The 72,089-nt window shown below is 47.0% G+C and overlaps 2 protein-coding genes and 1 pseudogene across 4 annotated transcripts in view; 2 read left to right on the top strand and 1 right to left on the bottom strand.

Moving 5' to 3' along the window:
* Positions 1-31,607: 31,607 nt before the first annotated feature.
* LOC133919352 (phosphoenolpyruvate carboxylase kinase 2-like) lies at positions 31,608-33,030 on the top strand. Its single transcript, XM_062363725.1, has 2 exons — positions 31,608-32,488; positions 32,609-33,030. Exons 1-2 carry the CDS (start codon positions 31,651-31,653, stop codon positions 32,662-32,664), a joined length of 894 nt encoding a protein of 297 aa, XP_062219709.1. The 5' UTR covers positions 31,608-31,650; the 3' UTR covers positions 32,665-33,030.
* A 21,864-nt stretch (positions 33,031-54,894) lies between these two features.
* Positions 54,895-62,090, bottom strand: LOC133918005 (adenosine kinase 2-like; annotated as a pseudogene).
* A 3,751-nt stretch (positions 62,091-65,841) lies between these two features.
* The window catches only part of LOC133919353 (uncharacterized), a 7,548-nt gene continuing 1,300 nt past the window's right edge, over positions 65,842-72,089 (top strand). Inside the window, exons 1-4 of one of the 3 annotated variants that reach the window (XM_062363727.1) lie at positions 65,842-66,172; positions 66,853-69,535; positions 70,069-70,770; positions 70,862-71,072. In XM_062363727.1, the coding sequence (XP_062219711.1) occupies positions 68,111-69,535; positions 70,069-70,770; positions 70,862-71,072 (2,338 nt within the window). In that variant the 5' untranslated portion in view covers positions 65,842-66,172; positions 66,853-68,110. The remainder of the gene's footprint in view (positions 66,173-66,852; positions 69,536-70,068; positions 70,771-70,861; positions 71,073-72,089) is intronic. The other 2 variants (XM_062363726.1, XM_062363728.1) reach the window with 2 other exon arrangements.

A 72,089-nucleotide genomic window follows, 5' to 3' on the forward strand; every position in this document is an offset into this window, starting at 1 on the left:
TTTTTGTTGGCTTGTGAATCAATCATCAATAGGCCTGCAGAAAACGATTCTAGCCGAATGGGTTGTTACGAGCAGACATCAGCCTTGCATAGTTGCATCTCGTCGACGACTGCTGTACTTGCCGCCTACTCCGTCTCCTTGCTGGAATATATCGCTGAGAATTTTTATATATTTTTTCTTTAATATTTTTAAGAATACATTTCCATTTTAAAAAATGACAGGTATAGGCTACCATCACCCGTTTAACAGGTGTGACTTTGTAGGCCTCGACGGTCTATGCATTAAATAACTAGAGAAAACCACGTCTCGCCCGTTCAGCGGGCGAGAACTTTGTGACTGCGTCGCTGGACGCGTCCATCTAAAAGGTCTTACTCGTTTAGTGGATGAGATCTTTTGGGTATATATTTCGGTCGCGTCCACCTTGCCGACGTCAATCGTCATTTGATTCCAGCTGAGTCGAGAGGGAGGGAGAGAGGAGAGGATAGGGGTGGGGAGGGGAGGAGAAATTTTGCGGTGAAGAACTGCTGGAGAAAAGAGGTATATTTTTTCTCTGATTTTTTGATAAATTCGATAGGATAGCAATTAGTGCTAGATTTTGATATAGGTTTAATGTTAGATGTAGAATTCTTTTACTAATCTAGTAGGATAGTAACTAAACTTAGTTATAATGTAGATCTAGTTTTAGAATCATGGTTAGATATAGTTTAGCAGCTAGATCTTATTTGTATGTATATTTTAGTAATTAGATATAGTATTTAAACATTTGTTAGATATTAGATGTAGGATTTAGATATAGTATAGTTATAACTGATGTGGTAGATGTATGATCTAGAGGTGTTTAATTGTAGCGACTCGGGAATATTTTGTTGTAATATATATTATATGTTGGGCTATGTTTGTAATAAATTTTTCATTGTAGATGTAGTTTTATATAATTATTTCTGTTCTGTTGCAATAATGTTAGTATTTTTGTCGATGGTTGCCAAGTACGTTGGACATGTAGCAGTTCATGATTTTTTATGGGGACATTGAAATAGTATATAGTCTGGAAGGGGTAGTACACATGTCTTCAAAGGACCATACATCGACTGTGAGTAGGGGCAAATGCAGGGCTCATTTTAGGGGGTGTTGGGCCTCTTGTTATTAAGCTGACTTCACGTTTCGTGGGCTAAATATGATATATTTTTCTGGCTTTCTCTGGCTTTCCCCTCGGTTTCCTGGGTCGGGCCCGTGCCGTAGCCCTAAGCAGAGGACTTGGATCCGCCCTTCTGTGTGAGTTAGTAATATAATTTTTTTATATTTTTTATTTAAAACTTTCAAGTAAAAAATGGCAGGTATAGGCTATCGTCGCTCGTCCAACGACCGAGAACAAGATATTGCCCGTTTACAACAGCATCTCGCCTATAGATGGCAATCGGCTATAACGGATACGGGTAGTGCTTTTCTACACCTGTATCCATCAATTTTTGTTTACCCACGGGCATACCCGCGAACGCCCATGGGTGATGGGCGAAGAACAAACCCGTTGCCCGTGGGTACCCGTCACCCGCAGGTATACCCGATTACCCGCCAAATTACACATGGGCACATGGCTTTACAATAGTTTTACACAAGAAATTTTTTGACAATACAAATCACAAACACATTAACCTAATGGTCCATATTCTTTACAGCAAATAGACACGTTTGACAATGACACAACACAAACTATTCAAACTAACTAGCATCTAGTAGATCAATACATATGATTATATGTAGAACCAATCTGATGTTGGCAGTCAATACTCCAAGTGTCCAACAGACCAAGATAAACACATGATTATATGTAGCAAAATAGCAACATACCAACAGACAATGAGCAACTGACAACTAGACCAACACATTACAACATACCAAACATCACAATGTAGCAAATTATTCAAATACTCTAATTAGAGTCGACAGTTGAGAAGCATATCTCCTTAATCTCATATTCCATCTCATCCAAGCACATCCATAAGCTCTCCATAGTTTCTAAACCTTCATTTGAAAAGCAAATAATCCTTTGCATTAATAACTGAAAATTACTAATAAATAGGATAGAACACAATTGTATATTTGATTACCTTGAACATTGTTGCGAAGCCAATTCTGAGAGCACATCAATGATTCTAACAAACTTGGTGCGAGACGACTATGATGTTCACTTAGAATTCTCCCACTAGTGCTCTAGATTCAGAAGCTACAATTATGATTGAAATTGCCAAAATATCACGAGCTATTATCCTCAATGTATAGTACCAGCCACTTTCCACCAACCAAGTATATCAAAGTCCTCATCAGTGCAAGGGAGATTTTCTTCCTCCAAGTAGCGGTCCAACTCATTTTTGGCCTTTACTAAATGACTAGTTTTTTTACTGGCAGCTAGAGTTTTGAATATAGCATTCACTTCCTTAGTCTCAACTGAAATTTGTGAGGTGCAAAAGATGATGTGTCCACCACCTCTTCACCACTTGCTGGTCTATACTCATTCAGTAGGTCACACAATAATTCATGGCTCTTATTAATATGATACTCAACATTTTCTTCACCAAACAAAGTAATATAGCAAGCATGCAAGTATGCCAAGTTTTTAGTTGGATAAAAAATAACAGAAATAGCCATCAAAGTGTGAATATCAGACCAATATTTATCAAATTTTTCTATCATGGTAGCTGACATTTCTTCAATTATTGGAATACTGCATACTTGCCACTCATGCATACTCATCTTGATTTCACAAACTTTAGGGAAGAAGATGTTAGCTGTCACATATTTCGTTCTAGAAAATAAATCAGTGAGGTCATTAAAAAGTGCTAATCTATCACAAACCGCTGCTGCAAAATTCCATTCTTTATCACTTGGAGAAGAAGTAAAATGCCTATCAAGTTGCTTGACTCGATTAAAGACATTCCTATATGGTATAGCAATACTAAGCATGTCATAGATCGAGTTCCATCTAGTTTTGCAGTCAAGACACAACTTCTTTTTCAATTCAACCTTTTGGGACAAAGCTGATTCTTGAAACATTTCATACCTTTTTGGTGTAGCAACACAATAAGCAACACTCTCCCGTATCTTGTTTACAGCAATATCAATCACCTCCGGACAATCTTTAACAATTAAATTTAGAATATGCGCACAACATCGCATATGTAGCATCTTCCCTTCCAACATCAGATTAGAAACCCCAATCTTTAACTTTATCTTTGGAACCATAGCATCATTTGTAGTACAATTATCCAAAGTTACAATAGACAACCTGCAATCAAGATCCCAACTTTGGAAGCATTTATAGAGAGCTTCACATATTAAATTTGATGTAAATTTGATGTATGAGGCCATAGTACATATAGAAATCTGCACAAAAAGAAATGATTTCAGCGAGACATAAAAAGAACTAATTTCAGAAAGACATATAAATAATTTCACCTCAAAATACAGCTTCTAAGCGTCAAAGATTCATCAATGAAATTCCTAGCGACTACCATATATCCCCTCTTTTGGTTATCCTCTATCCAAAGATCAATAGTAACAGCTACACAATAATTTATCCTTTGCAAATAACTAATAGCTTTCTTTCTCTCTGACTCTTAATAATCCAAAATATCCTTTCTAATGGTGTTATAGGTTCCAATCTTAAACAGAGGTTTCAATGCACTAACAAAGCTATGAAACCCAACATGATCAACAATGGACAACGGATACTCATGTAATATAATCATATAATATAGTGCTTTCCGAACTACCTCTTGATTAAAGACATAGTTCTCTATGGCAACTGAATCATTTTCACCTGACCCAAACCTCAAACTAGATTGCTTATTACCATCTGTCCACCTCTTATAAATGCAAGTTTTCAAATGTATAGCCAAATGTTTAGTGCCATTCTTTGTTTCACCAGAAAACACTTTATTGCACCAAATGCACTTAGCCCTCCAAACATCATTGACTAGAGCATTCTTGTGAAGTCATTCCAAACATGAGAAGTCGGCTTCCTCTTCGGGGCTTGAGCTTCAGATGTTGTTCCATCTTCAATAGTTATGGGAGTAGCTTGAGATCCAATAGGAGAAGCTTGAGATCTGACAGGAGTAGCTTGAGATCCAATATAAGGACTTGCCATCAGAAATTATAGCAGAAAAGGATGTCAAACATATGAGTAGGAACAAAAAACAATTACTGCAATCTACAGATTAGCAGGAACAATTACTGTCAAACATATGAGCAAGAACAAAGATCCAATAGGAGGACTTGTCTGAATCTACTGTAAGAACAAAATGCACCTAACATCAGCAAAATATTTATCTTCTATTCCAATTTATATTTACTTTGAAGCATATGCATCTAACATCTGAACTTCAATTTGATTAGCTGTAGTTATGTAGCATGTAGTGAACCAGTTCATGTGCTTGCCGGACAAATGGTCAACAACTATTGTAAGAACAAACACAAGGTCTCTAGGATCTCTAACCTTATATTAGCTTTACCAATGCACAAGGTAACAATCAGATGGGGCATACCAGTTGTTGTGCTGTTAGTGTGCTTCCTTGATATCAAATTTGGAACAATTCTACTTAGGCTAGTTGACAATACCTGACAAAGCAATGATACCACCACAGAAAGGACTAGTTAGAAACTGTTTTATGCCCAACAGATAGCTACTACAAGCTGCAAAAGGAACAATACACCTACTGCAGGTACATGGAAGTACTAAAATTAACTGAGAACTCATGATGTACCAAAGCTTTCTAAAATAATGGAAATTAGCATAGAATTTATTATGTACTGGTCGAGGGTGCTAATCATGTGCAAGCACGAAGAGACGTGCTGCAATGTCTGATGACATATGCACAACAAAGATTCACGTTTGCATAGTCATCACTACTTAGCAATGGAAGTAGGAAGTACACGACTATCAGTAGACACACTAACTTGCAAATAACATAGATGACCAACGGGATCTAAGCTAAATGGTCTTCAATAGACGATAGCTGGCAGGTCAGGGGCTCAGGGCTCTGGGTGGGCAATGCGTTGGTGGTTGAGCGGATAGGCGCTAGGGGCTGTGGACGAGCGGCGCCATGGCAGTCAGGGTGGACGGGCGGTGTGGGCTGCAAATGAGCGACAATATGGCGATCGAGGCAAACGCGCGCACGGTGGTGGTTGGGGCAGACGGGAGGTACAATGTGGTGGCGGTCGAGGGCTCCGGGCCGATGGAGGCGGGCGAGAGAGTTGGAGCGGTGCGTGACTCTATGTGTGAGTGGCGACGGGGTGAGGGTGGAGTGCTGCGCATGCGTGCCTTCGCCAGTGGAAATGTGGAATCATGGAATATTAGGGTTAGGGTAAGTTAGGTCCACCTGTCAGACGGGTAAATGGGTTTTACGGGTATAGGTATGTCTTGCCCATACCCGTACCCGTTTACCCGTCAGGTAATAAATTGTGACCATGAACATACCCGCAGGTAGTAAATACGGAACAAACTCGACCCTATTAGGGTATTTACCCACGGGTAAACGGGTAAATAGGTAAAACTGTCATTCCTAGTCTCGCCTGTTCACATGGCGAGAACTTAATCTCGCCCATTCACAGGGTGAGAACTTCATCTCGGCCGGTGAATGGGTGAGATCTTCATCTCGCCCAGTGAATGAGCGGCACGTTCAAATTAATTTAATTTACAACAGTGTGTGATTTTTTTCTAATATAACTTTTGTATACGGCAATTTGAAAAATGTTGAACATTATTTCAACAAAAATTGTTGGTCGTGTTCAAACGGCTTTATAGAGTGTTTCATTTTATCCTTAATTTTGGTTTGATGTAATTTTGTCAACATTTATTTATTTAGTTGATGTAAAAGTGTGTGAGTTATTTTTTTATGAAGTAATGTTGGGAGGATATCAAATCTAATTTGTCGAATAATAATAGTTGTGAAACACAACTATCATATAACCTGGCATGGATGTTACATACGCTGATAAACATTACATGTGACATGGGATTTATCGTCGTAGCACAAATAGACCCAAACCGTAAAGAGATGAGGATAACAAACGTTGGCATGCACGGTATGCCTAAAGACTAACCTAATTGTGTGCTGCTGCTAAACCTAACATGCCTTAGGGAATGAAAATAGGACAGGTTACAATAGATGTTCTCTTCTGAGTGCACCTAGGATATTTACCCTTTTGCAGAGTATCAGGGCCCTCTGCCTTAGCGTGATGGGCTGTCTTCTGCTTCCTTTCCCTCTCTTCTTCACGTGCTTTAGCCACGGCGTGCTCCTTCGCTGCCTTCCTCATGCGCTCCTCCTCCTAACGCTTGAGCCGTAGTTCCTCCTATTGTTGCTCGCACTTCTGATGTTCGTAAGCTTGCCTCCTCCACACCATGCTCATGTCGACCCACCGCTTCTGGTCCTTAGTTTGCTCCATGTCCAGCCATCCTATGAAGTCACAAGTAGGTGGAGGAGACTGGAGAAATGAAATAACAGAGGAGATTAGTAAGATACTTGTCGGAGGGTGAACTCCTATCGCAGGGATCCCGAGAGACCCCCTTTTAGAGATTCGGCCGGGGGGATGATCCTGAATGAGCTTGTTTCGGGAAATAAGCGGGAAACGGAAATAAATGCAGTGGCTGGTGGGAGATGATCGTCCTAGTGCGAAAAAGATGGGTGCACCGGGGTTTAGACAGGTTCGGGCCGCACGGGGGCGTAACACCCTACTCCTGTGTGAGTGTTATATCTGTCCTTGAAGGGAATTCTTCAAGGATGTATCTGGTTACAAGAGAGAGACACTTACTGAGAGCTTGAGGCTCTCGTGTTCTAGCTTGGCTTGAGCTGGTTCGAGCGTCTGCGTCCTCTTTCTTTTTCTTCTTACGGTCCCCTCTTTTACGTGTTCTCCATCCTTTCCTTTTATAGGCGCGCCGACCTCGACATATCCTGAATGGGAAAGAGGGGGTGCCAGTGCCAAGGTGCCACGGAGAAAGGCGTCATCATTCCATCTTGGCGAAGTGACAGGGGCGGTGGAAAAATGCGGCACGCATCCGTCCACCCGCCACTGTGAATGCCCTCGGGCGCCATTAAGGGGGCCCACCGGGCAGCCTCAGAGGTGCCCGGTGCGCCCACCCTGTCTTGTTCTTCTGCCAGGGCAGGGTGGCAGGCGGAGCGCTTCGATTCTGGCAACGTTATCCCGAGGCACCCGGATGAAACGGGACGGGATCCGTGCATTTAATGGACCCACGCCCCCCTGCCAGTGTATGGCAGGGTCTGACACTGGGGCGTGGGCAGCTGAGAATGTCAGGATGTCAGGCCGCGCGTGCCTATTAAATGCGGCATTGGGCCTTTGACTGGCTGACACCCCGACGATGGGACCCTTCGGGTCGTCGGACGATCTTGCGTGAACCTTAGGGGGACCGAGTCCTCGGGGGCTGCCACATGCAGCCCCGAGCCCTCTCTCCCGAGCACTTCGGTGAGACCTTCGGGGAACCGAGTCCTCGGGGGCTGCCACGTGCAGCCCCGAGCACTCTCTCCTGAGCACTTCGGTGGGACCTTCGGGGAACCGAATCCTCGGGGGCTGCCACGTGCAGCCCCGAGCACTCTCTCCCGAGCACTTCGGTGGGACCTTCGGGGAACCGAGTCCTCGGGGGCTGCCACGTGCAGCCCCGAGCACTTTCTCCCGAGCACTTCGGTGAGACCTTCGGGGAACCGAGTCCTCGGGGGCTGCCACGTGCAGCCCCGAGCACTCTCTCCCGAGCACTTCGGTGGGACCTTCGGGGAACCGAGTCCTCGGGGGCTGCCACGTGCAGCCCCGAGCACTCTCTCCCGAGCACTTCGGTGGGACCTTCGGGGAACCGAGTCCTCGGGGGCTGCCACGTGCAGCCCCGAGCACTCTCTCCCGAGCACTTCGGTGGGACCTTCGGGGAACCGAGTCCTCGGGGGCTGCCACGTGCAGCCCCGAGCACTCTCTCCCGAGCACTTCGGTGTTTGGATCATCGGGGGACTACAGTACTCGGGGATAAGTGAGAAACCTCCCGAGCACTTCCTTCCCGGTACTTGGACTCTGCGGATCATCGGGGAACTGGGGTGCTCGAGAACCTAGAGGCTACGGCCCCGAGCACCTTCCCCTGGGACTTAGTTTTTTCTTATCCTGCTGGGTGGACCTCGTGGGATGGTGACATGTGGCGGATGGCCGGCCCGGTCTCGGGATTCAGGGACCCCTGGTTCCTAATACACCGACAGTAGCCCCCGGGTCCATTGGTAGGCGACGGGACGGAGACTGCGAATGGGCCCTTCGTCGCGGCCGAGGCCGAGGCTGGCGTAGACGCCATGTGGCAAGCTTTCGAGAGGTGGCCCTTGCGGACCCAGACCTCAAGTATGCCCCAACGGGAAAATGAGTGGACGCGTGTCCACACAACTTCCGAAGGGTATGATGACCATACGGGCGGCACGCGCGGTCGCCGCGCAGATTGAGGAAAATACGGCTGGCAGCCGCTGACATCGCGCGATCGGCGGGAGATTCGCCTGGCAGTTGCGTCGATCGAGGCGACGCTTCGCCGAGCGAACCGTTTGGGCGGCAGTTTTTGAACTTTGAGATATAAAAGGGGGAATGGATCGGTCCGTTCCCCTCTTTACGCTCTCTCGCACTTGTGCTCCTGCCTTCTTTGTGCTCCGAAGCCCTTAGGAAATTCTCAGGCGACCGGAGCATTCTTCCTTCTCTCTCTCTCTCCACCACCAAAACACCTTCCATCTTTGCCGAGATGACGAGGGTTGGAGGAGGACGCCGGGACAAGGCTTCGGACAGCATCTTGCCGGAGTCTCGTCTGAGGAACGAGGAGGCGGCGGACAAAATCAGGAAACTGCTGGTGCCGGAGGGGCAAGAAGGTGCTGTGGTGGTGACGCCGGCAAGCCTGACGCCGGCGACGACCGTCCCGGGGCGGATCGTCCACTTCACCTCCTTTGTGGCAGCGGGGTTGGTGCCGCCGTTCTCCGCCTTCTTCCTGCAAGTGCTGGAGACGTACGGCATTCAACTGGTGCACCTAAGCCCCAATTCTGTGGTGGTGTTGGCGGTCTTCGCGCATCTCTGCGAAATGTTCATGGGGGTGATGCCGTCGGCGACGCTGCTTCGCCATTTCTTCGTCCTTCGGCCGGTGGGGAAGAAGAGGGGGTACTCCACGGTGGACGTCGCGGGGTGCTGCAACCTTCGGCTCCGGGACGGCCTGGGGGATCATTACATTCCCCAGGTGCTGCGCAGCAAGTGGGAGGAGTGGCGACGGGACTGGTTCTTCGTCGATGTCGACCCCCATGAGCGCCTCGAGCTGCCGGAGGCGGCGGCGGAGCCTCGGCGATCGACATGGGAGGTGCCGCCGCCGGAAGACGCGAGGCTGAAGCCGGTGCTGGAGCGCATCCTGGAACTGCGCGAGTGCGGGCTGACCTCCGTCATGGTGGTTGTGGACTTCCTGCGCCGTCGGCTGGCGCCTTTGCGAGAGCGGGCCCGGCCGAGCTGGTTCTACACCGGGCCGGAGGACATCACCAGGACCCAGATCGGCGCGAGCTGGGATCTGGGGCAGGCGGAGCTGCGGGGGATGACACGGGTGATCACCGGAACGGAGGACATGAGCCGGACGGAGCTCCCGTGGCCGGAGATGGCGCTCTGCGCCAACCCCAACCGGGTGGCCATTATGGCGGGGCTGCCGGAGTTTGATGCCCAGGGGCTTGTGGACCGGCCACGAAGCCGGAGTCCCGAGGCCTCCGAGCTCCCCGGGCTGGAAGAGCTACTTGGCGAGGAGGTCGCTGGCAGCTCGGCACGGGCTGGCGATGGGGTCGCCGTAGGCAGCAGCCGCCGTGCCAGGGAGGAGGGTGCGACTGAAGTCGTCAAGGAGGTGGCGTCGGGAGATCGGGGAAAACGTCCCCGGGCCCTGATCCTGGTGCCGGACTCTCCGCCGTCGCCGACGGCAGCGGCGGCATTTCCGGTGCTGGAGCCGCGCCTGGTGCGGATGGGACCTGTGCCGGCGCCAGAGACCCGCGCGGCGGATCCTGAGCCCCGCGCGGCGGCACCCGAGGCCCGCGCAGCGGCCCCGCCGAACCCCCAGTGGAAGAGGCGGCGGGAGGAGTCCGGACCGACGGCGCCGGACCCGGACATCAGGCTCCCAGCGGCCAAATGGAGGTATCGGTGAGTCTTCTTTCTTGCTTTTCCATGGGCATTTCTGGCCCGAACTAAGTTTTGACAATTTTCATTTGTCTCCCGTAGGCCGGCCGCAGGCGCTACTGCGACGGAGAAAGAGCGGACGCCGAGACCAGAACCGAGCCCGCCTGCTGTTCCGACGGAGGCGGGCACCAGAACGGCGGAGGCGCCAACCGTCGTGGCGGCCAGCGGAAGAGAGACGAAGGCGGCGACCGAGAGGAGGACGGAGCAAACGTCCGGATCCTTGGCGCCGGCGGAACCTACCCCGGGCGCGGAAAGCCCGGGGCGGATGATGGTGGAGGCGGACGCTTTGCCGGGGCCGGCGGACAGGGCGGCCGATGCGGAAATGCGGCCGCCGTCCGAGTCTTCGGCGCCGGCGGAGCCTACCTCGGGCAGGCAGAGCCCGGGGCGGATGGCAGCGCAGGGCCCTGCAGAGAGCTCGGCCCCCCTGGAAGCACTCTGCGGAGAAGCCTGGGCCCTACCGGCGCCCGGCCAGCCCGCCGATCCTTTCCTGGCCGCCATTGAAGGCGTCCGAGTAGCGGTCGGGTGGCTGGGCGCAGCGGTGGACGCCAAAGAGGGGGAGCTTGAAGCTGAGCGCGCCCGCCTAACGTTGGAGAAGGCGCAGCTAGCGGGCGCCCAGGAGGAGGCCCGTGCGGCGGCCGCGCGGGAGCAGAAGCTCCTAGAAGATATCCGCGCGGAAGTCGCGCGGGAACAGGAAGTTTTGAAGACCGCGCGGGCAGAAGCCGCGCGGGAGCGAGAAGACGCCGCCCGCCTGGCTGAGGCGTCGAGGCAGCAGGCTGCCGAGGCCCTTGCCAAGATGGGGCAGGCGCAGGAGAGGGGGGTGGCAATCGCAGCCCGGGAGCAGGCTGCGGAGGAGCGGCAAGCCGAGCTGACCCGCCGGGAGGGCGCGGCCGAGAAGACGTGCGCTGACCTCCAGCGCAGGGAAGACGACCTTCGGAAGATCAGGGAGGAGATCCACCGTTGGGAGGAGGTCGTTTCCTTGCGGGAGGTGGACAATGAGTTGTCGGCGTCGGATCTCGATGCCCGGGAGACTTCGGTGGCCCAGAAGGAGGACGCGCTGGCCCGGCGGGAGGGCGAGCTGAGTCGCCGAGAAGGCGAATTGAGTCGTCGAGAAGGCGAGGCTGACGCGGCGGCGGCGGCCATGGCGACCAAGGCGGAGCAGAACGCGAAGCACGAGGCGGAACTGACCGCCCGTGAACGTGCTTTATCCGAGATGGTGGCCAAGGCGAAGCAGGCTGCCGCCCCCGCAGCAGTTGGTGGTTCTTCCGGTCCAGTCGGGGACCAGGGACTTGAGGCACAGCTGCGGGCCGCCAAGGAGAAGCTCGAGACCGCCTTTGTCTCGCGGGTCAACCTCGAGCATATGCTGGAAGACGTACTCCGGCGGATGCGGCGAGCCGTAGAGAAGGGTGGTCTCGGACGGCTCGTTGGAGGCGAGAAGGGCGACGGCCCCGCACGACAAGTGTTGGGGCTGCAGCAGGTCTGCGAGCGCCTCGAGGCCCTGCCTTGGGCAGTCCAAGAACTTGCCGCCCGGGAGGGACGTGGCTTGGCACATGCAGTGGCCGATCACGTCCTGGCCTGCTACCGAAGCAGGGACCCGAACTTCCCGCTAGAGCCGGCGCGGGAGGGAGTGGTCGAGGCTGAGGGAGAGGCCGCCCGGGTAGCGGTCCGGAGTACCGCCGCCATGGTGGCGGCCGGCTTTAGAAGAGAGGTGCCGCCGCTGCCAGCCCCCGGGGACGACTCAGAGGATTCAGCCGACGCCTTTGCCGCCGACTAGATCTTTTGTAGCCTTTTTTCTTTTGTTGTCTTGATGAATGTAGATGTAGGAGTGAACTCTTAGAAAATGCCTTGTATCTATCCTGTGAATATTAATGGTAATTTTTCCTTGAGCTCGCGACTCCAGTTTCTCTGAGTGTTCGATGTTCCTTCTGGTGTTTCACCTTGAAGTCCCGGGGAGTACTCAGTCGGGCCGTTCCCGACCTTCCCGTCCCCGAGGATGAAGTTGTCCTGATCGCTGTTGATGGTGTAGTCGGCCTTCGAGCTCTCGCGAGTCCGCACTGCCTAAGTTAAGAAATAAAGACACAGACTCCCTTGCCCGGGAGATAGATCGATCCCGCTCGGAACACGCCATACCTAGTGAACACTTTTTCACTTTGCGACCACTCAGTTAGTAGAAGGGAGACGCGTGCGGGCGAGAATGTGACCAAGAGTCCTCGTGGTCCGGTGGTGCCCGGGCTTAAAACGGGCCGGACCGAGCACTGACAGCCCGCCCCCGAGGCCTGAGCTCCGGACTACCCGAGTAGCTCGAGCGATAGGATTACCCAGGGTACCCGAGGACTCGGTAGTGCTCGGGGTCCTTAAAAGCGGACCGAACACCACGACCACCACGAAGGGCTTCGGTCAGACATTACCGCACGCGCGCTACTCCTTTCTGCAAACCGTTCTGTCGTTCTGGGAAAAAGTAGACGCGCGGCAGGGTTTTTGCGTGCGAGGAAACCACCTCACCGAACAGATTAAGGCGCGAGAGCCCCCGAGAATGACTCGGGAAGATAAATTTACTGAAAGCAGACTTGTCTGAATATAACCACTCACCGGACAGCTGTCGGCCTTCCGGCTCACCGATCCAGGAGGAGTGTGCTTCCGAGCTCGGGTGCCCGGGGACTTGATTCTTTCAACGGAGTGCCCGAGTGCCCAAAGGTATACGAGGCTCCTGGGGTCGGGTGATCTCGACCACCCAAGGACCCTTGGGGCCGACCAGAGATCGGGGCATTGGAACCCTCGCGGCCGAACTGCTTGTGATTGGCAGCCTGTGACTTAAGAGAGAATATAGAATTTCTGTGTCTGGTGCGCTCTGTTAGTGCGGTACTTACTATAGACTGCTCTCGTTTTCGACCCGAGACCTCTCGAAGACCCAAACCGGCGGACAAGAGCGAGCAGAAGCATAACTCAGAGGTCCTATGATTCGATGGCGCCCGGGCATGACAGACCAGACCGAGCACCAACAGCCCGCTCCGAGGGCCCGAGCTCCGGACTACTCGAGCGGCTCGAGCGATGGGATTACCCAGAGCACCCCGAAACTCGGTAGTGCCCGGGAGCCTGCCACGACACCGAAAACCACAGCCTACCATGCCGGACGTAAGTCAGCGGCGACTGCTCGCATGCATACCGACTGGGATTCTTTTATCAGCGGGGAAAATGAGAGAGCGAACTTTTTCTCGCACAACCGAGCACCTCACCAGACAGATTAAACACACGGAATCCAGAAAAAATATTTTGACATAGTGATTGCTTATCGAAATACTGAATGTGCAATATTTACAAGGTTGGGCGACAGCGACTTACCCAAGGGGCGAAGCCCTCGGACTGCTTGGGCGGGGAGAAGCCCCCGGCCTTGCTGACCTGAGCCGCGAGCACGACCATCTAAGGGTAGAAGCGTCGGAGATGCTCGATGTTCCACGGATTCGGGAGTGGCTGTCCTTCCTCCGTCGCCAACCTGAAAGAACCTGTCCGCGGGACCGCGATCACGGTGAAGGGACCTTCCCACACAGGAGACAGCTTATTCATTCCTTCGCGCGACTGGACGCGTCGGAGAACTAGGTCCCCCACCTCGAGAGACCGGGCCCGGACATGGCGCAGATGATAACGCCGCAGACTCTGCTGGTATCGAGCCGCGCGGACAGCGGCACGCCGCCGGCGCTCTTCCAGGTAGTCCACGTCGTCGCGTCTTTGCAACTCCTGCTCACCCTCAGAGTATGCATGTACTCGAGGGGAGCCCAGAGTGAGCTCGGAGGGGAGGACTGCTTCGGCGCCATAGACGAGGAAGAACGGAGTCTCCCCCGTGGCGCGGCTTGGCGTAGTCCGATTGGCCCACAGCACGGCTGGCAGCTCGTCTACCCATCCCTTCCCGTGCTTAGCGAGCACGTTATAGGTCCGGGTTTTGAGGCCCTTCAGTATCTCCGTGTTGGCACGCTCGACCTGCCCGTTACTCCGAGGATGAGCGACGGAAGCGAAGCAAAGCTTGATGCCGAGATCTTCGCAATAGTCCCCGAACAAGGCACTTGTGAACTGGGTGCCGTTGTCGGTGATGATCCGGTTCGGGACGCCAAAGCGGTTGGTGATGCCGCGGATAAACTGGAGCGCCGTGTTTTTGGTCACCTTGATGACTGGGACCGCCTCCGGCCACTTGGTGAATTTGTCGATAGCGACATATAGGTATGCATAGCCCCCGACTGCTCGGGGGAATGGACCCAGAATGTCCAAACCCTAGACCGCGAAAGGCCATGACAGGGGAATGGTATGGAGAGCCTGAGCTGGCTGGTGAATCTACTTTGCATGGAACTGGCACGCCCTGCAGCGCCGAACCAGCTCGGAAGCATCCTGGAGAGCTGTAGGCCAGTAGAAACCTCCTGCGCTACGCCGGTAGAGATCCCCATCTACTATGGCATAGCGCCTGGACTGCCGAGCAACTCTTTCGGCAGACGCCTCATCCTCGGGTAGGAACTTTTCTTTCAAGTACCCTCGGATGTCAGACATCCACGAGGCATCTTGAGAACATTCGGCGAGCACAGCGCACTCGCCGGACGGTGGCGCCCTGACGGGGCTTCCCACTGAGGGCACCGCCGGGGTCCCCTGAATTGAGTTCGAGGTTTCCCCTTCATCCTGTTCGGCAGGCAGGACGGAAGGCCGTGCGAGTCTTTCTTCAAAGACTCCGGTAGGGACGCGCGCACGTGAGGAGGCCAGGCGAGAGAGCTCATCGGCCGGAGCATTGTCGCGGCGAGGGATATGCCGCAATTCGAGGCCGTCGAAGCGTCTCTCGAGCTTCCTGACTGCAGCCACGTACGCCGCCATTTGAGGATCCGTGCACTGGTACTCCTTGGATACCTGGTTGACGACCAGTTGGGAGTCCCCTTTGACCAGGAGGCGACGAATCCCGAGCCCCACCGCAGCCCGGAGGCCGGCGATGAGACCTTCATACTCCGCCATGTTTTTGGATGCGCGGAACTGCAACTGTACGACGTACCGGAGCTCTTCACCTGTTGGGGAGGTGAGAACCACTCCGGCCCCTGCGCCTTTAAGCGAGAGGGAACCGTCGAAGTGCATGACCCAGTACCCGGGCGCGTCGTGCCCGGGATAGGTAGAGATCTCTTCTGGGATGACGCAGGGGACGGGTGTCCATTCTGCCAAGAAGTCGGAGAGTGCCTGGCTTTTGATTGCCTGGCGACAGACGAAGTGCAGGTCGAACTCTGCCAGCTCGACCGCCCATTTGACAACGCGCCCGGTGCCTTCCCGGTTCCAGAGAATGGGTCCCAGTGGATAAGTGGTAACCACCGAGACCTTGTGCGCCTGAAAGTAGTGGCGCAGCTTCCGGGAGGCGACGAGCACGGCATAGAGTAGCTTCTGCGCCTGGGGATACCTTGTCTTGGCTTCCCGGAGAACCTCGCTGACGAAGTATACCGGTCGCTGTATCCGGTGGGCCCGGACGGTGGCCCCAGCCGGGGGGCTGCCGCAGCCCCCAGGGTTGGCGGCATGGTCGGGGCTGGCCAGGCACTCGGGCTCGATTCCTTGGCTGGGAAGAGCAGTGTGCTCGGGTTCGACCCCTTGCCCAGGGGGAGCCACGAGGACAAGTGAGAGGTCGGGGGCCTCTGGGAGCTGGGACCCAGCACCCGGCCCCGAACACTCGTCGCGCTCCACCACCAGCACTATGCTCACGACCTGAGGAGTGGCCGAAAAATAAAGTAGCAGGGGCTCACCTTGAGAGGGAGCCACCAACACGGGTGGCGAAGTAAGGTACTTCTTTAAGTCGCGGAAGGCCTCCTCGGCCTCCGGCGTCCAGTCAAAACGACCGGATTTCTTCAAAAGCTTGAAGAGGGGGAGCCCTCGCTCCCCGAGCTTGGAGATGAAGCGCCCGAGGGCTGCCATGCAGCCGGCGAGGTGCTAGACCTCCTTGAGTCGAACCGGGGGTCGCATCTGCTCGATGGCCCGGATCTTCTCTGGATTGACCTCGATCCCTCGGCCAGAGACCAAGAAACCAAGGAGCTTGCCCGCCGGCACCCCGAAGACACATTTCTCCGGGTTGAGCTTGAGGCGGGTAGAGCGGAGACTGTTGAAAGTCTCGGCAAGGTCCTCGAGCAGGGTGGCGCGGTCTCGGGTTTTGACCACGAGATCGTCGATGTAAGCCTCGACGTTGCGGCCAACCTGCGAGTTAAGAGTGATACGAATAGCGCGCTGGAAAGAGGATCCAGCGTTGCGCAAGCCGAAAGGCATTGACATGTAGCAATAAGTCCCTACCGGGGTGGTAAAAGCAGTTTTTTCCTCGTCCCCTACGGCCATGCGAATCTGGTGATACCCAGAGTTTGCATCTAGAAAGCATAAAAGATCGCATCCCGCAGTTGAATCTATAATTTGATCAATGCGAGGTAAGGGGAAGGGATCTTTAGGGCAAGCCTTATTTAGGTCGGTGTAGTCCACGCACATGCGGATCTTGCCGTTGGCCTTCGGGACGATGACTGGGTTTGCTAGCCAGTCGGGGTGGAGGACTTCTCGGATGAATCCGGCGCCGAGGAGCTTGCTAACCTGCTCGCGGATAAACTCCTGGCATTCTGGCGCCTGCCGCCGGACCTTCTGCTTCACTGGGCGGGCGTCTGGACGCACAGCCAAGTGATGCTCGATCACCTCCCTAGGGATCCCGGGCATGTCGGACGGTTGCCAGGCAAAAACGTCTACGTTAGCCCGGAGGAAGTCGACGAGTGCGCTTTCCTATTTGCTGCCCAGGTCGCCGCCGATACGGACAACCTGGGTAGCGTCTTCGCCCACCACGACCTCCTTCATTGGAACAGAGGTGTCGGCGGCGAGTCGGGGTCTGGATGAAGAGGGTCCCGGGCCCCCTGTAGAGCCATCGACCTCGGCCTGTGCTGAGACCAGAGCCATGTATGATTGTTCAGCGCAGGAGACGGCGCCGCCAGAGTCGGCGATCACAGAGATAGAGCCTGCGGGGCCGGGCATCTTAACCGTAAGGTATGCATAATGCACGGCCATCATAAACTTGGCAAGCGCCGGACGCCCGAGGATGGCGTTGTAGGGGAGAGGGAGCTCCGCGACATCGAAGAGGACGCACTCCGTGCGGAAGTTGTCCCGGCTCCCGAACGTGACAGGCAACTCAACCTGCCCGAGGGGCAGGGAGTGCCCAGGGGTCACTCCACAGAAAGGGAGCGACGGCTTTAGGCGTCGGGAGGACACCTGCAGCTTCTCAAAAGCCTCCTTGGAAAGGAGGTTGAGGCCGGCACCACCGTCGATCAGCACTCTGCCGACCTTGATATTGCAGATAGTGGGAGACACTACCAGAGGTAGCCGTCCCACGGCTGCAGTACTGGCGGGGTGATTAGCCATGCTGAACGTGATCGGAACATCCGACCACCTTAGGGGCCTTGCGGCCTCCTCGCTCGGGGTTGCCGAGCACACTTCGCGTCGCATGACCTTGATGCCACGGCGCGAGCAGGGTGTATACGCGCCCCCGTCGATGAAGGCGACGGTGTGCTCGGGCTCCTGGAAGCCGAGCTCGGCGTTGTTGGGGGCGACCTCAGTATCGCCTCCTCCATGGAACTCGTCACGCTCCCTCTGGCGCTGCTCCACGAGTCCTTTGACCGTACGACACTCCGTGAGGTCGTGCCATCTGGTCAGGTGTATGGGACACCATTTACCTGGCTCGGGCCCCGCGGGAGCGGGGGCCCTCGCTGGAGCGGGAGCTCGGCCAGGGGCCGGGGCTCTCGCTGGAGCTGGTGCCCTTGCTGGAGCCGGGGCCCTCGTAGGCATGGAGGCCCGAGGAGGAGCCCGAGCAGGGGCCCTGACGGGGCGTCGATCGACACCCGGCCGACGCTCTTGCCGGTGATCGGGCTCTTGCGGCACCCTGTGAGCGGGGACCTGGGTTGGCTCAACGGGAGCGGCCTCGCGCTTCCTTCTCTTCTTCTTTTCCCGCTTGTCGGAGCGGGAAGAACTCGGCTGGTCGGAGGCGGGGCGAGGAGCATGCCACGCCCTGGCCTCCGCAGCCATGGTGCACTTATCGGCCAGTGCGAAGAGTTCCGCAGTGGTCTCAATCTCGTGCGTACCTAGCTTTTCGAGCATCCGCTCATCGCGGACGCCCTGCCGAAAAGCAACAATAACAGCGTGGGGGGCCACTCGCGGAATGGTGTTGCGAACCTGGCTGAAACGCTGTATAAAGCGCCGTAGCGTCTCCCCTTCCTGCTGTTGGACGGCGTGGAGGTCGCACTCCAAACCGGGACGCGTAAACGTGCCCTGAAAGTTGGCCACGAACTGGTGGCACAGGTCATCCCAGGAGTCGATAGACCCTGGGGGTAAGTTCATAAGCCAAGAGCGGGCGGAGCCCCTCAGGGCAACATGAAAGTAGTTTGCCATCACCTTTTCGCTGTCTCCGGCCGCTTGGACGGCCGTTGTGTAGATCTGGAGGAACTCGATGGGGTCGATGGACCCGTCGTACTTCTCCGGCAGCTCGGGGCGGAACTTGGAAGGCCACCTGACCCGGCGGAGCTCGGCGGTGAAAGCACGGCAACCGGTGCCGTACCCCGCAGCGCGAGCGGGGGTCCTCGGTGGCGAGTGGCGGCGAGCCGGGGATCCCCGGTGGCCGTGGGCCGGGAGAGAGGAAGCCTGGTCCTCTGCCCCGACCCCCTGCCGGGTCTCCCGCTGACGCTCGAGAGTAACTCGGGCATCCTCGTGGCCCCTCCGCTCGTCAAGGTGCAAACGAAGGTCCTGGGCTTCAGATGCGACCAGGGGGACGGCACTCCGCCTGGAGACCCCTCGGCCCGTGCGGGTGTTGCCCGTTGAGGAGACGGCTCTGGCGGCACAATGCCGGGAAGTGGTGCGAGGACTCCCGGCCTGCACCTGGCGACGAGCAGTGCCTACCAAAGCGACGACATCTTGTATCCACCGGCCTTCCGGAGTGTTCAGCGTGGCCTGAACGGGCGGGTGCCTAAGGAGAGCATGTGCTGCAAGCAGCGTGCTACCTGGGCTAGCCTCGCTGAAAGCGAGCCCGCGTCGTAGTGGCACCCGACGCGGTCCAGAGGCGGACCGGGCGGCCGGGGTCCCGACCATCTGCTGGGGGTCGGAAAGTGCGTCGGCAGCGGCGGCGGCGGCCCTGATGGGCCCAACGCCTTGATCCCCTTGAGCGGGAAAAAGCGCGCACGTGGATGGTGGCTGTTGCTGGTACGCAGCAGTGACTGGGCCTCCTCTGGCGTTGGGCAGCGCTCCATCACTGGAAGTGGAGCCGGAACGCTGGAGACGGTGCCCACCGGCCATCTTTTCCTGCGGAAAAAAGTGAAACAAACAATCCAGGGATATTCCCCCCTACCTGGCGCGCCAGCTGTCGGAGGGTGAACTCCTATCGCAGGGATCCCGAGAGACCCCCTTTTAGAGATTCGGCCGGGGGGATGATCCTGAACGAGCTTGTTTCGGGAAATAAGCGGGAAACGGAAATAAATGCAGTGGCTGGTGGGAGATGATCGTCCTAGTGCGAGAAAGATGGGTGCACCGGGGTTTAGACAGGTTCGGGCCGCATGGGGGCGTAACACCCTACTCCTGTGTGAGTGTTATATCTGTCCTTGAAGGGAATTCTTCAAGGATGTATCTGGTTACAAGAGAGAGACACTTACTGAGAGCTTGAGGCTCTCGTGTTCTAGCTTGGCTTGAGCTGGTTCGAGCGTCTGCGTCCTCTTTCTTTTTCTTCTTACGGTCCCCTCTTTTACGTGTTCTCCATCCTTTTCTTTTATAGGCGCGCCGACCTCGACATATCCTGAATGGGAAAGAGGGGGTGCCAGTGCCAAGGTGCCACGGAGAAAGGCGTTATCATTCCGTCTTGGCGAAGTGACAGGGGCGGTGGAAAAATGCGGCGCGCATCCGTCCACCCGCCACTGTGAATGCCCTCAGGCGCCATTAAGGGGGCCCACCGGGCAGCCTCAGAGGTGCCCGGTGCGCCCACCCTGTCTTGTTCTTCTGCTAGGGCAGGGTGGCAGGCGGAGCGCTTCGATTCTGGCAACGTTATCCCGAGGCACCCGGATGAAACAGGACGGGACCCGTGCATTTAATGGACCCACGCCCCCCTGCCAGTGTATGGCAGGGTCTGACACTGGGGCGTGGGCAGCTGAGAATGTCAGGATGTCAGGCCGCGCGTGCCTATTAAATGCGGCATTGGGCCTTTGACTGGCTGACACCCCGACGATGGGACCCTTCGGGTCGTCGGACGATCTTGCGTGAACCTTAGGGGGACCGAGTCCTCGGGGGCTGCCACGTGCAGCCCCGAGCCCTCTCTCCCGAGCACTTCGGTGAGACCTTCGGGGAATCGAGTCCTCGGGGGCTGCCACGTGCAGCCCCGAGCACTCTCTCCCGAGCACTTCGGTGGGACCTTCGGGGAACCGAGTCCTCGGGGGCTGCCACGTGCAGCCCCGAGCACTCTCTCCCGAGCACTTCGGTGGGACCTTCGGGGAACCGAGTCCTCGGGGGCTGCCACGTGCAGCCCCGAGTACTTTCTCCCGAGCACTTCGGTGGGACCTTCGGGGAACCGAGTCCTTGGGGGCTGCCACGTGCAGCCCCGAGCACTCTCTCCCGAGCACTTGGGTGGGACCTTCGGGGAACCGAGTCCTCGAGGGCTGCCACGTGCAGCCCAGAGCACTCTCTTCCGAGCACTTCGGTGGGACCTTCGGGGAACCGAGTCCTCGGGGGCTGCCACGTGCAGCCCCGAGCACTCTCTCCCGAGCACTTCGGTGTTTGGATCATCGGGGGACTACAGTACTCGGGGATAAGTGAGAAACCTCCCGAGCACTTCCTTCCCGGTACTTGGACTCTGCGGATCATCGGGGAACTGGGGTGCTCGGGAACCTAGAGGCTACGGCCCCGAGCACCTTCCCCCGGGACTTAGTTTTTTTTTATCCTGCTGGGTGGACCTCGCGGGATGGTGACATGTGGCGGATGGCCGGCCCGGTCTCGGGATTCAGGGACCCCTGGTTCCTAATACACCGACAATACTGCATAAGATTGTATGAAAAGTGCCACATGAGTGATATATGTCGCTATACGGGTGGGTACTCATACGGTCCATATTGATGAGGGTCGTACTGTTAGTTGGCACACATGAAGAAGCATCTGTCATAGGTGTAGGAAAAGTCCTAGGACTCGCATAGCCTACAAGGATCACCACAGAAGCAAATCGGCGGTTCGACCCCTTGAGGGATGAAAATCCCCCAATATTTCTTGGGTGGGCTTGGTAGAGCTGAGAAAGACATTACAGTTGAGAGAGCTGAGGAAGGAGTGGTCTATTCACGACTGAGGGTGAGGTTATTTATGGTGGCTGGGGACTGGTGCATGGACTGAGTGCATGGGCATGGCTGGGGGTCGGAGCATGGGAGTATTATGCACAAGGACAAATGAGCAGATATTCTCTATGAAAGTTGTTGCTTGGTGTGGTCATTTCATTCTGTAAAAGTTCAGTAACGAGTTATTGCTGCCTCTACATGGAAGACAGTGAATCCTACGAATGCATTAGGCTTAGAAAAAATGTATTGGCAGAACGATAAATCCACACAATTTCATTGATAAAAGTAAAGTACATCATATATAAAGTCATCATAAGCATTCATTGTCTGTCTGTGGCTACACTACATAAGCCAATATGCACCCATCTTGCCCATACCCTTCTTGGACTTTGACTCGGATCCGCTTGCCATTGAAGGGATTGTGTTGGACTGTGTTGGAGATGTCACACCCAGTTTTATAAAGTGACAAAACCAGATGTAAACCACATATATGCCAGAATCAAGTTTCATACATGCAACAACTTCATCAGTGTATCACACACAGTACTATTATTACAACATTTAACTTAAACAAGATAGAAAGACATCAAAGTCTTTAACTAAAATACACTAGTATAACATAACAAAACTTCCATCTTCCACAGGCAATTGACCGGGGTCCACCAGCCTAATAATCTTCATCTTCATCGATGTAGTAGTATGGTTCTCCTTTATTGTCTAAGCAACATTTGATGTATATTTGGATGAAAATAGCAAGTGTGAGTACATCTCATACTCCGCAAGTGTGCAAAGTAAATGACATGTAAGATTAAATAAAGGAACATGCTATAACAGATTAAATTTACGTAAATGCCAACTATGCTATCGTTGAGTTATAAAAGTATCATATTTAACTATGTGATTCATTACTAGACTTCTATCTCCTAGAAATATCTCCACATGTTTCCCAACTATTTGAAAACCACTTTAGGTTCCCAAACCATCTAACTTGATACCCTCCACAGGCAAGCAAGAACCATCCAACCAAAACAACTAATCCAAACCAATTAATCATGTGAGGATCCAAGTCTCTCATGATCGTGAGCACGACTGATATATTAGATTTACACTATGTATAGGTTGTCCAGCTTTCCCGACGAGCCGTGTTTTCCTTGTTGCCGTGTTTGCAAAACACTTAACACACGCCCATGGTGTGTCACCTAGAAAATCACTCCAAGGTCGTTACAAAGTTTCATCCAGTATGTGCACGCACGCTAGGATTTACCGTCATCAAAGTGGTGTTCATGCCACCCAGAAGCCCTCTTTTGCACCTTGTAGCTCTAGCAAGATTTCACTCTTCCCTTCCACCACACACCTCATACCACTAACTAAATGGTTCTGGCCTTAGCCATCCCCACACATCCACTCTTATGGTTTGGCACGCACAACACTGGAATCCACTAATTAATAGGCCAAGCTTATCCCATACTTGGTATCATGATTGGTATGATACTTTTTGGGTTGTTACTCCATGAACCGGTCCTTACTTAGGTCACTTGAGCAATTACCAAATAAACAACATAACTGTAACCAACATCACTAGCACCTCTTTGCTTAAGACCTAAGGTTCCATGTTGCTATACCATTACCAAAATTTGACAAGCTAGGATCAGAATGTTCAAGGACACTTGCCTCTTCCAACTTGATGCTCAGACTCTTCAAAGACTTGGTCTTGGAGATTCTCGAATTGCTCTTTGTTTGCTCTCGGAACACACCGAAAAAACACACAGCAAAACTAACTAAGAACAGTACACCAAATAATAACTAAAAAGATAGTATACACTGCTACGAACACGAGAGCGCAAAAATTATCTAATCGAAGCTATAACGAGAAAGTTACGCTAAAAACAAGTTTAAGGTTCAATCTGAAAAAGAAAAGGATTTGTTTTGAATAAAACAGAAATGTTAGAGGTCTTTTTTGTAAAAACGAAGGGACCCAAGGGACCTATCTACAAATTTTGGAAAGTTTAGGGACTAAACTGTAAAAGATAAGGGCTTTTAAGTAAATACAGAGAAGTTTAGGGGCTAAAGTGCAAAAGTTGCCACTTCTCATGAATTAAAGTAAACCGAAAAGCTGACTGGATAAAGGCTCTGCTAACATGGTTAGACACGTGGGCATTGATGCTGACGTGGCTACTGATTGGGCGTTGACGTGGTAGCCTAACTAGGCAACCCGACTGGGATTATGTAGCGACATAGCGTCATGCGATTGGTTTGTGAAGAGGCAATCTAATCTAGGCCAACCAAAATAGATCTGACTGCTGAGAGGATTTGGGGGCATCGACGCTAAGGTTCTCGGCGGAGCCGAGGTCAGGCACGACGACGGACTCGCTGGTGCACGAGCAAAACTCGTCGTCGGGCACGGGGAGCGATGATGAGCGGTGGAACAAGGAGAGGAGCAAAAGACAAACCCGTTTGAGGGGAGAGAGGATGTCACCGATGCTTACCAAGGCTTGGCAATGGTACGCAGAGGCAGAGAGGCTCGGTGAGCGGTGGAGGAGGTCTTTCGACAGCCGGGAAGCGACAAGGAGGGGTCAGAGGACTTTCCCTCGAGCTTGTGAAGTGGAAGGACCCGTTGGTGAGGGCGGTGCGGTGATTTGCCCGAGCTCCGGTGAGTCTCGCCAATGGCGGCGATGGCTCGGTCTGGGGAAACAGATCGAGAGGGGGGGGGGGGGGGGAACGTGTCCAAAGCCTACCAGGTTACCACAATGACCTGCTGGAACGAGATAAACAAAAATGCTGCTGTATTTGGAATGAGGGCCTGTCGAATCGAAATTGGGCCCTTTTTGGGAGATTTTGGGTGCTAGACGGATTGGAATTTAGAGCAACCGCAACGATTTCATGAGACAGCAGGCAGCTGAGCCGGCACCCTCGGCCCTTGAGTGGAAGCCGGAAAGGCAACTCCACAAGACGTGTCGGGTTATCTAGTATTTTCATTTATTTTATATAATATTTATTTATTCGTTGATTTTTTATTTATCTTATAATATTTTTTACTTACCTTTTCAATACCAATTTCAATACAAATAAATAATTTTAGTAGTCATAGGTGCGTAAAGTCTAGTAGAACTTTTCCCTCCGAATGCAAACCGTGATGGAACGGAGCACAGACTCGTGCACCCGGAAGAAATTTCTATGGAGACGTGCATAACCCTGCTACTGCAGCACGTCCGAATGGCGGCCACATGACCGCAACATTTATCTCAAAGCTAGCCAACCAAGTGAGCCTTGTCTGGAGCACGAGCCGAGCGAGCGCAGCTATCCAGTACCGGGTCCCTCCCTTCGCCTCTGCATCCTCTCATTAATCCGAACGCCGGCAGCAGACGCGCGCGAGGCGCTCACGGCCGTTGTCTCTGCGCCGTCCGGGGGCCAGCCAAAAGGTGGAGCGCCCACGCACGTACGGAGCTGTGGGATTGGCGGCCGTTTCCCGGCCGGAAGGGCGCCGGTGCGGTCGGCGTCCGGGTCGGATGGCAGCGCGACGACCGTGCAGCGGCCTGCAACGCGCGCAGAACGGCGCGGATGGGGCTACGCGCCGTGTCCGTGGGAAGCTCTGGAGACGCTCGGGAGACATGGCAAACTGGCAGCGGCGTTGTGGGCAGACAGATGCCGCATGCCCCCGCCCGGTCAGAAATTACCTTTTCTTTAAGGGAGGACGGAAGAAAGACAGGTCGCCACGTACGTACGCTGATTCGAGAAAGTGTGAAAAGGGCCAGGGTTTAATTAATTAAATCAATTACCTGGTGATTGTATGTTCTCTACAAACTTTCAAAGAATTAATAGGCGGACCATTGACCCGCTTTCATTAGAGAGTGTTTGATTTCAACGGAGTGAATTGGCAGGAGGCAGAAACAGAACCTTTCTTGCTTTGCATTACATAAATAAGCGTTGTTGACTCCCGGCATCATCTCACTCAGGGCCTAATCTGCTTATCAGGAGAGCTAGCTTAAAATTAAGATCCGAAGACCGGTTCCCATCGTGTCCCTCGGTGTCAAACCCTACACGCGAGATGATGCTTCGGCTACCTCGCTTGTCGAAGGCTGCTGCGACTAGTTTCTGCCATAAGGTCTCCAGCAGCACTACTACATAATACACTTTATATATAGATTTATTATTGTCGATTTGTTACGATGATGTATCACTACTGTTTCGTAACTAAATTCAGTAATTACAGTTTTATATGAGCGTAAACCGACGATAAAAATAAGTATCATTATCGGTCTATAATATGAACCGATTAGTATCATTGCTGATTCAAAATATCAACCGGCAGTGAAACGTGAATGAACCCGAATATTTTGTAGAATCCAATTTTGGCTCGGTGCTCGAGTCTGACTCCATAGATTTTTCTTAAGTCTCGCTGCTCTCTCCTCCTCGATCACATATCCTCTCTCTAGTTATCTCAGATTCCCACCACTGGCCTCCTCCGATCCCCTCCTCGAAACCCCACCGCTGGCCTCCTCTGATCCCCTCCTCCAATCCCCACCACCGGCCTCCTCAGACACGTGGGCAGCGGCGGCAAGCAGGGCGGAGTGCTCGAAGATGGTGCATGACGAGCTGGCGGAGAAGGGGCTCAAGACGAAGGAGCGATGGACCGGCGTGCAGGTGCTGTTCGGCTTCTTCCTCCTCTACCGGGTGCTCTACTGGGTGGTGCTCAGCCGGAGAGAGTCCAGGGCGAAGAGGTGGGTGGTTGCAAGCAGCAGGGTGGAGCTGGCGCAGATTATGCTCTGATTCTTACGGGCTTGGCTGCTGTGTGTTGATCCGCGTTCGCGATCGTTGTTATGGTGTGTTTTTGTCATTGTCTTCTTCTGAGCCGGTGCCGCTGGTGGCGTGTGTGAGCATCGCTGTTCTATTTGTGTTGACCAGCTGGTATGATCTTACCGTCGTGTTGGTGAGCTGCTGCCAGTTTGGAGCCTGAGGACTTGTATTGGGCGGCTTTGCTGTTTGTTTTATCATCATGCCTTTTTCTGTATTGTCTATTGTGAGTTGCTATTTACTAAACGGTGGCTGGACATGTGATCGATGTTCTGTTCACCAGCCGGAATATGCTATATCTGTGGTGTTTGATGCTCATTTGTTGCTCGCGGTACTGTCAGTGATGGCTTAATGATGTTAAGGTCTTTGGATGTTTGTGATTATTTGTGAGTAATACTACCGCAACGGTGCCCAGCGGCGGCGGGGAGCACCGGGGAGCGGCAGCTAAGCCAGCTCATTTTATTTATTTTTTGTTTTCTAGAATGGGCAACACTGCTGGTTTGGTAACCGACAGTGATAATCCTCCGATTATCACTATCTGTTATCTACCGTCGGCTCTAAAACTGACAGTAAAGGTGGTTTTGGAGCCGACGGTGAAACATATTTTTTAGTACTACATTCGTTCTATTTTAGATATTGTTTTAGCTTTCGGCACATAGAACAAGTTACAATAAATTCTTTCATACATGATATGTTTATCCCTCTCGATTTCTTCAACATTCAATCAATGGTACATAAGCCACTAATCCACTACACTGTAGTAAAATACCACCTTTAAAACTAAAACGACATCTATTTAAAAATTAAATTAAATTTCTAAATCAATATCTATTTGACAACGGAGTTAATGGTGCAGAGAGATGCTTTGATGCGTCAGCCATGCATGCACTCCTGTATGGCTGTGCTTTGTCAAAGGCTGAAGGCTGCAACAAGCATGCAACGACCTCAGGAGGGCATCAACGACCAAAGAGCACGAATCAATATGCTTCGCCCGTCAAACTGTCTGAATTCTGAACAGCAGCCGTGTGCGTGCTTTGAATCCCAGAACCATTTCTCGAGAAGGGAAACGGAATAATCATTGGCGTCTTCGGTCCGGCTTCAAGAAACCAGTGCGTGCGAGTTCTTGTTCTCCATGCCAAGGTTCTCAAGTCAATTTGTGCAGTTTGAACGCTGAAGGCTATCAGCCAATGGCATCAAACCAAACCGCGCCATGCATGCATGCGTCCTTGTCACGCGACAGGGACTAGCTTCTGGACCGGCATGATGTGTGGGAGCGCGGCACGACTACTGGGCCCGACGTCATGTGTGAGGTCAGCCAAAGCGGCAGTCAAAGTGATACGTTGAAACGTTGGGACTAATAAGCCATACGGCACGGCATATGAATATATAATTCTTTACTTGGTCGACGCTCCGTCGAATTTGGACAATTAGATCGATCGAAATTTTGGACGGTGGAATTCTCTAATGATTCTTCATGTGTACGTGTACTTGTGTTTCTTGACGAGTTTTTTTATTCTCTGCGAAATTTTGCGTGGCCCGTGCTTGACGGATCGGATTAGATTGACCACTAAATTGCACGCGAGCTGATTTACTGCAGCCATTGTGCTGGAACATAGTCGAACCATAAGACCTCTTCCAGTGCTCTATCTGGTTAGTTTCTTAGACATTAATTAAATGTTTAGCTAGATAAAAAATTAATTTGGCAAGTAATTTAAAGATAGAAGTGAAAGAGGTTGTTTCTTAAGAAAGAAACTAGCTTTTTTAAGCTATCATAGATAAATGCATCACTTGTGAGACAATTAATTGTCTTAGAAGACCTAAAGAAACTAGTAACACACATGAATACATATATTAAAAGCTTATTTTTTTTAACATCAATTTCTTTCTCTCTCCACTCTTAGATATCACATAAGAAATAAGGCATTGAAAGTGGCTAAGATTTCTTCTTACCACAAAAGTATTTCTGGTAATGAGTCATTACCTCGTTGCAAACTAAAATGCTTTACGGATGACGTCACTTGAATTAAGATCTCATGTTAAGGGTTCTCCAAGAAGGTGGAGAAATCTACGTACGATGAATATCTATCTTATCGTATAATACTTGCAATTTTAGTGAAAAATAATTATTCTCGCTAATATGAAAATATAGTGAGCATCCACTTTTGCTTGCCGGCTGCTAGTACCAAACTAATATAATAGCAATCATTTCCTCAAAAACAATATAATAGCACTCAAGGCTAATATAATAGCACTCATTTCCTCAAAAACAATATAGTAGCACTCAAGGCAGTCTTTGTCTTCAGAGCAAAGCAATCGTAGGACTAAATTAAGCTTCTTCTACAAATAAATATAAAATTCCCAACAACAAGGCGGCAGCTGTATTTGCCAGCTTTGCTCATCTCCAGGGCAGTACACTGTCCACTATCATAAGAACCAAAGTTACTCTCATTTTTTAAGAGCCCATTGTCGAGGAATCTTGTAATTAACAGAAAGTATTAACCCTGTCGTACAAAGATAATGATCCGGTGATCTTTCAGCTAGCTCTGCTCCTGACAGAAACCGCCATCTTCTGCAAAAACCTCGTGAATTGAAAACCGTGGGAACAACACCTGCAAAAAGCAAAAGAACTCTTTTGGATCTTTTATTCTAATCCCTACAAAGTCCCTAACGAATCTCGATCAAAAAAGTAATCGATTGCACCAAAGCGTGAGGGCATACGTGACTCCATTTATAAAATCAAAATAGTATAGATATGTCTAGTGACGGATATAGCAAAGTCATGAAGAGAGACTGATATTTTTCTTTCTCCTCTTCGTAGGGAAATGATAACCAATAGAGAATTTGAGATATGCCATAATTATAAGCCCAGCACTTAGGGGACCTCACGGTCCTCTCCAAAAGTACTATTAAAAACAGTTAGGATGATCAGTGTTTTGAACTTTTTTGTGTTTTTAATGGTAGTACACCCCTTCATTTAGATCCTAACTTCGTCGCTGGGCAGCACAAGCTTCCATTAACAAAGTGATCAAGGGACCTAAGCAACACAAAGTGATTAGCAGGAGGTTGCTGCTCCACTCCACTCGCTTTTAAAAGTGATCAAGGGGCCTAAGCAACACAAAGTGATTAGCAGGAGGTTGCTGCTCCACTCCACTCGCTTTTAATAATCAAACCATATCCCGCCGTACGGGTCACAAAGCCAGAGCCAAAACCGGAGGCGCCCGCGATAGCCGGATCGGCCACGTACGGCACGGGTATAATAGCCACGCCTACCTATCAGACGGGAACGTCGTCCGGGCAACCGTGAAAAGCGCGAGGAGAGGTGGACAGGGCGCCTCCGGTTGCGTGGCCGCGCGTTGTGCTCCCCCGATTGGCCGCGGACGGCGACGCGCCGGGCCGCCATTGGTGGCCGCGCTCGATCGTACTTTGGCCGTCCGGAAAGGCCCCTCCGCGACGACGGCCGAAACGTTCTCGAAGAGCCGTTAAAGGGACGTTATGGCGGGGCTCTGGAGCGCGCGTGCTTATCACCAGTCCTTCCCCCGGGCCCCGGCTGTGCGCCCCACTGTCGTGGTGGTGGTGGGGTTGGGAGGGGGCCTACAGGATTAAAGCCGCCTGCGTCGAGGTGGCACGCACCGCACCCGACAAGCAACATGACACAATACAGAATACAGATCAGACGATGATCAAGTTGCTGATGAATAAGTTTACATTTGTTAGCATTGAACAACGTATCGTGCCACCAAACTAGATTCCTTCCAGTTTTAAATCCAACGGCTCCTGGGCTCCTCCATCCCATAGAATATACTCATTCTCAGATGGCCGTGGCACTCGATATTCCCAAAATAAAAACAGTGGAGGAGGAGGAGTAGAGAGCACTGGACATGGAGAAAATTGGTAGACTTTGGTTACAGATAGTCGTGTTCATGCGCAAAGACTGGACATGAAGCAAAGGCGTACCATTGTTCTTCGGAAGAAAAGAAAAAAGGGTAAACCTTGCCGGCCGCCCGGCCGGCATGTGAATGTATTTCCACTGAGCAACATGATGTTTCGTTTTCCTTCACGAAACCATCTTTTTGTGAACCAGACGGCACCCATGATTTGGAAACTTCAATTGATTTGAGTTATCTGAACTTATGGGTATGCATAATTGGTGGGTGCTACTGACTCATCAGAAAACACTGGTTCTCCCTCAAAATCCTCTGTAGAACAGTAGAAGCATCAGCACTCTCTCCATTAATCAAAGCAGACCCCACAACAACCGCCAGTGACAAGTGACATTTGGCGATTGAGTCCCCACCTAATTATCCCATTTTCAGGTGCAAGAAAACAGAAACAAAAAACAGATCCAGAACGAAAAAAGGAATCCAACCAAAGTTTACAATTACCCCGGAGCACGCACCCCAATGCAAACGCTCTAGTACAGATTTCCGATTATACCCTCCGTTCTAGAATATGCTCTATGTTGTCGGTATTGTGATAGGTCCCTGTAGAAAAATCCCAAATGAAAACAACGTCCTTACTTGGACCTGGTCGCAGAAGCAAATTTTGATACTGATACGCTTCGATGAATCTAATGAGTTGGTGCTTCACATGACCTTTTCTACTGACAGACTATGTCGTGCAGTCACAATTCACAGGTAGACCATGGGATCAATTAGATGCTTATGAAAGAGGAAAATCGTTTGCATTGTATTTCAATACATTGGCCACTATTGGAACTCATTATTTTATAAACTCCTTCCTGGTTCAAACAAAAGCGTTGTTAATCACAGTTTATGATTATTTAACTGCACATTCCATGTAACCATTTTCCAGCACATTTGTGTGGCAAACATTTTTAACTCTTCCCTTTTCTTGAGGTATATAATAGCTAACTAAATTCTTTGTTCATATTTGTACTAAGTGACGGATGCAGAATACATGGTTAGAGAGAGTATCTTCTTCTTCCTCTCCACTTCTTCAACACCCCTCTTTTTCTTCATCTCACTCTTTTTCTCCCCTTTATCTCTCTTCTTTTTTCTCCGTAGAGCATCAGAGGGCCCCCTGTCCCTCTTAGACCTGCCCCTGTTTGTACTTGGCTCATCTATGGTATACGGTAGGGATTTACTTTGAAGTTTCCTGAATCTATTCCCATGGAAAACTTTTGCTAGGTGCTTTGCGCCCTGAAACGAAATGAGCTTGCTAATTAAGCTTAAGGGCATAATCGGAACAACAGAAAAGCCGAATCCCGCTTCGGCAGTATCCGAATATTCTGCTAGCCCGATGCTCGCGCTCGTGTCTTTAAATAGACCACCGTCCTCCTCCGATCGAGCTAACCCAAAAATCACAGCGAAATTACTGAACTATGAGTGCGGAGCTGAAGAGGGACTACGAGATCGGCGAGGAGATCGGTCGCGGCCGCTTCGGCGTGGTCCACCGCTGCACGTCGCGCGCCACCGGCGAGGCCTTCGCCGTCAAGTCCGTGGACCGGTCGCAGCTCGCCGACGACCTCGACCGCGAGCTCGCGGAGACGGAGCCCAAGCTGGCCCAGCTCGCCAGCAAGGGCAACACGGGTGTGGTGCAGGTGCACGCGGTGTACGAGGACGAGATGTGGACCCACATGGTGATGAGCCTGTGCTCCGGCCCGGACCTGCTCGACTGGATCCGCCTCCGCCGCGGCGCGCCCGTGCCGGAGCCCGTGGCAGCCGCGGTCGTCGCGCAGCTCTCCCAGGCGCTCACGCTCTGCCACCGCCGCGGGGTGGCCCACCGCGACGTCAAGCCCGACAACGTCCTCATCGACGCCGCCGGCGACGGCGAGGAGGAGGAGAACGGCGAGGCCGAGGTCCCTCGCTTGCGGCTCGCGGACTTCGGGTCCGCAGCGTGGATAGGCGCGGGGGGCTTGGGCCGCGCGGAGGGGCTCGTGGGGACGCCCCACTACGTGGCGCCCGAGGTGGTGGCAGGCGACGAGTACGGCGCGAAGGCGGACGTGTGGAGCGCCGGGGTGGTGATGTACGTGCTGCTCTCGGGCGGCGCCCTCCCCTTTGGCGGCGAGACCGCGGCGGAGGTGCTAGCGGCCGTGCTGCGGGGCAGCGTGCGGTTCCCGCCAAGGCTGTTCGGCGGCGTGTCCACGGCGGCCAAGGACCTCATGAGGCGCATGATGTGCCGCGATGCCTGGAGGAGGTTCTCCGCCGAGCAAGTCCTCGGTGAGTGTCAGAACAGAATCCTTTCTCTTGGATCTGAAACGCTCTTCGGATTTTAACCTGTTTTGCTTAGGCTTTTGATCCAGGAATCTAACAAATCTGATTGTTGTTTTTGTAATGCAGCTCACCCGTGGATCGTGAGCGGAGGAGGCGCCCGAGCAATGGAGCAGCCAACCTGAAGGCCTTCAGAGCAGAGGCAGACTGGTAGACCATGGCGGGCGTGTATCGCCGTAGAGATACGGTGATGAATACCGACGTTGTTGTGTATACGGTTTTGTACGTACAACGCGACGGACCGGAGAGGCAGAGAGAGACTGTACGTAGTGTACCTTGCTGCCGGCTGCAGATAGTGTCGCGGTATCGCAGCAGAGCAATCGACGAAGAAGCTTTTAGGCTTCTGTTTTTTCGTCAGTTTTTTGGATGCTCTTCCTCTGAAGAGCGCACTTTCGGCTTCTTTTTTCCTGTTCTACTAGTAGCTGGTTGTATATAAATTGACCATCTTGTACAAATGGAGCTAAATAAAATAGGGGTGTTCCTATACTTCAGTAGCTTTTTTTAACATCTTTTCAGCTGACGAATCTCATGTATCCGATCAGAATCCGACCTCAGTTGGGTCTTGTTCATTCTCACGTCAGTCTTTCTTTCGGCACCGGTTTCTTCTTTCCTTTTGTCGCTCCCATTTCCACCCCACCCGCTTTAAACTATCTCTGGCGGCTCTCCTACTATCGAATCCACTAATATCACTACGCTAACTAATACATTTTTGCACTCCTCCGATATTGGCACCGCTCACCATCCTCAGATCACCTACAGCTCTCGTAGCGTCACACTGTCTCACCGTATCACCACACCGTCGGTCCAACCATCTCTTCAAGTATCCCTCTAAACCTTGCACAGGTAAACCCACCTCTAACCCTAGCCCCCTCTAACCTCACGGTGGCATATTCTTCTTCTTTCGTGCATGTTCACTCCGTTTACTGAAAGTGTGGTAAAATAAAGCCGGTCTTGTGCTTCCTTTTTGCGTCTCGTTCTATTCTTTCATGCGGCGCGGTTCTGGAAGCACGAGACATGCAAAAATATCTCCCTTCAGGAAACTAACTCTCCTACTGGACAGCACAGCAAGCCAGTGTGAGCTGTGCTCTTATGTAGACGCATCTGAATTATTTTGTGGAGCCATGAGCCATCATGTGTTAAGCAGAGACTGTCTTCCTGCTCTAATCAGCCAGTCCCATCGAAATAGTACTGCTACCTCTGCGTTTAGCCTCTATCCTCTATTGTGAGGAATGGGCGGGCGAGTTGGCTCCGTAATTGTTGAGCAAGCCCGAGTGTCAATTTTCCGAGGAACTTGTTCGTACTCCAAGCGTCCAAGTTCTTCTTTTCACCGATGACCGACCGGTAAAGATCCCATTGGCAGGCAAGTTCCTCATCTTTTCCCGGGCGCGATCGATGCACGCGCGCAGCAGCGACTCGTCACGTTTTGCGGAGGCGCGAGGCAGCGGCATATTCGGCGGCTTATTCCCGTCCTCGCTGCGCTCTCGGACAGCCGCCCGCGGCTGCGCGGCCCCGCTCGGTCGCTTTCCTCCATTCTCCGCTTGGTTCGCAAGCAATTTCGAGGCCGGCGAACCCGCCGCGGAACTGGGAAGAATCTTGAGACGAGACGGACGTGCGGGGCACACCGAAACGGCAGCAGGCAGCGTGGTACGGCTCCGTTCCCACGACGGCGCCTCGTCCGTCTCGCGATTGGACGGCGCTATAAGCAGTTGGGCCATCCTGATAGGCCCCTCGCCGTATTCCCTCTCGCGCTCGCTTGATGCCTCTGTCTGATTGATTGCCTAAGAGATTGATTGCTCACTGAACTGCCATCGACCAGCAATAATGGAGCAGCAACCGTGGCAACAGCAACAGCTGCTGTTCGTATGTTGTCTTGCGCTTCTACATCAAGCCGGACATAATTCGATGCGGTGACGAATCAGGAATCAGGATTGTTGCTCAAGGCTGCCCCCACCCCCCACCCCCAGGAAAGAAAAAACAAGTAACTTCATGCCTATCTTATCTTTTTTATTATTGACACACACGCACCACATTCATATACCTATAAATATGTCTCTATTATAAGATATAAATAATATCATTAAAAACATTCGTGTGTACGTAAATTGTAGATAATAAAATTTAATTTTTTTTAAAGAGGATCACACCTAACTTGATTTACCGGTAGGAGCCTCCGAGTGATTAGCCGTACCATCTACCAACCTGACCTAATCTTCTCCACCTTAGTTTCGAACATTATTCAGGTATCTTCGAGTCTTTGAAAGGAAATATGGTTTTCAAAATATTCCAATTCAGGGCACATTCCGACTCCACTTGGGAGTTGCAGCAATATTCGCTCGCGACTTGAGAGTATATACAACGAGAAAGATTCTAGAACTAGACGGCACAGCAGTGTGAGTTGTGCTCTTACATTTGAGTTTGTGAACTGGGACATCCTTAGTTCAAGTTCTCGAGTAAATTTTATAAAACTTCAAATAATTTAATAAAATTATCATAAAAATAAAAAAATTAACCGTCGTTTCACAGAACTACATATTTTGCATCTATTTTTCATAAAATTATAAATATTTTGATAAAATTATCGTAACTACAGATTTTAGCCGTCGTTTCACAGAACTACAAATTTTATATCTATTTTTTCCACAAAACTACAAGAGAAACCGTTTCTAACTCTATTAATATAATGATCGGACCCAGTTACAGTCTTGCAAAAAACAAAACAGTTCGTCATCTTAGTTAGCACCGAGCCCACGTCAACCTGACCACATGATGAAGCCATGTTCATATGTGCACAGCCGTATGGACCGAGATTTTGCGACTTGAAAGAACGGACCAAGAGCACCTGTTCACCTGTGATTACCATCGGATTGCATGTTACAAGAGCCAAGAGAGCCCCAGGTGATTACCATCGGATTGCATGTTACCATGATCTAGTTGAGGTTCAAGAATTTTAGCTGCAAAGAATGGCGTTAAACACACACTGGAAATAAAAACTCCCTGTACTGTTGATTTGTTACCCCATGTCGATGTTGTTGTGCTCAATATGAATCCTACCCTCGAGAAACATGCATAGTACTACTAGTCCATTTTGTCTCTATAGGACGGGACTAAATAGAAAAATATTAGCTGCACATCACAAATCACAAAGGGTTTAATTTTTTGTTTGTACGAAAGCAATATGATCTGATGGATGCATATAATTTTAAGAAAAAGCATGTTTAATTATCTATAAGTATTATTCTAGTCTGATCCGACAGATACAAATATACGTACATAAGCTAGCTCGAGAGGGAAGCTTAATTCGAGCAACCAATCATAATGTCAACGCTTGCATCTGCTCATATAGCTTTAGATTCGGTCAACCAAATAGAAACTCAGCTAAACATGTCCAGATAGATACAACCAATAAAATACTCTTATTTTCAAAAAGTACGACTCCGCTCAGCCTGGATATACGATCCATACGAACAACATTCATGCAATCAACCGATCACACCCAAAGAGGTTCTGTCCGCTGTTCTTGTCCAAGATTAACTTACACTCCCGGGGAATCTATTTCATGGCACATTGCGTGCGTTGTTCATCTTCAGTTGCGGTACACAGAGCCTATAATATGATTAGGCTAGCAATAACTCTCACAAAGAAGAGCACGAGTACATAATTCACAGTTTTAAAATCCGCTGCTTGTCGAGGATTTGTTCCTTACAATATGTTCGAAAATAACAGGGTTACTTTCACGGATCAAAGATCGAACATGAAGCAATGCACATGCACTGTATACAGGTTTAGGCCTTCGGTTAGAGTAATACTCTACGTCATGTGTGGATGATTATGTATATATATTCACTCAAGTATAAGCAATGTGGCTAACCTATTGTAAGGAGTAGATCGGATCTAGTCTAACCTAAGGCTAAAGTCGCAGAGTTCCTTCTGCGCTAAGGTCCTGACGATGCCTCCAGTTAGATATTTGACAGTAGCCTCCTAACTCTACTTAGCAGGGAGGATTTCTGCAAGCGCCTACTTGAGTATTGCTAAGTCCAAGCCTGGTCGAGTAACGTAGACCGAACTCATAGTCAAAAGAATCGAATAAGAAAAGGCTATGTTCCGAGTATATAGTGAAAACACTTTTGGATCGAGTGCCCTGCTGTTATCCACACTCGAGACTCAATAAGAGCCAGTAATATCGACTTCTCGACATCTATCTCTGAGTAGAGTTAAAAAAAACCTTTCATAATTTGAAACGATGGGTATAGCGCATTAAATGTGAATAGACGGGCGTGCAGAGATTTGTACAATGCCATCATCCCACTTTTCACGCCGATCGAAGCATCATAGTGACAGGAGTGGTTACCAAAGAAACGTTAAACCTGAGCTTTTTAACTATACGAACCTAAGCTGTTGCAATCCTCCATTGCCCTTGCCGCTAGTCCTCTCATACAAACTTCCATCTCTCTCAGCCCAAACGTACACTTCCACCAAAAAACTTAGGTTCATATATTCTAGTTCCTCTGCAAAGACCTCACCCTCGAACATCTAGATGAGATGAAGCTCCTGATCGAGTCTTGGGTGATCTCAACAATACAAGAGTCAAGGTTGAAGAAACTCAAAGCAGAAGAAATAGTACCTCGTTAAGATATAGTCAACTGAAAGCCCACAGCGGGTGAGAAATTCACTTCCTACCAATTTGAGCATGAGATTGTGGCTTTTGAATCGTTTTTCCACTATGGATTCAACGTTCCCCCTTCTAAGTTTCTCCTCAATGTACTCGACTGGTACCAAGTTAAGCTTCATCACTTAAATCCAAACTCAATCACAAAGCTTAGCGTTTTCGTCAACCTATGTGAAGCCTTCCTTGGCATCGAGCCCAAGTCGAATCTATTCCAGTACTTCTATCATATGAAGAGGCATAAGGAGAACAAATGTGTTGGAGATTGTGATTTCTAGTTGCGGCCTAGAATGAAAAACTCTTATATTCCAGTTGTGTTAACCTCTTCTTGGCAGAAGGATTAGAAAAAAACTCTGGTTTTACATCTCTAACCCCTACCCAATCCATTTTCCTCTAATATATAAGAACCTTCTGCCCCGCCAAAAAAAGCACCGCGAGTCCGACCACACTGCCTATTATGTCACAAAGATCAGTGAACTTAGGCAGAGTGGCTTAACTGGGTGGTATGTAGCCAAGGGTTTCATTGGTCGAAGGTCGAGTCCTTTGAAAGCGCGAACTCTCTTTGCCTGGGAGTATTCTGGAGATAAAGATAGCTTCAGGGATGTGGTGAAGTAAGAGTACATGACACTTTGCTGCATCTATTGTCGTAGTCAAATTCTGTCGAGTAACTTTACCTTGTCTTTTTTAGCTTTGTCTCTTCAGGACACTATGGATCAATTGAACCTTACTCCTATTCGAATCCTTGACCAGAGGTGGGGATTCTCGAGTAAGAGAGCAGTGCTAATTGCTACTTAATCATCCTGACTCATTTTTTCTGATAATAGGCTTCAGTTTTCCATCAAGAACACATCCTTACGATCAAGGTCCATGAGCTTGATGGCTCTTCCTCCTCTGGTGCCAGCAACAAGGGAAAAATACCAGTCAATGAAGGGGCCAAGGGGTCTCCTCGATCAAAGAGATTGTCCTCATCATTTGATCCGCTACATGATTTGGAGCCCCTCAAGCGTTCTCGGAGAAGAAACCAACTGGTATCGATATCGAGTTATTAAATAATTATGTATTTTTTGTTCTGATTATCGAGTACTCACTTGCTGACACCCGATTGGTATGAGTGGTCTTTTGACAGGGAACATCTGGAACTCCCTCTTGATCGCCTCTTCATGCAACCGACTCGCTTGATGACTCAGTAAATGAAGTAACTCTTAGCGGGTCGTCTCCCTTACATTGGCCATTCTTATGATCATTGGTTCGATAAATCCAAAATGATGATAAATCATTATGGGGTGGTTTCTTGCATGCACTAGCTACTTTGGCTTCATCCGATCCCTTGATCATCCCTCTTATGTAACCGAACCCTACCGCCAGTACGACAAGGAAGATAGTAATCAAGAGACAGAAATCAAAAGTCAAGGCATTCATCCCAGTTGCCAAAAGGTTTGATTCGAGTATTTGTATTAATTTGCATCCTTCTATCACGTTCCCGATCCCATTTCTTGCAGCTTGCCGATTCTAGAGAAGTCCAAAGAACAGATTGAAAGTGGTTTGGTCATCCAACCGAACATATATTCCACAGTTGCTCTGCCACCCCCTTCCCGAGTAGAACAACCTATTGCAGACATTCCCGCACCAAGCTAGAAGCTCAATGAACCTAAAGCTCCTACAAGCCTTCCTATTGTCGATCTCTGGGCAACAATAAAGTCTCATATTGAGGCTATTTATGACCAGGTAGTAGCGGTCAAGTCTCAACTTCTGTCAATCGATCCCATGAGCTACCATAAGGATCTCAAAGAGAAAGATAGCGAACTATCTACTCGACAAAGGAAAATTGAAGGTTAGTTTACTCCTTGATCACTAATATGTGATTCATATATTGGGCAACTAATGATAACTTTTATCGTTTGTTCCTCTAGATCTTGAGTCCTCCATGGAGAGAAAAGTAACCCTTCTCAATAATACGATGAAAGTCCTCGATAGGAAGAACAAGTATCAGAAGAGGCTCAAAGATGTTTTAGATAAGGCAAAAGCTGATCAAGACTCAATGGTTGAGACTTCAAATAAAGCAGAGGTTGATCGAGATGCGGTGGCCAATGCTTTAAAGAAGGCAGAGACTAATCAAGACACCGCGATTGCTAGTCGAGATATTAGGGTTGTAGCACTCCAAGAGCTGAGGGAGCAGACCTTCGACCCCATGACCCAGTCAACTTCCATTAGTGCCAAAACGATGATTGGTCTCCTCAAGAGTTATGAAACAAATCTTAATACTTTAGTGGTGACGGTGGGTTTCGAATGCTCTGCAGAGGAGGCAGCACAAATTAAGGACTAATCCCTGCCTTCGTTAAGTCCTTTGGGCTCAACATGTCTGACTATGAAAGCGCGAGTAGACCTTCTAACGGATGGTCCATAGTTCCTGACTTGAAACATTTAGAATTGGATTCGTAACTTGGGGATATTTGTGAACACTACTATTATTTTGTTTGTCCAATATGCTATTACTTGCTATTTCCTTATCGATGAAATAGAGTCAGCATTTGTAGATGCAAAATTGACTAGCAGATGTTATGATCATACTCGTAATCGACCGACCTATCGAATACATATTGATATCTCAAAACTTGACTAGACAAATTATTAGATGTATGACTCTCGAGTTACTACTCGAGGCAACTACAGTAATAAGGAAAAGACTTAGTGTAAAACTAGAAACATAAAACATGATGGTCTTTTATAGACTTTTACTAACTTGCGCACTTGACCAGCGTACGGACATGAACTCGATAGAGAACATACATGGGATCATCTAGAACTTCACATTTTAGCCGTTAGACGTGAGATGTCTGACAATCTCTTATGTCGTTATGTAGTTGTCCATCATTAGCCTAACATAAACCTCTACTGGCTCTTATCCAAAGCAGTCGATGCAAAGCCAGCTAAACTTTTGCAAAAGACTTATACAAAATTTACGAAAATATGTATTATTATGTAGCCCCCTACTCTATGGTCGAGAAGAAGATTACTCGATCTAAGAGTAGAAAGGAACATACCTATATTATTGAAAGTGTATGGTGTTGTAACCCTCGACTATCTACTTGATGATTGGATCGAGTAAAGAGTAAAGTCATAGCATCAAAAGTATGCGACTCTCTGGTTGATGTGATAATCAAGGCACAGAGTAGAGCAGATGCACCAAAATATACTTGATGTGGCCCTTGTCCCTTCGCTCCATGACTAAATTCGAGTAGAAAGTGGAGCATAAGCACTACATTATATGATGTAGCTTTCGGCTCTCAGGTTGTTATGATAACCAAAAAACAGAAAGTGAAGCAAGAAACACTGAAAAAGTATGATGTAGCCCCTAACTCTCCACTCCATAGCTGGATCGAGTGAAGAGTAGAGCATAAACATCAACTACCATTTCTCGACCACATACTCGATGACTCCAGCCCCAGAGCAGGTTGTTGAGATCACGTTATGATCATCGGGTGTATTCGAATAGTTGGGCAGGTCAGCATTAAAAATCCACTCCCATTCATGCTCGTTTTCACCGGAGCCTTCGATTTGACATGCAATAAGGACCATGCACCCCTCTTTGTAGAGATTGGATAAGTCACAACGTCTCAGCGATGCCTCAACTTCCGCCAGACGTACCGCACAACCGAAGTGGCCTCGCTGTCACTTCTAGGGATACGAGATCTTGATAGCTCCATGCGTACAACGTGACCCGTTTCCATGAATATAAATAGAGAGAAAATTGAGGCTGTTGATTTTTCACCCCATCTCCTTCCTTTCTCCCCACACGCCTAGTAGAACTTGTAGGGCTTGAAGCCATAGCCTCCACTCCACCATCGTCTCCCAAGCTCGGACCAGAAAGTGAAGAGATAGGATTTCTCACCCCAATGCCCCTCACCATGGTTCATCCGGGAGTCATCATCGTTCTTCCAATGAGGAGGAATCGATCAAAAAGCCTAAGAGGAAAAGGAACAAAATGTCCGTCGGAGGTCACCGACCCTTCACCCACCACCATCGGCATTTCCTTGATGCCTACATCGTGAAACGAGCGACACATAAGTCAGTGACACAAGCCGCCCAGGAGGGAGATAAGAGATGCTGGTGATGTTGATGAGGTCATCGACCAGGTCACCGACAAGGTCTTCGGTGATGGAGCCTCCGAACCTCCGGTGTTAGAGAAAGTGCGGTAGTATTCTCCGTCAACAACCGCCATATCGCCTACGCCCTATGGAGGGCCCTCAACATCGTCAGCGCCGGTCAGCAGCTCCAGCAGGGTCTTCGCATTGACCACTCTCCCTGGCCCTTACACTGGACAACGTCCGATCCTCAGCGCGATCAGCTGCCATCAGAGGGATGAGTATAGAAGGTTCCTCAACTCGTTCAAGGAGGGAGTAGGACCTGCACTGTTTGCAAGAGCTAGGTGAATACTTTCTATCAACTTTGCGCTAGCCACACAGGTTAGACGAAAAAGAAAAAATATGTAATCTAGTAGTTAATCGAATCAAATCTAATTGACTTACCTGCAATTTACATTTTCTATGAATGAAACTTTTAGAGTTGGTCGATATTCCGTGAGTGCTCGAGTATCTCACCGTTTGGTGTAGGTAGCTGCACTGATTCCGGTCAGGTAACTTCGACCACCGTATAGGGTCCTTGCCACTTAGGTAATAACTTATGGCACCTAGCCTGTTTCTGTACCTTTCATAGAATAAGATCCCCAGCAGTGAGTTTCCTAGGCTGAATCTTTTCACTATGATACCTACACAACACTTGTTGATACTTAGCCCCTCGAATAGATGCTCGATCGCTATACTACTAGAGTAAATCGATGTCGTCTGCTCGTAACTGCTCTTACCCTTCCTCTGAGTAACTTTCCACTCATGGTGATCCGAACTGCAACTCAATCAGGAGCACTGCCTCTGCTCCATAAACTAAGAAGAAAGAAGTTTCATCGGTGGTCCTATTAGTCGAAGTACGAACGATCCATAGTACAGAGAGAAGTTCTTTCACTCAGTATTTCGAGTAAGCCTTTAGCCTATCGAAGACCCAAGTTTTGATGCCCTGCAAGACTATACCATTAGCACATTCAACTTGACCATTACTTTGTAGGTGAGCTACTGAGGCGAAATACATTTTGATGCTAAATCTTTACATAACGTAGTGAAGGTCCCGTTTCTGAACTGACTACCATTATCCGTAATTATCCGATGCGGAATACTGAATCGAGTAATTATTGTGAGGTATCGTCCAAACAATATTCTAATTAATCATTAACTTAATCATTTACTTAATCACGATTTCAACGATTACTAGAATACTATTCAGTAGTCCCGACACGTGTTTTTTGCCTAAGATCGGAACACATGTCTTTCCAATATTTAACATCACAACACAGCTTAATAAAGAGTGAGTAATTAACATTAAATTACAAGTTCTTAGCCATTTACCAAGTTATTACAATTTACAACAAAAGAAAGCTAGGAGGAGATAAAAACTGACTCAACTCCTAACCAACAAAAGAAATTATGCAGCAGAAATAAAAGCTAAATACAGCAAAAGATGGGTGAAACCATATTCCCTTAGGCTTCACCCCAAAACGCGACCTCTGAGTAGTTGCCTACTCATGCCCACCACCACGCTCAGCTGACGTGAAGTAGCCAAAGACCAACTCCTCCTCGCCGGTAGCACCTGAAAAAATAGCGTGAGTACGAAGGTACTCGGAACACTTAATCTATAATGGACACTTATAAATAGCCCGACTCCAATGATTATGTATTTGGATGTTAGCAAGAAAAGGCCACATGGTTAAGTAAACTTTATACGCAAAAGAAAATTTTACATAAACATGTGTGAGCATCTATACTTGATCAACACGACTATCGAACCCATAAGACTTAACTAAACATATATGTAAATAGAACCATAAGAATAATATCTGTAAAGCACCATCTCAACCCAGCAACTACATCAATACACACTCGTAACTCTACGACTGCTGCAAATGGACGGAAGCATGCTCATGACCGAGAGCGCGGTATTTCAAAATATTTTTTACACCATGCAGGGGATACTCCTTTACCTGCACGACATGAGTGTCATACGCCTTGCATAACCACACAAGTCCATACAAGGGGTACTCATGTCAACCTTTTCTAATAAGCTCCGACCGTTTGATCATACGTTGATAGGTGCGAGGGTCATCCAAAACTACTTCCGAAGCAAAATGGATACCCCAACCAGCCTCATGCCTGACACCATCGACCCGCACACCAAAAAGCCACAGCTACAAAGGTAACCAGCTTATCGTTCTCATATGTGACATGTAATAAGCACGGAAAGTACTAAAGCCAACTGCAACAATGATCGATGCTTAAATGATGCAAGCGGTCTATAGTGTCCAGGTCCCTCTCCAGAGCTACCCAGGGGAACTCTACAATCGGGCAGGACAAACACCCCTAACACCGCCCACATCTCATCTAATCCTCACCACTCATCCAACCAACACCATCAACCCATCATTATGATTATTGTGCAAGTAATTAAAGCCTATGCTCGCAAACGATGAAACATTTTACCGCTCGACTTCTATCGAGGACCTAAGCACTTGCTAAGCATCACGAATGACATTTTAAGTTATATAACATTATATTAAACCTAGACTAAAAGGATACAGATCAATAATTATTCAACGCAGGAGAATTAGTGCATCAACATAGGTTCTACCCATCATAAACCTGACAACGACTCGAACTCATGCATAACATAAATAAAGCGTAATTTATCACATATGACACATATGATCCAAATTAATGGGATAAGCATGCTTAGATGCTTTCCTTACTGCTCAAGTGACTTACTAATGATACCCGCGCAACACTCACAGAATTTGGGGAGATTGGCGTCGTCTTCAACCGTGACCGGGTCACGTGTCAGTTCTTACCCTTCGGACTTCTGCTCGAGCTTTTGCATCTCATTCAGGTAAGCTTCTATGTTGTCATCCGAACATTGGTACTCCTTTTATACATAGTTTACGACTAGCTGTGAGTCCCTTTTCACGAGAAGTCACCTGATTCCAAGTGACTCATCTATGCGGAACCCATTTACTAGTCCTGCGTATTGTGCTACATTTTTGGAAGTTTTAAAATCAAATTGAAGAATGTACTTGAGTTCATCACCCATTGGAGATTTAAGTACAATGCTAGCCCCTAAGCCTTGAAGCATGAGTGATCCATTGAAGAAGAGCGTTTGGTGGTCTTTGACCAAGCCTTGTTTCTTCAATGCTTTTCCATTCGGCAATAAATTCCGCTAGTACTCCCGACTTCACACTTGTGCGTGACACATACCCGACGTCGAACTCATTGAGCTCGACCTCCCACTACATGATTCGTCTAGTAGCTTCTCTATTGTGTATAACATCCTTCAGCAGATACGTTGTCACGATGGTGATCTTATATGCTTGAAAATAGTGTCGTAGCTTCCAGGAAGATATAAAGACTGCATATAGCAACTTCTGCACTTGTGGATATCGTAGCTTAGCATCATGTAGGACTTTTCTCACATAGTAAATTGGTTTTTGGACCTTGGCCTTTCTCTCGGGGCTTTCCCGTTCGACTATTAGGACCGTGCTTACAACTTGTGGGGTAGCTGTAATGTATAAAATAGCTCTTCTTTTTTGTTAGGTGGTGTAAGAATTAACAGAGACGATAAATATTTTTTCAAATCTTGGAAGGCGCGCTCTGCTTCTTCCGTCCACTCGAACCGGTCGTGTTTCTTCAGCAACTTGAAAAAAGGCATCCCTCGCTCGCCCATCTTAGAGATGAATCGACTAAGATCTGCAATGAATCCTATTCATTTTTGAACTTCTTTTAGTGTTCGAGGCAACCGCATTGCGTCAAGAGCTTCAAGTTTGCCAGGATTAGCCTCAATGCCTCGACTTGACATCGGGAACCCGAGAAGCTTGACGGACAGAACGACGAATGTGCATTTTTGGGATTAAGTATCATACTTCTTGTGGTTGTCTAATGTTTCCTTAAGATCGACAATCAATGCATCTTCAGTTCTAGACTTGACTACGATATCATTGACATACACTTCTACATTGCGCCCAATTTGAGGTTGTAAACAGTTCCGAATACACCGTCGATAAGTAGCACCAGCGTTTTTCAAAATACACCAAAAGGCATCTTTACATAGCAAAATACACCGAAAGGAGTGGTAAAAGCATTCTTCTCCTCATCCTCTATTCCTATGCTAATTTGGTGATACCCCGAATAAGCATCTAGAAAACATAGTAATGCACGACCTACCATGGAATTGACGATCTAGTCAATGTGAGGAAGAGGGAAAGGATCCTTGGGACATACTTTTTTGAAGTCGGTGAAGTCGACACACATTCTCAACATCTGTCATTGGCTTTCTTGACGAGGATGGTATTTGCGAGCCATGTAGGATGACAAACCTCTCAAATAAAGCTCGTCTTAGGAGTTTGTCGACCTCCTCCTGGATGGCTTGTTTCATATCCTCCGCAAATCTTCACTGATTCTACACCACGGTTTTGGAGTCGGGCTTAACAACTAGTCGATGCTCAATCACCTCACTAGGGACTCTGGGCATATCAGATGGTTGCCACGCAAACACGTCTTGATTTGCCCGGAGGAATATGATGAGCTTCAGTTCCTATTTAGGGTCAAGGTTAGCCCCAACCTTAACCATCTTGGCTAGTTCAGACAGGTCGAAAGGTATTGCCTTGACGCCACCATCAACCCTTTTGTTGTCGGTGTCGTCGCTAGTCTCACCCTTGGTGGCATCGTTGGACTTAGAAGTGTCAATAAGACTTACAAGCTTGAGTCCTTGATCCCAACGGTGATTTGATACTTTTGACACTTGGAATTTGCATCCTTAGAAGTTGTTACCGCTCAACTGAGATGTCCAACCATATCTAGGCTCTGCTTGTCGCATTTCAATGTTGCATGCTAATCTCCCCTGACAATTATGATCCCTTTGATACCCGCGATCTTGAGCATCTGGTACGCATAGAGCACCACTGCCATAAACTTACCTAGCATTTTGCGGCCCAGGATCATATTGTACGTCGTCTCAAAGTCCACGACATCGAAGGTAAGTTTATCTGTACAAAAGTTGTCGGGTATGCCAAATGTAACCAGCAAATCGATCTGGCTCAGGGGCATGGTCGATGAGTTAGGGGTTATGCCATGGAAAGGCTTGACTCCCGCCTTAAGCTCCGACCTTCGAACCCCCATCTTGTCTAGGGTCTTGGTGAAGATGAGGTTAAGCAAACTACTCCTATTGATCATGGTTCAAGAAACTTTAATGTTGAGGATAGTTAGTTGGACCATGACCGAGTACCGACCAGGGTGTGGAACCGCAGTTGGTTGATCAACTTGATTGAAAGTGATCAGAACCTCCGACCACTTGAGGTATCGAGTAGGCCAATCAGAACCAAATTGACCTCTCATTAGACCGCCATGTACTGCCTCTTAGATTCATATACGGCAGATCCTTCGAAGATGTGTGCTTGACTTTGGTCGGCCTCGTGGAACTCAGGCTCGTCACCGTTAATGTTTGGCTTGACCTGTTTGTTGTTATGCTCAGCAACAACGGCCTTAAGGTTTTCATCAACCATATTTTTGATGACATGACATTCGTTGAAGTCGTGTTGGCTAGTCTGATGAATAGGACACCACTTCCCTCCACCTCGACTCAGGCCTTTGTTGTCCTTAGTGTTAGGTTACTTACTCCTATTGACCACATCTATGGTCATATCTAGACCATTGCGCTTTTCGCCAGGTCTGCTCTTCTTCCCCCTGTTCTTCGAGGACTCAGGCTTGTCCTTGCTAAATTGAGGGTTCTTGGTGTGTACCTGAGCTTTCACTCACTTTGCACACTTGTTGGTCAACTTGAAGAGCTCTTTGACTGTGTGGATCTTCCGAGTAGCCATCATCTTGAGCCGATCCATGTCCCGGATGCCTCGCTTGAAGGCGATGATGACTGACTCATCAAAGATGTCCAAGATCATATTACGCCTATCGCTGAATCGGTGAATGAAATATCGGAGTGACCTGTCCTCATCCTGGTTTAGCTGATAGAGATCGTTCTATGTTCCTATGCGTTTGAATATGCCTTGGAAGTTGTCTATGAACTGAGCCTTCAACTCGGCCCACGATCGAATTGAGTTAGGAGGTAGGTCCAACAGCCAGGACCTGGTAGGTCCATCGTGCACGGTCAGCAGATAATTGGCCATTACCTTGTTGTCGCCGCCTGCTGCTCGAATAATCATAGTATAGATCTGTAACCACTCGTTGGGTTGATTTTCCCGTCATACTTCTGGATCAAGCCTGCCTTAAACTTTTCGGCCCACCGTATCGACCGAAGCTCGTGTACGAAAGCTTCGCATCCTTCATCGAATTCTTCAGAAGGAGGTGAGGGAGGACTACCACGCTTGTTCCTCCAAGCATGGGAGTTACGTCGACCATCTTGTCCTGGAGATATATGGTCATAATAAGAGTGATCGTCTTTGCGGCGTTCTTCATGGAGGTTGTCTATTACTGTCGTAGATCATGCTGATAGTGAGAAATACGATTCCTCAAGTCTTCCTGATTCATGCACTTATGGATAGGGCAGTTACAGTTTGGCCTGCTAAGCAGTGCTCAGGTTCGATCACCCGAGCTTCCCTCCTGGGATCCCTCGATTTGGGGATGCTGGCGTCTGTGGCTCCTCGAGCCGGCGCCTTGCCGGCTGGAGTGCCTAGATTTTGTTCACTCGAGCAGCTTGGATCTGGGCTACATCGAGTAGGGTCCTGACCTTGTTAACCATAAGGGTTAAGGGATTCATTGGATCCAACTCTGGAAGGGATCTTAAAATCATATGGGCTCCCTGGATATTAGCATCTGGAGTGTGTATGGAGCTCTCATTCCCTGGTCACCAGTCTACGATTGGCAGTACCAAAAACATCACTGCCCAGAATTGGCTATGGTCTAGACAATGTTGCACCACGGTTGCTATCATGAGGGAGCTTGTTCCTCGATGCTTGAGCCGCTAGCGGTAGACGAGTGCCCACCGAAAGTCGTCGTTGAAGACCAAGAGGTACCTGACCTCCTGTGGCCCGTCAGTGGAGAGTTGTGTTAGGGACACGTAAAGCTCCATCCGCAGATGTCTCTGGCGGTATTTTACTAGCAACATCGGTACCATGAGCGACGGTTACCACTGCTGGATCCTCGGGAATTTTTGTTCCATTGTTTACCATGGTGTTTGGATCTATCGCCATTGGTTCAGCAGGTGCGATATCAGCTCCTCTGGCTATGAGCACGAATAGATCTGTTCAGCTGCTCTGGCTGGCGGTAGAGTCATCATCACCACCCTTATCACTGTCGGTGTCCATGAACTGGAGAACATTAGGCTCCTTGAGATCCCACTCGAGATGCTCCACCTTGCAGATGTGTCCAATTGCCTGGACTCGATAATACCAGTGCAGATCAGTTCACCTTGATGGTCCTAACGGAATCATAGTTCTAAATGCTATCTCCAATCCATCTAAGGGCGATTCGAGGGTGATCGTTGTTGACCCGAAGTGGTCGTAGAAGTCGACGTCAAAGAATCCGGTGCCAATGTGCACTCGAGACATAGTCGATCCTGAAAAGCATAGGACCCTTACTTGGCACGCCAACTGTTGAGGATTTTTTTCCTGACAATGTGTTCGGAAATAACGGGGTTACGTTTGTGGATTAAAGATCAAACATGAAGCGAGGCACTTGCGATGTTTACAGGTTTAGGCCTTTAGTTGGAGTAATACTCTACATCCTGTATGGATGATTATATGTATGTATTCACTCGAGTACAAATAATGTGGCTAACCTATTACAAGGAGTAGATATGATCTAATCTAATATAGGGCTAAACCTGTAAAAGGTGGCACACACACCATTACACACGTATACCACACTCACACACCCTCAACTGCGTTCCTATCACACGTCTACAGATAATACCATTGAAAGCACTTGTACATGCATAAATAGTGGGCACCAAAATTTGAACTATGGTAGATCCACTACTACAAAACCGAATATCACTAGCATCACTGCCGGCTTATGAACCGGCAGTGGTAATGCAACTACTATTGCCAGTTCTAGCCTTGAACCAACAGTGATAATCCATTCATATATGCAAACATACTCTACCGTGAACTCTTCGGTGTGAGGATCTGTCTCAAGTTTCAACTTGAGATAAATGCCCCATACAGAAATATTCATGGTAGAGTATTTTATATCTAATCTACATTCGTAATGACCAATAGGAACGGATGTTGCAAAGTAGTTGTACCATGAGCTCTTTGACGTTCCAAGTCAAAGAGCTCATGATATAGCAGCTCTGCATCATCCGTTTTACATTTTGCGCTATTCGAGTGACAATAGTAAATCTAAATAAATGGTGAAAAGATAATCATCTTGAAGCAAATGTATTTTCTACCACTCATTTAGATTTGTTTATTGCCACAATCTTGAACACTCAAATTGCCACTTGTTTAGTTGGAGAGATGGAGACAGGGAGAGGTGGCTCAGGAGATGGGGGAGATAGGCTTGGGAGGTGGGAGACAGGGCGATGGGCTCGGAAGATGGGGAGACAAGGCTACAGGCTCAGGAGACGGAGCGACAACAGAGACGACACCACTTCAACCGCTACCGAATATTCCGGAATCTGTATGCCCTCATCCCCGACAACTCAAGCAATCAAACAGGCACGCCCATCAAGGCTGGACTAGCCGATTCAGGACGGGCGGGCATACAAGCAACTAAATACATGCTAAGGCCATCTCCAACGAATCCTGTATCGAGCGCAACAGTGCGTTTGCCGATCGATCTTAGTCCGTATCGCTGCTCCAACAGGTGCTCCATCTGCTTCTACAGGGATGCTAGATGCCTTTTTCTTGGACAGCGCAGAGGCAAATTTGCGGGCAAAAACAAGATCCTGCAATACTGTTCACAGAGTATGTCTGTGGACCCGAGGAGAGAAGGAGAGTAATGGAAGGTAGAAAATATGATAGCTGTTGGAGATAGAAAAAATAGAGAATGTTGTAATAGTATTAGGAGATATATTTTTAAATATCTGCTAAAGGTGATCTAAATAGTTAAGTTTCTCAAGAAAAGGGAAAAATTACAAAAATAGACAATATAATATTATAGAAGATATATTTTTAAATATCTGCTAAAGATGATCTAAATAGTTAAGTTTCTCAAGAAAAGGGAAAAAAATACAAAAATAGACAATATACGTCAGCGTATTTGCAAAAAATAGATAACATATCAGCGTATTTGTAAATCTAACACCTGTATTCGGCACCTTAAAATCCGAAAACTCAATTTCGATACCTCAAACTCCAAAAATACATCGGGCCCACTAATTTCGGCACCTAAATTACCGAATACGGCACTGTTCACCGTATTCGGCACCTCAAATAAAAAAACGCTATGTATTCGGCAACTGAGGTGCCGATCTTTCGGCTCTGCCGTGCGCACTACAGAGCTAGCAAGCTACAGTAGAAGGAAGAAAGTAGTCTAAAAATTCATGTTTTTTATTTAACTCACAATTTTATTTGAGAGTATAAAAATAGTCTAAAAATTCTAACCATTTTCATGAGCAAAATAGAGGTCACTAGCAATCCGTTTTAATTGGTTTGATCCAAAAAGCATGAGCTAATATTTAATTAAAATTCTCTAAATAAGCTAACTTTTATAAATTCTAGCAATTTTTAATACTCAAATAAATTCTCAAAAATCTAGAAAAAAATTACTAATATTCTTCTAATGTGATGTACTAATTTATAAATTTTTTTTTGCAACCCTATGTTATTTGGTGAAAAATGAGTTCCTTTATAATGATCCATTTATATGCATTCTTATCATTTCATATGATATTCTCTTTTTAATTCAATTTGAATAAAAATAAACACATAAATTCTCTTTTAATTCATTTCATGTGATATTTTCTTTTGTGGAGGATGACCGCCCTTGTTGTTATGGTTGGAGTGGTGTGAAGATACACGGCTGAGGAGATGAAAAGCATGACAAGACAAGAGTATGTTGCACACTTGCAAAGGTGTTTCGATCTACCGAGAAGGGACAAGGTTTGGTTGGGCATATTTTGCTTTCTTAGTGCAGACAATAAAGGTGCATGAAAAAACAATCTTAATATGTTCATGTTGACTGTATCACATGAGAAGAATATTAGCACATCTCATCGTCAAATGTGCTAGGTGAGCTTGAAATGATAAAAGAGAATATCACATGAAATGAATTAAAAGAGAATGTATGTGTTTATTTTTATTCAAATTGAATTAAAAGGAGAATATAACATGAAATGATAAGAATGCATATAAATGAGAATGTAAAACAGAGGGGATATTAGCACATCTCATCGTCAAATGTGCTGGGTGAGCTTGAAATGATAAAATATTAGTACATGAAATGAAATGAATTAAAAAGAGAATGTCACATGAAATGAATTAAAAGAGAATGTATGCGTTTATTTTTATTCAAATTGAATTAAAAAGAGAATATCATATGAAATGATAAGAATGCATATAAATGAATCATTATAAAGGGATTCATTTTTTCACCAAATAACATAGGGTTGGAAACATTTTTATAAATTAGTACATCATATTAGAAGAATATTAGTAATTTTTTCTAGATTTTTGAGAATTTATTTGAGACATTAAAAATTGCTAGAATTTATAAAAGTTAGCTTATTTAGAGAATTTTAATTAAATATTGGCTCATGCTTTTTGGATCAAATCAATTAAAACGGATTGCTAGTGACCTCTATTTTGCTCTGAAAATGGTTAGAATTTTTAGACTATTTTTATACTCTCAAATAAAATTGTGAGTTAAATAAAAAACATAAATTTTTAGACTACTTTCTTCATTCTACTGTAGCTTGCTAGCTCTGTAGCACGCACGGCAGAGCCGTATTCGGCACAGTTGCCGAATACGGCTTTTGACACCTCAGTTACTGAATACATAGCGTTTTTGGTATTTGAGGTGCTGAATACGGTGAACACTGCCGTATTCGGCACTTCAGTGCCGAACTCAGTGGGTCCGACGTATTTTCGGAGTTTGAGGTATCGAAATTGAGTTTTCAGATTTTAAGGTGCCGAATACAGATGATAGATTTACAAATACGCTGATATGTTATCTATTTTCGTAAATACGCTGATGTATATTATCTATTTTTGTATTTTAGTCCAAGAAAAGCAACAGCTTCTTCCGATTCAATCAAATCACCGTGAGTGAGACTCCCGAGTCTTATAGGGTTTTTTTATAAGCCTCTGTTCAAACCGCTTGCGCGAAGGCGACACGTCACGTTGCGTGCTCGTGTGTTGCAACGTGCAGGAGCGTCCAAGCCCACCGCCCGGCCGGTTCGGTGACCGGTCGCGGTCGGCACGTGGTGCTGTCGCTGCCCGCCCAGGTGGATACGAATCTCAAGTGCACGCCGGACGAGCAACATGTACGGCACGGCACCCCTTGGTGGTGGGTTAGCTTTTAGCGTATGGTGCTTTCTTCTCCTTAGGTAAGAGCCGATCGAGTGCGCTGTGACTCTATCTCAGTCTCTTTCTTCCGTCCCTTATCAGCGGAGAGCATCATGGTGTTATACTGTTATGCTGCTAAGAGGAATCTAGGGCATAGAGCCTGAATCAGATGCATGCATGGTATCGCTACAGTCTGGATAGGAATGAAGTTCGCCGTACGCTGTTGTTGTTGCGTGCGTGGTGGTAACTGGGCAGGTGGACCAGCTAGCACTACTGTCCAAGCGTATGGGCGCATGCATGATTTCAGAAAAAAAGAAAAGAGAAAAAGGTTCCAGACAGGGGCGTGTAGAACATAAATGAACCTTAATTAAGTAAATCATTAACTTAAATCAAACACCAATTTAAAATAGAAACGTATATATATGTACCTGCGCTCGGTGATAATTTTAAAGACCGGCGGTGAGGTCGGAGAGTGTCGGTGTAGATACAAATATTGTCAATAGTGATGCCGGCGGCAGCCTTCACTTTGTTTATTGCGTTCTCTTAGGATCAGATTAGAGTTTGTGGGGGGAGATTAGTCTAACGTGCGTGGTCACATGCCCTACGGGACTCCTCTCTTGGTTTATATAACGCAGCACAAGGTGGGACCATCACCATTTGTTGGTTGGAACTCCCGATCAGAGCGCACGGAGGGAAAACAGAACTCTTTTTATCTCGATCACGTTAGGGATAGGATCGAGATCAATTCTAACAGGGCGAAGCTACTGTATGCTACCGAGTGTATTGGCACCAAGTATAATTTTGTATTAAGAATTGCGACTGTTATGATAGCTAGCTCACCCGGTAACACTCAGTCAGGGCCTTCTTTTGGAACAGCACCACAGTGAACATCTTTACCAGTCGCCACGTACGTTTTAGTTAGGCGCAGTGCTTCTCCTGATCAGTTCTGAATCAGAACTCCTGATGCGCATTTCCGTCGTCTCTGCACCTCATCTTTTGTGCAGCAACCTGAGCGTCCACCAGATGAGGAAAAGTAAGCGCGAGTAACTTTGGCAAACCTTTCATCAACATCTCGATGCTACAACGGAAAGTAAGTTAGGTTGAAGTAACGTCCCCAAGGTTGTCAGTGAAGCAACGCTCGTTCCACATCGTTATCACAATGGCGAAACCCTGCTGGCGTTTTCTTACGAGTGACGGCTGGCGATGATGCTTAGTCTCACCTTTCTGGGAAGTGCTCATTTGCTTTCCGAATTGGTGGTGACAAGTTTATGAATCCCTCAAGCTTATCCACGGTCGAGCGCAGTACTCAAGATTATCCAGAACTACACAATTAAGAAAACGTATCGTAAAACTAAAGATTTAATTTGTCGATCCATCGCAAAACTACATATTTTAGTTAGACAAAACCTGCAGCTTTGCAATACATTACAATATAAAATTCTACTTTTGTGATACAATTTCTAGGATCTGTAGTTTTGTGCTACTTTGAAATGTTAAATCTATAGTTTTATGATACAATTTTTTTAAATCTGTAGTTTGTGATAATTTTGATATTCATAGGTAGCTTTGCAAAATTTACTTAGGAAAAAAACAAAAAAAGAGAAGTCGTGGGCCACACAACGAGCTCCCGCGCACTCTTGGGCCGCGTCACAAGCCTTGCGGGCGCTAGTGGGTCACATTCTAAGGCCTTTGCGCCTAGGCCATTAGTTTTCTAAGAACGCGTGTGCTGCAGCGCCCCAGAAAGTAGCCATCAAACTGTTGCACATATGTTGGCCTTCTGCTGGGATATAATCTACCAAAATTTGGCCGAAATGATGGTAGACGTGCTGGACGTCCTTTCATAAAAACCAGATCAATTCCTCAGATTTTTTTTTAAAAGAGATAGAATAACAAAAGATGCATAGATAAGATATATTACTACTTCACCCAATCAGCTCATTGCAAACAGGGAAGCAGTACATCATACTGGCAATCGTGCCTTATACAAAGACAAACCAAGTTTATAGTTCTCGAATAACATCACGGCAAAAGTATTGGCCGGATTAGGGAAAAAAAAGCCTCGGAAAAATACAGGGAGAACACACCGAAACGAATAATAAGTGTGCCTATAGCAGAACCTCCCATGATGCGGTTGAATTAGTTCTAGTTGAAGTCAGGCTTCTCAGGGTAAGTGCAGCCAGAGCGCTGGATGATAACGTTTGCCGCGTAGCAACCAGCCCTCACGCTGTCTTCAATGCTCTTCCCTTGAACCAACTGTGAGAGGAAGCCTCCAACGAAAGTATCACCTAGGAACAAAGGAGTTGCTTATCAGGATGCAAATAGAATGTTGAGAAGCTTAGGTATACAAATTTGCAGTTTTTTTTTTGGACAATCCAAATTTGAAGTTACAGTACAACTGTTGCAGGCTTGTAGCCCCATCTATACTTCTATAAAATGCATAAGTTATGATAAAACTGAACAATCTCTACCGTCCATCCAAGTTGATTAAATGGTCACCGTGTAAAGATTCTCGCATTTTCTCTTTCCAAACATACACTTAATCTCACGTTAATTGTCTTGCCTATCTAGACGTTCAATATTTGTCTTCCATATATTCTAAAAATATATTCAATCTTTCATTATTTGTCTTACATACCTAGACATCCAATATCTACCTTTCATATATTGTTATATAATAGATTGATTACATGTGTGTAAAACACGTGTGTAGTTGCTAGTTTATTGCATGTTTGCCGGAACATATATGACTATTAAGTATTCCAAATTTGATTTACCACATAATACAAAGAATACAAAATAAGAATGATGAGATACTTGTCAGTGTGAAGAAAATCATACTACAACCTAGTAGCCTACACTTAGATATCCTAGAAGGGATCTATAGTATTTAATGATGAACATTATTAAGAAGCCCTCTTAGAAAACACTGACAAGCATTTGAGGAAAAAGTCGAACAGAAATAAACTCTTAACGGCTTAACGCTAAGAGATATATACCTGCACCGTTGGTGTCAACAAGCTTCTCCTTGGGCAATAGGATCACAGGGAATGTTTTCACCTATTACAACATAATAATTAGTTCAACAACATATTCAAGTTAATGCTTGGACTAAATGCTACATGAAGTTCTAAAATACTCAAGATAGTTGACGTCAATTCTTTATTTGATGATAAAAGAAAAACTACAGATGCAACATCTTTGGATCTTTGGACAAGCAAATAACTGTTAGGCAAACAATTTGGTTTCCAAAAGTGCATCCAACTTCCAAGTTTCAAAGTAGAACCGCAAGTGCAAAGACAGGTTTGATGCAAGGGGGGGGGGGGGGATGGAAACTGTAAGCGCTTTAACAACAAGATGCATCGGAGGAGTTTATCATACTTTATTCCATGTCCAACATGCAAAAGCCTATATATTTGAAGAAAATGGAGCAAAAAATATGAATATTAAATTCAAACTAGGTTCTCAAAGCCTGTGCATCTGTGATCAAACTCTATGATTAAAATAGCACACATTATAAACGTTAAGCATCAAACTGACAAGAACATATACCTTTCCATCCTTAGCCACGACCATTGGATCAGCGCCTTGAATAATAACAACAATCCTCTTTTGCTTGCCTGAAGCCAAAGGCAGTTGGGAGATCTTCAAAGCAATCTCCTCAATATTCTCGGTCTACAATTTATCACATGTAATTAGTCAGTAGCACAATCACCAAAAATAAATATTATAGGAGTATAAAGGACTAATCAGTAATCACCTCCCATCCACGGACTTTAGCGAAGATCTTTGACTCAGTTTCATTTCCAAAGATGTAGTCAACATACCTATATCGGTGATCAGTAGCAAGTAAATGTACAGTGAAGCACACATCAGGCCCTAAGAAGATTAGCATATGGAAAACATATGAAAATGTCTTGACAAGAATGCACATTCCTTTATGTATTTTTTACTTGAGTTGCTATCTAGGGCCTCAAATGAAGTTCAAAACATTGAGTGTTGTAGTACAGAACTACAGAAGAAAACACTTATGGGAGAACTTTCTCTTGGGCATCACGGAAAAACTCACAGATGAAAGGAGCAGAGAGGTTCATTAGAAACATTTGTAAATATCATGGTCAATAAACTCTAGCAACCAATTCAAAGAGACATTTTTGTAATAAACTTTTACCTTGTTATTTGCTGCAGCATGTTCAGCAACTAGCTGAATGGAATCAGGCGACACCGTAAGGAAGAAACCAGCAATATAAATGTATTTTGCTTTCTCAACTATCATCAATAATGGTATAATTGTCAAGAAAAAATCCAACTCAATTTATAAATAGAGCTCAAATAAAGGTGATGGATTTGTCAAGGCTAAAACATTTTGGCCAAAAAATTTGTTAGCCACAAGTCAAATCCGTTCGTGCAGATCACGAAACAATGTATTGATTTATTTCATCAGTGCAATTGAAACAAGAGTAACAAATCATCTTCTCCACAATAAATGGACAATGGTAGTAGACTAGTAGGGCCATTTGCTAGAGTACTCCAAAATATGCAAAGACTGATGTTGCTCTGATCTAATGATATAATTGAATTAATATTTTGCAACCACTAAAGTAATCCATATTCATCTGACGTAAACATACCAACAGAAAAGCTTGCACAATTTGTATAGTATTAAGTAACTTCAGAATTTCAATTCAAATTCGGCGTACATATATTCCCCCAGCAAATTGACAATATGGTTTTAGCAACAAGGGCTCTATTGTACCTAGCGCCCAGTTCTCTGGTCTCTTTAGATGCTTAGACTTGTAACAGTTTGCCGTCGACAAATTTGCAATCAGTGACCTGGTTACAGAAAGAAATAATTGATATTCTTGCAGAAGAAAGTGTTGACAATCAAAATATTGTGAAATGACAGGATAGAGAAACAACTTGATTTCATTAACACATAACATATAATACTAGGATAGCATTTAATCTAACAACTATGAACATCTAATGTTAATAGTGTTATGGCTTGCTTTTTTGGCAAAAAAAAGCTTGGAAAACCATCCAACACCTTTTCCAGAAGTTATGCATTTTGCGTATGCCACTGCAGCATAGAACAAGTCATACGGACAGAGTTGTCAGATAACTAGTGTTAGCATGTAATGCAGAAGGCCAAAAAAATGCAATCACTGATCTAATTTTGATGCGTAAAGTGGAGATAGGATGAACAAAAAAGACAACAGCATAACAAAAAGTCAACATGTTTAGATATCAACTTATTTATGCAAAAATTCACATAATCTAATTTATGCAATTGCCGCTCTAACATTGTTGCACTGGTAAAATTATGAGCCACAAATTCTACATGCTAGTGATGATGCAATCAAAATCCAAGCTATCACAACTTGAGTTAACAGACTCAAGAAGCGGAGAATCACATGAATATACATTATCAGAATCATGCCATAATCCTCTTTAATATTCATTAGACACAACAAAAAACTCTTGCTACCAACAATAAAAGTTATGCATCAAAATCACATAAATGGTATTTAGACAACCTTTCACCACCACCAACACAGACAACACATGTGCCTATAGGAGCAGTCTCGTCCTTATAGTAATGAGCCTGAATGAGTATGTGACAAGATCAAGGCCACATTAGTCAATTAACCAAAAAAAAGCAGAAAATAACTGCATCAAATGATATGAAGAAATAGAGCTTTAGAACTAACAATAACTCCTGCAGCTTGTGCATTCTTCTTCATTTCCTCACCAAACTTGTTTGTTCTGATGCATCCCATGTAACTTGTTGCACCAGGAATTTGCAGCATCCACTGCAAACCATGGTATACAGTAAAAAATAGTTCTAGCTATAGTTTCTATTTTTTAAATTTTGGCAAACTCAGAGTTCACTTGGGCAACTCTGATGGAGTTCTGGGCGGCTCCTGTAAGAATAAAAATAACGAAGATGAAACAATAACATAAGAGTCACCAAGCTGTACCACTTTATGAATTGCAATATTACATGCACAGGTTAAGAAACATTACCTCCGACAATATATTCAACATTGTCCTTGCTAGCCAACTCATCATACCTGCAGAAAAAACACTTTGTTAAGAAATAACGTACAACTGTACACAATAGAAAAGTGATTACATGTCTTTTGTGTGCCATTTAAACGAATAACCGGTCACACTTTGGCAACAAAAAACTTGCAAAAATAATGACATCAATATATTTACAGGCAATACTGTCCATATGCTTACATAGGCAAGTGCTTCTCCTCTGCGAGAATGGCATTGTTCAGCTTGATGTCATACCTAAAACAGAGGAGGGAGAAGTATGTCAGTATCATATCATGATTAAAACACCAAATCGCCAAACGAGTAACAATAATTAAGCAACATCATGGCATTAATGCCACCAACTGCAACGCAGGCAGTCATATGGACCACCCAGATTTGGAGATCTAGCGTGATAAAGTGTAAGATTGGAGGACCAACAGCGACATCCATGTAACAAGGTATTGGAGCGCAAACACAGCGCCGGAGGATCGCAGTGGTACTTGATCAATTAAACAATTTTCGGATCAGCGTCCCATGCAAACTTCTGTCTCGTGCTACACGTGCATGCATCTATGATTTAAGTTACAGGCGAACTCTATAGTCTCCGTTGCGGATCTGGTGAGATTACGCTGCAAAACTAACCAAACCACTCGGATCTGTTCATAGAAAAAGCAGCTCAGTCGGGGAGGAGGACGAGACGAGCTCGTACTTCGCGAGGAAGGCATCATCGACGACGGCGGAGATGTCGAGGAGGGGGTTGCCCATCCCCAGGAGCACGCCCTCGTAGCTGCCGCTCGCCGCTATTCCCTTCCGCTTCTCCTCTCCACCCAAACGAAGCGGCGGCGAAGGCGGTAGAGATCTGAGGCTCGTGTTGGGTGGGCGAGGGCTCTGTTCCGCACAAGCGGTTGGGGAGAAGAAGTGGTCGATAGTGCGGGGCTTTAGTTGGGCTCGCCCAAACCCCGGTTGGCCCCTCCTGTCACACTCCTCGAGGTCGCGTGGTTGGTGGAGTTACGGGGTGGGACCAATGGACGAGCCCCCTCCCACCCTCGACGACCCGCCTTGGTCCACACATATACTATGACATGTGGGGTCTAGATGCCCGTAGTAGTTTGGTTCGGTGTGTTTGGTGTGCAAAGTTGGTGGACCGTGCGCGGGTATTTTTCGCTCACCAACCGCGTTGGGATTGGTCGGGCCTGGGTAGAGGTGGGAGTGGTGCCTTTGCGCCGAAAGCCGAAGAGGTTGCATGGCTTTGCCAGCCAGTCACGCGCATTCAGCCGCTTATTAGACGTCCGGGCCGGAACCTTATGAGCCGAATGGGCAGCTGATTGTGGAGCTTTTAGATGAAAAAATTTATAATAATAAATGCCTACCGAGCCTCTAAACGGATGCAGCCCTCTCATAGGGTGGTAAGCATGCCACAGTGGCACAGCCAGGTCTTACCGCAGTACTTAATGTTCAATTTTCCCTCATATTTTCTCTATTTAAAACGGTAGTCTTTTGTTACTCAAAAAAATCCTGAAATTTTTTATACGTGTTCCATAATCCATGTGCAACCCATTTTAATTAGATTCACATAAAAATCCTATATAAAATTTAAAATAAAAGTCTCCGAAAAAGTCTACTTTTATAACTTTCAGCAATTGTTAGGGCATCAAATAAATTTCCAAAATTTATAATAATTCACTAATATTCTTCTTATGTGATGAAATAATTTCTAAAATTATTTTCAGCACTAAGTTATATGGTAAAAAAGTGAGTTCCTTTGTATGCTTAATTTATATGTATTTTTATAATTTCATGTGATATTCTTCTTTTAACTCAATTTGAATTCAAACATATATAAAAATAAGGCTGAAAATAATTTTAGAAATTATTCCATCACATAAGAAAAATATTAGTGAATTATTCCAGATTTTTGGAATTTATTTGATGCCCTAACAATTGCTAGAAGTTATAGAAGTAGATTTTTTGAGAATTTTAGTTTAAATTCTACACATGCTTTTTAGGTGAATCTAATTAAAATGGGTTGCACATGGATTATGGAACACATATAAAAAGTTCTAGGATTTTTGAGTAAGAGAAGATCACTGTTTTAAATAGAGAAGGTAGTAAGGGAAATTGAACGTTAAGTATTGTCTATCACAGGGCACTGTTTATGACGGAGGCTACCTGCCTTGTCAACAGGTGGTAAGGCCTAACCACCTAATGAGAGGGCGGTAAGACCTGACCATCCCACTGTGGCATGCTTACCGCCCTCTAAGGGGGTTGCGGCCCTCTCAGAGGGCGGTAGGCGTCTATTATTGTAAATCTTTTCGTTCCAAGTCTATTTATTTAATTATTTAAGTTAGAAAATGTAAAAAAAACTCGCTGATTGTGCTCCTGTCCTGTGTTGTAGTCGAGCACGAGCTAGCTAGAATTTTGGGCCTAGAAGCCGCATCATGGCCCAACTTAGTCCGACTAGTGTCACTCTCTCTTGGAAATATGGTAAAAGCCAAGGCCCTCAACAGCATAACCAACAGTATGGTCCATAGGTTTTGGTTGCTCGAGTGTGGGACATTTGTGTGTGACCTGTGTATTGATATCACAAACTTCACACAGTAGAACTGGTGAATAATCTACTGTAGCATGTCCTTTATGGAAACACCTGAAACAAAACTTGACATTCACCTTTCCTGCTCCTCATTCATCTTACCCGCATAACCATCCTTGGTCATGGCTGCCTCAGCTATCATTGATGATGTTCCAACAATAAGTTCAGCTACCTTTGGTGCCGTCGGCGGCACAGGACCTCCCGTAGCACCATCGCTCGGCCATGTTGCTGCATTAGCAGCCACAAGTGCAAGAAGTAGTTGAGCAGTAATTGCAGCACACTGTAGTTGTTGTCACCGGTGGGATAACACAAGCATTGGTGGTGCAACAATAGCACCTGGTGGGACAACATGGCCAACACCTAGTGGGGCTCCCTATCCAGCATGTGTTGGAATACTAGTAGCGTGTCGACCACCAAAGTTAGAGTGGCGAGTCCTGAAACCACATCGAGAATGTAACCACGCGACCAGCCTTGGCCACGTCCCCTAAAGTCACCATATCTATCACCATATCCTTCGTCGTATACAACTCTGTAACTAGAATCTCAACGATCCATTGTAGTAACCAGCACCAGGGCCACCTCCATAGCCATAGCCATTGTTTCTAAACCCAAAGTTCAAATCCTTCATGTCCACTAAACTTTCCATGGGTGAAAGTACAATTGATTGCATCAAAGCCACTGACAGCTCCTCCAGGTCCACCATCATGCCTCCCACCACCACCACCCTGAGCTCCACCACGTTCCATCCCACACCGCATGATGAAGGTTTAAGAAGGGCAAACATGTTTGGATGGGATGATCATAGGGCCAGACAACGGTCGTGGTTCTGAAGCAGTCACTGCCAAAGGTTGTTGATCAGAGCTAGGGTTCAGTCGAATTGATCAAGAGAAAAAGGAGGCTAATCCCGCAGACGTGTGAAACAACGCCCGTCGTGGCCCATTACAAATCACAACATCAAGGCCCATCCTCTGGACATTTGACCTCATGTTCGGCCTATCAACACTGTCGGTGAATCAGGAACCAGGGGTCCCCAAATCCCGAGGCCAGGCCAGTAATCCGCCACGCGGTGCCATCCCGCGGGGTCACCTCCGCAAGGTAAAAAAGACTAAGTCTCGGGAGAGGGCGCTCGGGGCCACAGTCGGTGGTCCCCGAGTACCCGGGTTTCCTGATGATCTGCGAAGACTAAGTGACGGGAAGAAAGTGCTCGGGGAGGTAAACAGTGACCCCCGAGCACCCAAGTCCCTCGACGACCAGGAGAACCAAGTACCGGGAGGGGTGTGCCCGGGGCTGCGAGCAGTAGCCCCCCGGGTACCCGAGTACCCCGAGGACCCACTGAAGGAAGTTCCGGGAGAGAGTGCTCGGGGCTGCGAGCCGCGGCCCCCGAACACTCGGTTCCCCGAGGATCCGTATAAGCATGCCCGGGAGAGAGTGCTCGGGGAGGTGAACAGTGGCCCCCGAGTACTCGGTTCCCCGAGGATCAAGGAAGGGCGTTCTCGGGAGAGAGTGCTCGGGGAGGTGAACAGTGACCCCCGAGCACTCGGTTCCCCGACGGGTCAGGAAGCCCCTCCGTCAGTGGCCCCCACAAGGGTCCAACGATGAGGTGTCAGCCGGTGAAAGGCCCGAGGCCGCATTTAAGAGCGCGCGTGGTCTGTCACCTCCAACTGCTCCCGCCACGCTCGGTGTCAGTTCCTGCCATATCCCGGCAGAAGGGCGTGGGGACATTAAATGCACGGGTCCCATCCCGTGCCATCCGGCACGTCTCGGGATAACGTCGCAATGCCCGAGGCGTTCCGTCTGCCGCGCTGCTGTGGCAGGAGAACAAGACAGGGCGGGCACGCCGGGCCGCTCTGCGGCTGCCTGGTGGGCCCTCTCCACGGCGCCCGTTGCCAGTGCCATTATGGCGACTGATGACCGGGCGCGGGGCGCGTTTTCAACCCCCGTCACTTCGCACAGAGGCTATGATGACTCCCTTTCCATTTATGGTGCCTTAGAACTCGTGCCATCCCATTCGGGGCACGCTACTGCCGGCGGGTATTTAAAGCAACCGGCAGCACGGACAAAGACAATCTCTCGACAGGCGAAAAAAGCTCCGAGGTCTTACAAGCGCACAAGCTAAAAAAGCCCAGCAAGCTCTGCACGGTTGAAGAAGTTAAGGAAGTAGAGAAGATCGAGAAGTCCAAGAGCACCCAAAGCCAATAGATACACACAGACCGAAGAACAAGGAGCCCCAGGCTCTAGGATAGACAGACATTCTTGTAACTAGCACATTCCTGAGAGACATTCTCAGGACATTTATAGCATCCATACAGGAGTAGGGTGTTACGGCCCCGTGCGGCCCGAACCTGTCTAAACCCATAGTGCATTTACTTCATTCCGCATTCGATCATTCCACCCCACCAGCCATCGCATTCATATCCATTTATTTCTCCAGCAAACTTATTCAGAATCACCCCCCGGTCGAATCTCTAAAAAGGGGTCCCTCAGGATCCCTGCGACAGGAGTTAACCCTCTGACAAACACTATAAGGCCCAATTTTCGTTTCCCAGCCTAGCGCACCTGAAACCACCTTTTATAATCCAGTTTGAGGTTTGAAACACCGCCACCTTCTCCGATTGGATCATCACTGGACTCGCCCTGATCACCTGACCGACAAATCTCCAATCGACTTTAGCATTGGTCGAGTTGAACATCGTCGACGTTGTCGACATGTACGTCGATCTGTGACAACAATATCACCTAGTGTACGTGAAGGCAACACTCGCGATAGGGGCATTGGCCCGTGCCACCATGAAGCCATATTTGTTCGGTGCTGAGCCATCGCCTCCATGATCTTGTGTGCCAAAGAACATCATTGACGTCCACCTGCAAACAAATCAGACAAACATACCTTAGATTCATCAAATGCCGCCAAGCTCGCCTCTTCATCCATGAGATCCTAGGTCAAGAAACTCACAATGATCACCGATTGAACAAATCTAGAGCTGACATGTTCCCAATACGAGATTCTTCACCATCACTCGCATCCTCCTCCACATCATCCACTAATGCCTAGAATCGCGATCCTGAGCCCCCTTGCTACTTGTCAAAGTGTGGATCAGAGCCACCCTCAAACGACTGATGAGCAAAGCCATGGAATGAGGTAAGTGGAGTTCATTCTGGCTCAAGAACCTTAGAATTCCTAGCCTTGACTTCCTTCAAATGCGATTCCACGTCCAACCCTAGCCTCGGTGGGATCACCACCGGTGCCAGTGTTAGTCGATGAGGACCTCTCATGTAGGAAGACCAAGTAGCCTTAGATTTTCATCACAATTCTATTGATGTGACTCAATTATATGCTATTAAATGAACATTCAATAGACAATTAATGAGTTAACACTTCTCATATATGGAAACAGTGCCATGGTTAGGGTTAGGTTATAATGATTTGCTGGAACCCAAAACTTATATGAAGGAATGGTAGTGACACTAGCATGGCTCAGTGCAAGATTTATTGTAGTGGCCACAACACGACAAATGAGCACAATGAGTTGGGAGAGGAGCAGGGCAAGGGTGGCTAAGGAGAAGTAGGGTAACTATAGCACCATTGGTTACATATGGTTGAATTGTTGGAGTGGCTTAAGTTATACCTAGAGGATGACTAAGGCAAAAAACGATAGTGCTCACTTGTCATGAAGAAGAGGCAAAAACTGATGAGCATGATATTAGACGAATTTTTACATAACAGAGTCCCTAATGATTTATTAGAGTGCATGTATTCATCTAAAAAGATGATAAATACTTAGATAGTTCTTGGACTCAAACCTAAATAATGGAGATGGTTAAGCTGCATTCACATGGTGCTTGTTCCCATAAGTGTCTCTTAAAGCCATATTTTTTTGTAGAATTTGTTATAGTAACCATAACACACCCCGTGGACAACAACATCTAGTCGCTATGTGGTCATGCTTGGTCTATGTGACTATTTAGCAGAGCTCTCCGAGCATATTTTAAAATAGAATCAAGGAAAGCTATGCCAAACAATATTTTATAGAGTGAAATTTGTAATAGTGACTTTTTAAAAATAAACTACATACTAGAAGCTGAAAAAAGTAACTTTTTCTAATTCACTTCTCACGTAAAATTATTTTCTCTATAAAATATACTTAAAAAAATCACTTTCAAATATAAAATCACTTAACTCATCCAATCACTTTTTACAAAAATATTTAAATGAAACAAACTCTACCGAACAGCGCCTATCCCATCTCCTCGACGGCTGGCCCGCAGCACCCAACTTGGCCAGTGAACCACGCCACCCCGGCACGCGGCAGCTGACGTGTGGTGGCACGAACCCCAAAAGGCCAAAAAGGCCATGGCCCCCTTGAGGTCAGTGACACAGGACGAAACCCCAAGCCAAAACCCGCGGGGGTAGTCCGGGAACTTCCTGTCGACGTGATCGATCATCCTATCAAACGAAAGCCGTCTTTTTTTTTGGGAGCCAAAACGAAAGCCGACTGTTCCGGCGATATCAGGGCGAGTCCGACGCAGTCGCAGCCTTGGCAGTTGGCACCGCACGACGCTGTGTTTCCATTTCCGGCTCACGCCCCCCCGAGGCCGTCCCCACCCAACTGCGTCCCTGACTCCGGCTAAAGCACCGCCGCTCGCCCCTCCCCGGTCGAAACCCTCGTTGCATCCCCGCAGAAGCGCTGCACGCAAGCTCTCTCCCGGGGCAGCGCGGCGCGCCGGCAACGCTCGATTCGGGGGCATCCGGGGTGCGGCGATCGGTGTGCTGCGATGCTCGATTTCTAGGTGAGCAAGCAAGCTTCTTCTTCCCTGCACGAATGGGAGCACCTTTTTTTTTTTGTCTGTGTGATTTTTTTTTTATTGTCGTGTGAGTTGATTCTCGTTGGAGTAGTGAAAGGGCGGCTCAGGGGCTAGCGTTTAAGGGACCAAAATTTCGAGCTCTCGGTGTTGCGGCAAGGGTTTTGAGCGGTGGGGTTTTGCCTACGCGAGCGGTTTAGATGGGGTTTATGCGGTCGGTGTTGGCATCCAGGGGTTTTGCTGCTTGCGTGTGTTTTCGTACGATCGAGCAGTTATTGTTGGGTGCAAATGAAATGGTCGGTTTTGAACTGCGGAGAATTTTGGAGAATTTACTGGGGATTAAAGTTGCCGTTGCGTCTAAAGTAGGACGGTTGGGCTTTTCAATTCAATGCGGGTAAAGTTCATCACCTTTCTGTTTAACGCTGCTGGGCTCCTTGATTTTAGGAGGAATTTCTTTGCAGTTACTTTTAGGTTGTCAATTAAGGTTAGCTAGGCTTATGGTGTGATTGCTTAGCTTGTCAGAGTCACGGAGTGGCATAACTGCGCTAGAAGGTCTGACGGTGTCAATCTTGTTGACCATCTCCTTTACTTTCTTCTCGCATTTGAGATAATTTTGCAATTTCAGCCCTTTACCTCACCAGTTGATGTAAATTGCTTGATCTTGCCAGGTTCCTTTGATTCCTTGTATCAATTTACTCGTTGAGCTTGGCATTCTCCCTGCAACATCTTGCGAACAATTGGCCCAAATTGTGAAATAGCTCCTATAGTTGATGGCGTCATATTATAATCTTAAAGGCCTTCTGTTTTATGCTTCTGTGTGTGGTCCTTGTGTTGCAAATAATGGTTTTAGTGCATTCCATGCCTTTGCCGTGGCATCAAATCCTCTTTGTTCTTCCATGCGATGGCAAACCAAATTACATGGTAGAAATCAACATTTTCGTGTCACACTTAATATATAGATATTATTTCCAGTTATGTATTGTTAACTATGTAGTCAATGAGCACAATGGGCATATGTAAAAAATGTTAAACTTCTTTGTATAGCTTCGTCTGCATTGTTTTCCATTTCAATTTCCATAGATTATATTTTTTGCATCTTAGATTCTTTTCATGAACCTTTGTTTTAATCCCCAATTGATTCCATTAGGCTGTGGTGAAAATTTATTACTAAAGATTCTAGTAGTATTGCAGATGTTGAGTAAGTTGTCATAATTATGTTTTGGTCGTTAAAGTACCAAAAAAGTAGTTATAATATGATTATTGTCTACAACTATGATAATATCTGCTTTGCAACCCCCACTGCCACCTCACGGCTCCACCCGATCTTGTTTTGTCCTTGTTAGAAGGACTTAGAAGGACATGTAGACATTAGTTTTTGTTTATTTGTGTCACCGAAGCTACTTTCCCTGGACAGTAAATTGTGAAAGAGCCCGCCATAATTGGGTTCTGTACTCTGGAGTAGTGGATCCAGAAAATGACGACCTGCACACGAAATCATTAGGAGTTTATTCATTCATAGCATTCTAAAATAACTATGTTTGCATTTCCTGGAACGTGGAGCTCCGAATTGATTGAAGAAGTTGTTTTGTACTTTGCTTGTTTAGCATAGACACTAATAATAGTTTTCTCATGAGCTTCAGTATAGAAATTGAGGACCTTTTATTGTCTTCCTCAGGTATCTCACTCAAATATAGAAGTTATATAATTATGTTTGTATTATGTTATTTCTGACATTTTCATGTTAAATAATATTGCTAGCATCTTTTCGTGATTAATGATAAGAAATGCGATTTTTTAATAAAATGTCACCCTATCAATGAACTGATTTGATGTACTATATAATGCCATTTTTGTAAGGCAAGTCTTGTTCATGGCAACGGCATAAAATCTCCGATTCTGCCACTCTGATATTTTTATCTGAGATATATGGATCATGAGGAAGCCTGCAAGGAATCACATGCACGTGAAAAACTTGATATAGGCAAGAGAAGAGAAGAAGACAAATCATCTTATGACCCTGTACTAGAGGAAGGTGAGTTCAGGAAGGATGAACCGTTTGGATTAGAAAGCCTTGTCCACAAGGATATGGTTGCAAGTGCGATAAAGTTGAGTTCACTTGCTAAGATGGCAGTTAAAAAGGGACAGGTCAATACAAGGCAATCAACTTCGCCTGAAAGAGGCTCCCATCAAGTAGGCACTGCAAATACTACTGTTGAACAGTCTAAATATAGTCCATTGGAGGGTCAATCTGTTAATGTGAGGCAAACAACTTTTCATCGAAAATGTTCTGAGAAACACCGTCAATGTTATTCCCCATCTTTCCATGTTAGTTCAAAAGAAAGGCATGAGCAAAGGAAGCGTACCTGTTTTGGATACCATGAGTATCACCATGCTCTGGAAAAGATTGAGAAAGTGTGTTCAGAAAGGCTCGGTAAACTATTGTTGCAGCAGAATGGAGATCGCAAGGAATTCAATATTCTGAGAAAGAAACAGGAGTCAGAATTCTTCCAAGAACATGTGCACTCTTATAAAGTCCATTACGAGCGTGTAATACCAACAGTAAGATATCACAGGATGAAGCTACCAAAGTTACTTTTCTGCATTTTGTGTGAGATATTTCATAAACATATCCAATCTCAGCTCAGAAATTTTGTAAAATGGCAAATAAATGATAGAAACAAGGAGAAGAGAAAAAAAGAACGGTGGATATTTGAGGCAAAAGCTGGCTACCTTAAGAAATATTTTGATGAGACTTCCTTGACATATTCTGGATTTGAGATGGAGAAATCAAAGTGGCGGGTACATGATTATTCTGGAGGTGAAGAACAGCTCAAATATTTGGGCATGCAATCTCTGATTACTGAAATTGAAGCAATTGCTTCTAGTTCTGAGCTTGAAGGGACCCATACAAGTAAGGAAAGTGGTGTTTTTGAGCCTGTTCTAGAAAACTTACAATCTCCGCTTGAAACAAATGGAGGTACAAAGCATGGGTTATCGGTTGACGCAGCAGAAGAAATTGCCATCGTAAATAGCATGTCTTCTCAGTTGAACTATACACCTGCAATGGAGTTCAGTGAAAAAGTTGGGACACAAGTTGAGATCTCATCGCCACCTCAAAATGAGGGGGAAAACGTGGAGAAATCCTGTTCTTCTGAAGAAGTCACTGGTGAAGCATTGGATTTTGCTAAGGCAGTGACTGCTGATTCAGAAAACACTCCGCCTGTTTCTAGAGAGAAGCGAAGCCGCACGAGTTCTGGTGATGATGCACCAGAAGGTTCTTGTTCTAGGTCCCAAAGAAAGTTTCCACATGAGTTTGCCTCAAATTTTCACAAAACAGCATTGGATCACGAGGTACTTTGGCTAATACTATTTTTTTGGATTATTATATTAACAATTAAATTTAATGTTGGTGCGGGTTGTGGGCTAGAGGAAATTGTCATTAAGATGGATAGCTGGTGGGCAAAAATTTAATTTTCATTTTGTGCGAGAATCTGAGAACATCTAGTGTCAGTTAGTTTGATTGACAAGTCATATGTACAGAGCTGAACCGTCCGACAAGATCTATCCATTTAAACTTAGTGTTGCGGGTTGTGGGCTAGAGGAAATTGTCATTAAGATGGATAACTGGTGGGCAAGAGTTTTATTTTCTTTTTGCATGAGAATATCCAGTGCCAATTAGTTTGATTGACAAGTCATCTGTATGGAGCTGAACCGTCAGACAAGATCTCAATCCAATTGCTTTTTTATATAAAAAAATGGTATTTCGGTGAAGGCATGAATTACTAGAGTCTGATTGTGTCAGTCATTATGAAAAATGAACTTATTCCAGCATAATACCAATGGCAGATCATAATCTAACATCCTTCGGCAATATTTCTCTGCAGGAACCTCGAGCTGCAAGGCCACCTTCTGTTAATGTTGATCAAACGGAACAAGCTGATGATGCAGGTAGGAAGGAAGTACCTAGTGATCAAACCTCTTCCTGTGCCCAAATCACTGAGCAGCGAAACATTAATGTGAATTCATCAATGTTAACCCAAAGTTTAACACAACAGCAACAATGTGATCCGACTAGTCAAAATGCTGCTCATCAATATCAACCATCCAGCAGGAATACTTGTTCAGTAAGAACTGGGTTAGACAGCCCTGGGGCATCAAATGTTCAGCAGCAGTCAGCCAACCAGATGACAACCAACTCCATGGTTGAGCAATATTTGCCTGAAAGTGGGCTTCAATCAGAGCCAATTACCACTGAGTTGAGTCAACTGCTTAGGTTGTGTAGTGATAACACCTCTACCTTTGCCCAAGTCACTGAGCAGCGAAACGGCAATGCTCATTTATCCCCATTAACCCAACGTGTAACACAGCAGCAATATCAACCATCTGGAGGGAATACTTGTTCAGTAAGAGCTTGGTTAGACGGCCCTGGGGCATCAACTGTTCAACGGCAGTCAGCCAACCAAACAACAGGCTCCACTTTGGAACAAAATAAGCTTGAAAGTGGGCTTCAATCAGATCCATTAACCATTGAGTTGAGTCAACTGCTTGTGCTGCGTGATCTGATGTCCAAGAGGCATCTATTTAAGGTTGTTTTCTTGAATCCCTCTTTTATTTTCCTATTACCCTTGAGGTGTTATTCTATTCATCTAATCAATGTCTCTGCTTGAATTTGGTCAGCGGCAAAAAATTATCTTGGAGCGTGAAATGGCGATGGCTGAGTGCAAAAGGAAGTTTGATGAGCAGTTCCATAATTTAGAGATGGAAACACTGCAGGAAAAGAAGGATATTCAGATACTCCAGGATAAATTATGCAAGCAACAGATGTTGGCTGAGACATTCCAGGTTATACATAAGGCCTCTGCTGGGGTTGTTTCATGCTGTCAGAGAGGTACACATTGTTTATAGATCACAGCTCTTCTTAACATAACAAAAATAGCGTGCATAACTATTTTACATGAATTGGGGGCACAAATCTGCTGCCAGAGTGCCGCCCTCAGAGATTGCATAAGCTTGTAGTTGCACCATCCACCCAAATAACAAATAAATATTAGAAAGTCCCATATTTTTTTATTAACTAAGTCTTCCAGTCACTGGATTCTATTGGAAAAGATCGAGGGTAATTTTCACTATGATTTATTGATACAATCAAGAACAATGGATGTTTACAAATTGGAGGACGCTTACATGCACTTTCTTGGGGACAGATTGTACCTCAACTCGCTTGGTGGCCACCCTACAGCTTCGTGAGATAATCAAAGCTGGCCATTGCTAACAGATATGGTAGATTCAGAGGAGCAAAACTCCTTTCATAGAGCAATATGAGCACGCACAACACGCACAAACACATGAATGAGCATATCGACGTCTTTTTTACTCCACTTTGAAAAGAGCAGCACACATCCTCGATCAGACTAAATCAAACAAAGTAAAAGATCAGACCAAATCTTGCTAAGAAACCATTCAATGATTGGTGATAGAACCATATTTTGTGCCTAATAGCCTAAAATATCTCCAGAAGATTACTAAGAACAGATTTTATGGGTAACTACAATAACAAAAGACCAGACCATATCTTGCTAAGAGACCATTCAATGATTGGTGATAGAACCATATTTTGTGCCTAATAGCCTAAAATATCTCCAGAAGATTATGAATAACTGTTTTATGGATAACTACAATAGCAAATATTGTTCGAGGATCTGTTATCCTCTAATATGAGCTATGCATATTAAGTATGTTGTGTTGTTTGTATATGTTTAATGGTCATAGCCCACAATTTTTAATAAAATTCTTTGTAGTTTTGGTATAAGAATGGTATTTGAGAGGATTGAAGCTGTTCTTGCTTAGGAACTAAAGAAAATCCACAATATGCCACTAATTAAGTGTATGAGTGTATCTTATACAA

Source organism: Phragmites australis, chromosome 5 (genome assembly GCF_958298935.1).
Source record: "Phragmites australis chromosome 5, lpPhrAust1.1, whole genome shotgun sequence".
Lineage (NCBI taxonomy): Eukaryota > Viridiplantae > Streptophyta > Magnoliopsida > Poales > Poaceae > Phragmites > Phragmites australis.

Bases quoted from the DNA above. Each gene is read 5' to 3' on its own strand.
- LOC133919352 (XM_062363725.1), top strand. From the start codon at position 31,651: ATGAGTGCGGAGCTGAAGAGGGACTACGAGATCGGCGAGGAGATCGGT. The intron at 32,489-32,608 runs GTGAGTGTCAGA...TTTGTAATGCAG, and splicing joins CTCCGCCGAGCAAGTCCTCG to CTCACCCGTGGATCGTGAGC.